Raw genomic sequence first — 71,900 nt, forward strand, 5'->3', positions numbered from 1 at the left:
AGGTTTGCTAAACTTCCCCACAGGAACTGGAGTATTCTGGAGGTCCATTTGTTTTCGTTCTAGGTTTCTTTCCTTCCGTTGCAGTTAAGAGATAGCATCCACTTCAGTGAAAGGAGCATCATATTTGCTTCTACAGTCAGAGGTACCAGACTTTGGGCTTCTTAGAGGCTCTGTGTCACTGTGAAGATCTGTGATACCTGCTACACACCCTCTCCTGACCTTGCTTCTACAGAAACATCTAGAGATGCAGCTTAGCAACACCCACAAAGACTCCTGTCCAAGCAGCCATTAACAGGAGTTGCAAGAGACTGTTCTTGGCCACAGTCTCCAGCTCCACCTCCCACGTCTCATAGGCACTGCCAGAGAGACACAACGGAGCCAAGAGGACAGACCTTGCCCTTCATCTGCATCCTGTAGCATATCCCAAGACTTTGTTTTGCTTTCCCCAGAAAAGGAACTGGTAGCAGGTTGTCTTGTCATCACCACAGGGGATTTTTGAAGTTTGGTTAGCAAGACCACGAGATCACTGCTGTACACATTGCCTTGCACAGGACATGCAACCCATGCGTTTTTGTTACCTGTGGAGTAGTGAGGGAGTCAGGACCAGTGGCCAGACATGCTGTGCTATCTAGCTGGAAAAGATTCACAATGGAATGAAGTTCTTCCTGCCAGGAAGATCATAACGAACAGGCTTGTTTCCAGTCCCTGTGCCTGATGTCTTGATTCTGAGAGCTGATTTCGCTCTGAAATGTGCTGCCTCAGACTTCAATAGCTTTCTAGCCATGCCACCATCAGGACAAACTTGGATATCCATTGGGCTACATGGCTGGTGGCTGAAGGAAATGGAGTTGCTGTGTTTTCTTTCACAGTAACTGTGACAACAGACTTTGTTGGACAGGCCATAATAACATAACTCCAGTGTGGTGGCTGTCATGGTGGGGAGAGAGCCAGTCACCACCAGGTTCTCCACAGCTGCCTGGTGCCACGGCAAAGATGCCATGCCCGCTTCTTGCTAGTGCAGATCCAGTCCCTTGAGACACATGTGTGGAACCTTGTGCTGAGGCAGGGAGGATGCTGTGCTGCTGGTCTGGCACATAATGAGCAAGCTGTGGACGTGCAAATTCCAGGATAAATGTCCAGCTGGCACTGATTGTTTGTAGTCCTAGAGAGGTGACAAAAGCATTTAGCAGTTAAAGCTGTGAGGAGCCAGAGCAGTGAAGGCACAGAAGTTTGTTTGTTTGGATAGTTTGTGACCTTCCTTCAACTTTCAAGCAATTAGCTTTGCCTCCATGAAAACCTTTCAGAAAGGCATGGATCTGACACAGAGTAAGTCCTGGGAGCTCTGGGTGAAGCATGTACAACACCACCCACTGGTCCACAAGGACCCCCATCCTTCTTGCATACCACCTTGGTGACTGTGGCAAGCTGTGCACGTTGCAGATGGTTCTGGTGGCCACCTCCTCCCATGCTGGGCACCAAGTCCGACTGTGTCTCAGGGACTCCTGGCTTTTCATTTTATGTCAAATGACTTCTTTATATCTCCCCATGGTCACACCACTTTTACGGCTGGTGTCTATATTAGCCTGCTAACACTTATCTCTCATAATAATTTTTAAAAATAAATGTATGTATGTCCTGTTTATTAGTCAATATTAATACAGATACTATAAAGCATCATCACTGACATTTTAATGTCATCCTTTAAATGCATTCTCCCTCCCGATGGTTTGAGAGTGCATGAAGGCGCAGAGGGCATCCGTAAATCTCTCCCAAAGCGTGAAGGGATGCAGCACTGGGAATGTGCCAGTCAGTTTTTGTCTTTCCTCCCCAGGCTCCCTCTGTGGTCAAATCATACTTTGGTCAGGCAGGGACCTCAAAATCCATGGATGTCACAGTTTGCCTTTTGTGAGCCAGGCCCATCACCAAGAAGGGAGATTCCTTCAAAGGATCCAATGCCCAACTAACAAGAGAAATGGAGCAATGCAGTTGTTGTTTTTCCCCTTAGGAGAACCGTTTGAGCTGTCCAACAGATCTCTTGAGGCCTGCACAGGCACCTCTCACACCGTCCTGGAAGAGCCATGCAACGCACAAGTCCATCTGGTCCTTCTGTGCCTGCTCTTAGATGAACCGTCCCCATTTGCTGCACTTGCTGATGAGTGGTGGGCATCCGCCTGGCAGTGGTCTAGCAAGGAGGCAGATGATCAACAGTGTATGCAGATATGTGAGGTTTAAGGATTTGCAGATTAAAGTGAAGCTTGTGTTAGGCAGGAAGAGCCAAGCAGCTCCAAGAGGAGAACCATTTTATAAGGTTTTGATGGAAGATTTGGGGTCAGAGGAGTGGAGTCAGGAGTGAGAGGGAAGGGACCCATGGCAGGTAGAGCCGATGCCAGAGTCCTTGGCATCTTCCTTTGGTTGGCTGGGAGGCATGGGGAGCCTGGCAGCAGGGTGCACACCAACAGGCTGCCGAGATCGCTCTCACACAGCTCATTTCTCAGCTCTGCTACACTGAGGGCTCCAGAGCAGCTGCAGCAGTTGGGGCTGATCCGGCATTCCGTGTTCCCCAGTGCCCCTGAGATATGCCCCATTCTCTGGGTTCATAGCATGATGCTCCGACCCTGCTTGCCCAGCAGCAGGGCGGCTGGAGTCCCCTTTCCCTCCTTGGCGCCTTCTGTGCCAGCAGGCAGGCTGCACGCCCACAGGATGCTGACCGCCTGCCTGCGTTTCTTAACACTGGTGTTGGGCAAGGCTGGGTGTCCTGAGCTGGGGAGCCCTGCTCCCTCCTGCAGCCCTTCCCTACGGGTTCAGCAGTGGTGCCAGGGCACCTCTGAGGTGCTTCAGTGGGAGAAGGAGCTTCCGTGCCAGCCCAGATGCTGCCCAGCGCTTTACACAAGGCTGGTCCATAGCATACACACACACATTCCCTGTGTACACTCCTACCCGATGCTCTGTGCAACACAACTCCAAACGGCGTGTGGGAGCTGAACCCACCTACCCCACAGAGGGATGCTCACAGCCGTGGGTGCAGACAATGCCAGCAGCATGTATCCCATGGGAAGCCCTGCTGTGGCTAAAGTGGATTGAGAGAACCTATGCAAGACGGTCACCATGCTTCCCGAGCAGGACACGTGAGAGGAGGAAACTCCCAGCTACAGCGCCTGAACTGAGCACGAGGCTGTTGGGGTCTGGAACTGGAGTGCTTGCTTAGTGTATGGATATAGTGATTAACCAATTAAAAATGCATGCTAGGGAATGATAACTGATAGGAAAATGCCCAGTGCCTTCTACACAGCTTTGATTAGGCTACTCACAGGGCTGAGGACAGCTGGGATTCTGCAGGGCAGCTGGAGAGCTGCACCAGCCCGCACCTATCCTGCTCCTTTTCCTGCCTTGCGGGTAGGCAGGAGTAAAAAAGGTCTTACTGGAAATCCGATGTCAGGTTAAATTACATGGATAAACAAGCCTGGTCAAGTTGAGGAAGACTGGAACAGGTGGTTTTGGCCAGTGGGTTTGCAGCTCCACCTTTGGGAGGTAGTACTTGAGAGTGTCCCAAAGTGGCAGACGTCAATGGGAAGATGGCTTTCTTGGGGTGCATTTCAAATAAATTGCACAACATTTCAATGGGAGGGGTGTAGAAAGACTATTGGTCAAGCATTTTGGATGCCCCCAGAAAAAAACAAACTATCTGCTGGTGCACAGACTGGGGTGGGAACGCAATGCAGAGCCGTTATCCCCACGAACATCCCCTGGCTGTTCTGGCTCTGGCGTAGTGGGGTCATCTGCACTCGCCAAGGGCAGATCTGCTGGCTCTTTATACCCAAGCTGACCTGAACAAGTGCGAACGTCTCTGCTTGTGCATTTTGTGTCATCAGCACAAGTGACTTCACTGGTTTCTAATGGGTATCAGATATACGTCTGGTTATTGGTTTTAATTACTAAATATGTAAAGGCTTCAGATGGAAAATTTTCTTCTTGAAAGACTGAAAATGAACCGTTTCACAGCTGAGCACATGCCAGCCACTTGACAGCAGTCCAGGCAGAAGATGTAGGTAAAACTTACGCATTTTTTACTCTCTGAAGACCTCCGTGGTAGCATGTGGTGGCTTATTACACGGAAGCACTTTTGAAAAGCCTGGGCCGGATGGGCACAGTGATGTCTGTAACCCGCTCCCTCTCCTTCGGAGTGGCGGCAGCGTGGATGCTGCCATGTTGCTGTGGGCTGAGCACAGCAAGCAGTGTGTGGCTGGCTGGGAACCACTGTCTTTGTCACGTGTTGTCACAGTAGGTTGCCCAGACCACGTGTCCCATGGTGTGTCACGGTGAGTGATGACATTGTATGCTTTTGACAGCGACACCGTGCATAGGGCTTGTGTGCTCCCTTCCCGTGTCCGTGGCTGTCCCAAGCTGCAGGTCTAGCAACAGCCCTGTGCCTGGCATCTGTGTGCCTGGCATCCATGTGCCTGCCAACAGCATGGGAGACTTGGTGCCTTGCTGTCCCTCCATAATGCTGAGACTCCACTGGGCTGGGACAGGGAACAGTTTTAAATGGGAAAGTTATACTCCTTATTCTGCTAATCTGATTTCACATAGCCTGGATCCTGAAAGGTCCTTTTTCACAGAACTTTTCATGGCAGGAAGGTTTGCAAAATTTATTTCTAAATCCGGTATTTTAGCAGAGGGGGAGAGGAGTTTTACCTTCTGGTATTGCACAGGTCCCAGGGAAAAAGCCTTTCATTGGGCTCTATTGCTGGTTTTGATGAAAATAGTTGTTAATTTTTGCAAAAGTTTCAGCTTCCTTCAAACCACTGACATCTGTGGCATTTTAGAACAGCATGTAGTGACTGAGGTTGGGACAGCAACAGTACATGCTGTGGCTGGGAGAGGAGACAGGAAGGTTCGAGGGGAAAAGGGTCTCCTGCGTATGTCAGATCCTCTGCTGTGCACTGGAAACAGCTTGGGGTACTTGGTGTTGGACTGCAGTTTCCAGACTTTAGCACTGAGGTTGTGCCAGTGGCACAGTGCTCAGCTCAGATAGGTAACCACATAGTTCTGAGATTTATATCTGATAAGGAATAAGCACAGGTGTTTTTTCCCTTGCTGTAATGTTAACCAGGAACAGATCTTAACCCCTTTTCTTTCGTCACCTATCCTGAAACTTAAACTGTAGCTGGAATAAAGCTGACAGATTTTCTTTGCAAAGTCCCTCGGGAAGGGGGGAGGTCTCCCACATCTTCTTCAGTGCCTGTATTAGTGTTTTTTTCCCAAGGAGGAAGCACTGGAAATCTGTCCCATTGATGCTGCCAGTGATGCAGATGGTTACCCACAGACCTCATGGCTGTCAGCTTGGCCTCACCCAGTTCCCCTCCATCCTCCCTCCTCTCACAGGGTGCTCAGGGCTCACCTCCTGCCCCGGGAGCAGGTCAGGTACAGGGGACCACTGGCTCTCCTGCCACAGGCTGTGCCACGCTGGTGCCAGGATGCTTGGCAGAGCAGCCCTGAGTATGTGCTTTGCTTTGCTTTCTGCCCGCCCAATAAACACCTTATCGCTGTTCACTCTTTCCACATTGGTCCCTGTTTTGCTGATTGTACACTCTAATTTGTTCATTTTGGCCCAAATGGCTCTGGCACAGCACTACTCCCTTTTGGTCTCTTTCTCTGGAAGGGAGATCCCACCACCACCCATGCACCCTCCATTGTGCCCACTGGTTTCTCCTGGTTATGCCTTGCTAGTTTAGCCCCCAGCTGGAGCAGGGCAACCTTTTCCCCTGCCATTGTCTGTGAAGTCCAGTGGTTCTTGCAGCATTGTGTTTAATCTTGGGCAGAAGCTAGCAATTTGCATGCCTTCACACTTCAACCCTCCTTTTAACGAAGTCAATGTTGTGTTTTAAATTTTTGCTGGGATGGGGATGGTGATGGTGTGTGTTGAAAAACAAGTTCAGTACATGCACTGCAAAACCCAGTTCCGTAAGTACATTGCAGGGTTCTCATGCATTTGTGCTTCTGTACCACAGTCCTCAGCAGGGAATTCACAAACTGTCCCCAAACTTGCAGAGCTGGGCACATGGCTGCTCAGGCTGCATGTGAAAAGGGGCATATGAGAGAAAGCTACAAGACCTCTAATCAGGTGTTTGTTATTTAACATAAATATTTATGTTTTGTAAATATATAGTGTATGATGTTATAGTATCAAATACATAAATATATATTTATATAAATATTTATATGTTCATATTTGTGTGTGTTTTCCAACACAGAGACAACACGCATTCTCCTCTCATTAATGTTATTTTGATAATTAATAGCTTATGCTGCTCTTGTTTCATACAACAAAATTTTCTAATGCTCTCCCTGCTGTCTAAAAATCCCTGGAGCTGGCAGTGGATGCTGCCCTTCCCAACTGCGTCCCCCATCCCTTGGTCTGCCTCAGGCAGAGATAAGTCACCCACAGGGCAGCTCTTAGGGGGACAGTCCCGCAAGTCCAGACCTGTGCTACAGCCAGGAAAAAGGCTCCTCGGTGCTTAGACCTGGCCGTGTGAGCTCTTCATCCATGATGACAAATCCTGGTGCAGCCACAGCTCTGTGATGGGACTGAAGGCGATGGGGAAGGGCAGCCTAGGCACACGAGAGAGACTTGCTGTTAATGAGAGCTGCTGAGGTTGTTCTCCCCGGATGCTGATGGGAGAGGAGGTTCCACAGTGGATGGGGATGTTGGGCAAATTGCTTTTGAGGGACAAAACCTGGGATCACCACAAAGCCTCCACCCCCCTGGAGCCTCCCTCTGTCCCTGTTCCCGAGCCACCTCCGTTCCTTGCCTCCCTCCCCATCTGTCTCCAGACCAGAGGTAGCGGCAGCGACTCTCTCTCCTTCCACCACCCCCTCCCTGGGGAGCAGGACATGGCTGCCGCGCCGTGTGGGGGTCCTGAGTGCCCGGGACATGTGCCAAGCCTCCCAGGGTCCAGCCGCCCTGCGGAGCCCCTGCCCAGTGGTCTGGTGTGGACCCTCTGTGCCAGGAAGCTGCCAGCCCCCGGGGAGCTACCTACCGCCTGCAGGTCTGGCGCTTTTATCATACACACTAAGAGGAGACATAATCAATTCCCCAGTTAGCACTTTGCACTGAATACCCACTTTTTCAGTCTGATAGCAGGACTAAATTAGTTATTTAGCAATGAGACCCTAATTTAAAGTGAGCAACTGCCCTGACAAGGATCATTGTTCAAGGCCGTCCCCCCTTTGCTTTCAGATGAGAGGCCCACCAATCCCTGGAAGGTGATAAATAGACAATTAGAAAATAGATATATTTTGTTAGTTCTACAAAGCTCCCTGGTGCTGTCAGGCTCACAATAAAGGGGGCTCCGGTAAATTGGTGGGCAATGAAAGCCAGCTGTACGGTCATCACTCCTACAGACACAAAGCCATATGTGGCCATTTACAGGACATCCCTGAGAATAGATGGAGCCAATAAGACCAGAGGGAACTAAAAATACTTGACAAAGTTGGCTGCTCTTCATTTAACAAGAATAAAATATCTAATGGACTGTAATGGAAGCCATCAATCACCCCTGCGTAAAGCACAGCTTTAATACTCTACTTTTAACTATTAATGCAAGTTTTTATTCATCTGTAATAAGTCAGAAATTAGTATCTCCTGTGTGCAGTACGGTGATGTTGTGCAAGGGCTAACAAATGGTGTGGGCCCAGCAGCACCACTGCAAAACAAATCCAGACCTAAAAACTCAAGGGGAGAACACAAACAACGAGGACCGAAGGTGAGAGGAGAGCAACCACCTCTTCAAAGATAATGAGAGATCTGTTAGCCCTGCCTAGGAAATATTCCATTTGGGCTTGCAAGCAATCTGCAGTTTCTTCTTTTTCTTATCAGGATCTTTCTAGGCAAGGAGATAGCAGTAGGTGTCATGGGAAGTCCTTCAATTATCTTCTTATTAGTGAAAAATATTTGAAGTGCTTCTCCTGGAGGCACAAATCAGAAAGTCAGAAGTTCCTGGCACTTACTCAGTTCTGCAAAGCAGGATTTTAGTGTAGAGCTTAGCACCGGACCTGTGCAACGTCATGCAGATGTTGGGCGTGAAATGGAGCCAGTCACACCACAGCATTTACCTTCAAGGCATTCAGGGCACATGCATGGCTGTATTTAGTAATCACAGCAGTTTTAAGAAGCTACTTCATAATATAGCCAATTGGCCAACCAAATGCCAAATTTCATCAAAATAAAACCAAAAAAATTTTGCCTTGTGTTACCACTGCTATAAAACAGGACTGATCACTCCATCTCTCATTTGCGTGCGAGAGGCAGGCAGACAAAGCTGCTATAATGTGTGGACACTAGTATTTATTAACCACGGAGCCATGACACCTTCATGAGATAAACACACGCATTAGCAAGTCAGAAATCACTGGCCATACTTGTAGAGTGTTCAGACTCCCAACCCCCTAAAGTTGGGGTCTTTGCCTGCATTTAAAGATGGCATATGCTGCAAGGTAACTGTCTGCTCTCTCTTGCCTATTTTTAGCAGCTCTCACAGGACAAGAATTGTAATTTATTTTGCAGAACACCAAATGTCACATCCTATGAGTACTTTGTTGTACAAAATGCAATATAGTAGCTGGAGAAAAGTGACCTTCCATAATGGAAGTGTCCTATAGAACTAATAGAAAATGATAACCAATAGGTTTTCCCAGATAATTATATCCCTCTTCTAAAACAGTTTTAAAAAGCCAAGGACATCTCTCTCCATAACATTGTGCAGCTCAGGCTTGTTTGGTGTGGGCTTTTTTTTCACTCTTTCAATTCCTTTAGAACCAAATTCATTTAATCTGTGGCCATGTATAAGAAATTTCCCTTGGTGTTGTCAGGGATTCAGACACAAAGCTTAACCCTTTGACTCTGATTGACCAGCCTGTCCTTCCTGCTGGCACGGTGACTTACCACAAGCTTACAAGATCTACACAGTCTCCCAAATCTAGCTTAACTGACCTTAAATCTCTTACATTTTATTTTCACGGGAATTGCTGACTGGGTAACAATTATGGACTTCTTTATATATCACCACAGCCACATGTGAATGCAGACTTTTTATCTCCTCTACCACTGTAGGATGCCATCCTGAACTGAAACCTCTTTTGTGAGGTCTTTCTGGTCTTTTCAAAGACTTTAGCAGCTGCACTTGGTAATGGTATTGACTGGAGAACACTCCCCTTGACACACCTTTATCCATGTCAGAGCAGACTTATAATTTACTCACAGGTAGTGTACCAAACAGTTTTAGGGAGAAAAATCTCTGCTTAATACACATCCGCTGTTCAGTCCCACTACATCTTTCTGAAATAGCAAACATGCTTTAGTGTTGCACCAGGGCTGAGGACAGAAAAACAAATGCACTCACAGCATTGTGACAGAAATGGGCACTCTGGCTTCAACAAGCTTAGCCAGGGAATAGAAACAAATTCCCTTCCAGACCCTACTGAAAATGTTTGAACAGCTTCCAAATAAGGGCCATAGTAATAAAAGATGACACATGTCAGCAGTCCCTTTTTTCCAGCACAAAATTGTATGTGCCTGAACACATGACATGGAGTGGCTCCTGGTGTCTGTCCCACATTTTCAGGTTTTTCATGATACTTGGTCATACTTTGTTTTGGGAGAAAAAACATTATTTTCATAGAGCTATGAGGTATTGTACACATATGCTTTTTGTCAGCTCTATCAGTTACCCACAAGCTTCCCTGTTTATGTCTGGATCAAGGTTTTTCCATTGCCTTAGAAATCCCAGTCCTGTTACAGCATGTTTTGTAGAAAAAGGTAAAAGCTTCCCTAAATTGCTCTTTCCATGAAAATCCAGGGCAGGATGTCAGAATTCTGGGGGTTGGAGGGGACCCCTGGAGATGTCCCGGACCAACCTCCTGGCTCAAGCAGGGTCATCTAGAGGTGGTGACCAGTTGGGTTTTGGACATCTCCAAGGATGGAGACTCCACAACCTCCCTGGGCTGCTGCTCTGTCATCCTCACAGTGAAAAAGTGTTTCCAGATGTTCAGAGTAAACCTCTTGAGTTTCCATGTGTGCACATTGCCTCTGGTCCTGTCACCGGGCACCACTGAAGAGATCCTGGCTCCCTCATCTTCATTCCTCCCATCACATATTTATATTCACGGAAAAGATCCCCCCTGAGCCTTCTCTTCACCAGGCTGAGCCGTCCCAGCTCTCAGCCTGCCCTCGTAGGAGAGATGTTCCAGTCCGTTCATGACCTCTGTGGTTCTCGGAGGCCCAGCACTGGTTGGTGGTTGGTTGACTTTGACTGGAGCCCAGATGCCCCCGGGCTGCTCCATCCCTCCCCTCCCCAGCTGGGCCGGGGACAGAAAACACAGCGAAAGGCCCGTGGGGCGAGAGCGGGGCAGCAGCGGTCACTCACCAGGGCCCGTCCCGGGCCGCGCAGGCTCCGCCGGGGGACGATCCGGCCCGTGGATCGCCGAGCGACCCCGAGGAGGGGCCGGGGCACTGCACCCCGCTCCCAGACCCCTTCCCCCGCCCCTCCCCGCTGCCCGGCCGCAGCTTCGCTCCCCGTTTTCTCTCCCTCCCGCCCCCGAGCGGCGCGGGGGGACGGGAACGGGGGCTGCGGGCAGCTCATCGCCCCCGGGCTCTGCCGCTCCCGCCGCCCCGGGGGGAGGCCTCCTCGCGCCCTGCGCCGCTGCGGCGTGGGGCCTCCCCGGGGGCGGGTGGGGATCTGCTCCCCCGTGGGGGTCCGCAGGGGCTTCCCCCGGGGCTGCCGGGGACCCTCTCCTCCGGCGCCCGGAGCCCCTCCTGCCCCGAGCCGGGGGCCGCAGGGCCGCTCCTCTGCCCCGGGCTCGCTCCTCTCCCCGGCCACGCTCGCACGGTTTGTTTTCCCTTCTTCGCCCCGTTCCCCGGAGCCGCTGCCCCCGTGGCCGCTGGGCTCAGCCTTGGCCGGCGGCGGGTCCGTCTCGGAGCCGGCTGGCGCTGGCTCTGGCGGCCATGGAGAAAGCTTCTGGCAGCTTCTCACAGAAGCCACCCCTGCAGCCCCCACTGCTACCAAACCCTTGCCTACAAACCCAGTACAACCGGACACAACAGTCCAGATGCGTCTCAACAGTACTGAGTAGAGAGGAAGGCTCACCTCCCTCCACCTTCTGGAGACACTCCACCCAGGTTGCTGCTGGCCTTCTTTGCTGTATCATGGTCAACTTGGTGTCCACCAGGACCCCAGGGCTACCTCTGCCATCTGCTTTCCATCTGGGTGGTCCTCAGCAAATCCTGGTGCCTGGGGTTGTTCCTCCCCTGGGGCAGCACTTGCCATTTCCCTTTGTTAAACTTCATGAGGTTCCTCTCTGCTAATTTGTCCAGCCTGTAGACATCTAGACAGATTTAAAAAAAAACACCTGCAGAGAGGATTTAACAACTGGAGCTTGTGTTTGCAGCAGCCAGCCACACAGAGATGGTCTCACATGAGATGCAACACTGTGGGGTGAGAAGCGTCAATTTTCACGCTCAGAAAAACATGTGTTGAGAATGTATATGCTCCTGTATGGAGAGTTGTCGGCCTTGTCGGCCACTGGGCCCCTTGTGGTATACGATCCATGTATATGTGCTGTCTCCTCCATCAGTGCTGAAAGGTAGCTTCCCAGTTCCACGGGAAGGAGTCCATGGGAAGGAGGTGCTGGTGCCATCGTCTGTGTAAGAAGCCAAGGCTGGGGGAGTTGAGAAGCATCCCTCTGACCACTGGGAAGCAGGGCAGAAACCAAACCTTCTCTTCTGGCATGTGGGTACTATCAGCATGGTACGAAAGAGGCAGCTTCAGTGTTTTTCTACCCTTTACACCAAGAGAGGTCCCAGATGTTTGTGTTTCCCAACAACTGACATGTATGGAGAAGTGGCCTCTCCCAAACGGACCTTGGCTGGGGTCTCCATCCACAGGCTTGGGCTCAAATCCTCTCCACTTTGCATGCTTCAGGGCTAAAACCTAGGACAGTTCCTGGTGCCAGAAAATGCTCAGATGGCTGGTCTTTCAGGAATGGTCCAAGGCCCATACCAGCCCCTAGTAAGCATCAAAGAAACAGAGAAATTTAAAAAAAAAAATCAAAACTTATGGTCCAGGAGAAGAGTTTGCAAAGGATGTAGGAGTGGCATTACCTTTTGGTTCTGGCAATTATACAGCTCCTAGAAGCGAGAGATCATTGCAAACCATTTCCATGGACAAGAACTGCAACTTCTGCCTTTCTGGCAGCTGCGAGCCTTTGCAGTCTGGTCCCAGCAACCTTCAGCCGATGCACGGGAGGGAAACAGAGTCAGAGAACTACTGAACTCCATGCAAATGGCAAGATGGGTGGCAAGAGTGGGAAGGTTTACAGAAGCACTCAGTGCTGCAAAAGGCTTCCCACAGCACCAGGAGAGAGAAATGCCTCTGAGGGAGAACACTGAGATAAACGGTGAAAGGAGGGAAAAAAGCAAGATGTAATACAGACAGGATAAAAGCTCTGAAAAGGAATCTTGAGCACATGTGGTCCTGCTCACAGGAGAGCTCAGTGTCAGGGCCCTGAGGGCACTCACAGAGCTGAGCAGCTCCCCTGAAGCTCACCCCAAGCCCTGCCTATGGCATCGGACTTGATCTCAGCACCCAGGACCATCAATCCCAGCAAAGCCATGGGATGCCACTGCCTGGTGCTGCACCCTCAGCCTCGGGAGACATCACAAACTATGGGTTGAAAGGAGATGTTAGAAAAGAGCCAGTGGTGACAGACGTGGTTTTGGGAGAACCACAGTCAGCAGAGTGGTGGAGGCCTCTTGGAGAAGCTGGAGGTGCGTGTGGTCATCCCTTGTCTCCCCACACACTGTGGTGGTCCCCAGGTGACCAGGAGCAGCTCCAGCCTCAAGTTTCCCCAGCTCATACTCAGCAGGGAGAAGGCCACAGTGGAGGACAGACATCTCTCACACCTCCAAGGTAGCGTGATCTGACCAGCCAGGAAGGGCCAGAGTACGTGGAGATGCTGGTTTTTTCTTGTTGAAACTGTGAAACCCTATGAAAAAAGTAAATCAGTTGTAACTTCAAGTGTAACAACATCCTGGTGGGCTCCTTTCAGCAGAGGGCTCAATGCTGAGATTAGAGAAGCTGCAGCCACAGCAACATTCAGGTAGCTGGTTGCAGAAAACACAACATACTGCTCGGCGGCCTTTGGGGGAAAGGTTTGGTGCACTGCTGTTAAAAGGAGTTCTAGTAATTATTTACAAGGCACATTCTTAAACATCCAGTCTATGATTGAATTAACATAAAATGTATTAATACATGAAAATCACCAAACAGAATGTATTTGCAAGGGATTTTTTTTATTTTGTTTACATTTGATAGGACATAATGAGGTCATCTTGGTGCTAATTGTGTCTCTGCTAGAGACATGATTCAAGAGCACAGCCTACCATTGTTGAATGAAATTGCACAGAAAAGTAATTGCTTTTCAGGATGAGCTTGTGCTCATTTATATGGTTATGATTTGTTGATTAACATTTTTTTCTTTCTTTCTGTTCTGTGCATAGTAAGCAGGATCGTCTCCGTTTGTAACTTTATCATTTTAATAACTCTTGGCATGCCAGCATCAACCCAGAAATCATCGTGACCTGCCCATGACCACCTGAGCCCTACTTAATGAACTTAATTAATTTACCTTACACAATCCTTGATATCGAGTTTAACCAATTCCACATGATACACCAAAACCTCACTGGCCACTCTTGTTACACTTTGTGAGGGGGTTGTAAAAACTCTTGAGTTTGTCTTTTTAAGAAGAAATCAGCTTTTTCTTGAAGACCATTGCTAAGTGAAACTATGTACATGAAAAGTAGTTAGAATAACTTCTCCCAGCAAAGGAAGAAAATAAGACCAGCTGTACAGGTCCATTCAGCCCCTCTGGCTGTGACCAGTATGGGATGTCCAAGGAAGAGTATAGCAAGATGGCAATCACTTTATTAAGATTTTATCTAAATATTCTCCCGCTAAGTAATGAGTTACAGTTCACGAGCCTCAGCTACCTCATTTTTAGTGAGATGTCTGTCTCAGGAACATGAGAAGGGGCAGGGATACCCCACTGATCCTGAAGTTTATAAACTGGTTGCAGAAAAATCATAGGAAAAAAGAAAAAAAAGGAAGAAAATTTGACTACACAGCTTAAAATGTGGTCAAAATTTCAAAGTCACAGCACAATGGAAAAAGGCACATACAGAGGGACAAGAGACTTGAAAGCAACACAGGTGACCGAGGCACCATCCACAGCAGCCCACGACACATTGACCCCCAAAGTGTCACAGCAGCATCTCCAAGAGGGAGACCTCCATGGAGGTTGCAGCTGTCTCTGGAGCTAGTGTATGTCTGCAAGGAGCTCTGTTGCAGGGGATGTTTGTTTTAAATGTTAGGATGATTTGACTTGTTTTTTTCTTAAATCATCCACTGTCGGTATATTGAAGTGACTTCTCTCCCCTGCTACTGCATCAGCTCCTTGCAGAGGGAGATCTGTCTGGAAGTCAAGATAGACATTTCACTTCAGGTTGAACAAAACATCTCCTCTGACCCTGAAAACAAAGTCAAGAAGAATCATCTCACCGAATCATTAACGTTGGAAAAGACTTTCAAGATCATCAAGTCCAACCACCAGCCCAACAACCCCACGCCCACCAAACCATGCTCTGAAATGCCATGTCTACATGTTTTTTTAATACTTCAGTGATGGTGAGTCCACCACCTCCCTGGTAACCTGTTCCAATGTTTGACCACTCTTGCCGTAAAGAAATATTTCCTAGTATCTAGTCTAAATCTCCCCTGGCGCAATTTGAGGCCATTTCCTCTTGTTCTATCACTGGTTACTTGGGAGAAGAGACCAACACCCACAGGTAGTTGTAGAGAGTGATGAGGTCTCCCCTCAGCCTCCTCTCCTCCAGACTGAACATCCCCAGTTCCCTCAGCCGCTCCTCATCAGACTTGTGCTCCAGACCCCTCACCAGCTCCGTTGCCCTTCTCTGGACACGCTCCAGCACCTCAACGTCCTTCTTGTACTGAGGGACCCAACACTGAACACAGGATTCGAGGTGCGGCCTCACCAGTGCCAAGTACAGGGGCACGATCCCTGCCCTGCTCCTGCTGGCCACACTAGTGCTGATACAGGCCAGGATGCTGTTGGCCTTTTTGGCCACCTGCGCACACTGCTGGCTCATGTTCAGATGGCTGTCAACCATCATCCCCAGGTCATGTTCTGGTTCCACCCAGAATGACCTGCAGTGGCCCCTGGCCAGCTTTTCATGGGGAAGGGAGACCTGCAGAACAAACACTCAGATCAGCAGCTCCAGCTCTGGGGAGGAGGAGCTTGGTCCGCAAAAGGGCACGGGGAAAACCTCTGCCACAGAGCGAGTGTTGGCATCAGAGCAGCCCAGTGACCTGCAGACCTGCTCACCACTGCTTGCCACGCTGCTTGGTCCCTCTCCATCCCACCTGAGCCCAGGCAACCAGCGTGCAGGCTGCGTCTGCTGCCACTGCCACCATCCCCAAGCTCAGCAGGGACAGGCGTAAGCTCAGTGTTAGCAACCACGTGCCTGAGCCCCGTCCTTGTTCTAGCTCTTGCCAGCTCTGCTGGTTGCAGCCCGTGCATCGACACGGCTGGGTGGCCATGGGCTCACAGCATTCGGGGCCAAAGATTCCAGATTTGGGGATACTGAAATTACCCACTCTGCACCTTGAGTACATTTGCAGTTCCTTTCCCCAGTCTCCCAATTCCCGTGCCCAGAGACCCCTTGCCATTTGAATCTGCAGGTGATGAGCCTGCACCGGACCACATGTGTGGTGTTGGCCCAAGGTGCTGCCACTGCCAGAGGGGCCACTGGCCCCTTCCCAGAGCTCTGCCTCAGGGTCAGCTCGCCCGCCAGCAGTGCCCCTTCTCCCCAGCCCTGGGGACCCTTACCAGCCTGGCTGTCTGTAGCAGAAGCACAAGCCTTTTCCTCCTGATCCAGCATCTGCAATGGGTGAGAGCAGAGGGTCGTGTGTGACACTGTCGAGCAGAAAAGCAGGAGCCTGCTCCCAGCTGCAGGTGTGGCTGACCAATATACAGTTCTGTCTTAAACATTTCACAGTTCTGAGGAACTCACACCTTTTTCTTGGTACAAAAGCTTGAACATGCCTCAATGCGGGGTGGACCCCAGAAAAGACCGAGATAAGGTGCCTTTGACACCAAGAGATGCCATTGCCTGATTGAACCAGCCTGTTGCATATGCATGCAGACAGAGATTGTGGGACTGGGACTGTATAAAAAGGACACCATCAGAAGCAAAAAAGGAGACCCCCACCACCAAGGAGCATCAAGAGAACCAACGGGACGCCGCTGGATCCACGGGTGGTGATACTTTCTTTGCTGCCCCTCTCTCTCTCCCCGCCCCCCCCCCCCCCCCCCCCCCCCATTTCTTTCTCTCTCCTCTCTTTGTCAAAGTCTAAAAGATGTGCTGTAGGGGACTTGTTTGTTTAGTTGAATTATTTAGTTAGAGTAGTTGCCATTGAGTCATTTATGTAACCTCATGCCTTGCATTTTGTATTATTAAATTGTTAAATTGGTTGGCTGGTGTTGTTTCACCTTAATTCAGTCCAGCGGGATCACGAACTTGGTCGTTGGTCTCATGGGGAAGGAGATCGTCCTAAACGACTCCTTTCGGGCCTCGACAGCAGGGCACTCCCTTCTCCTCCCACCTTTGCTAAAACACTTGTCAGCCCCCGAGCGAGGGGGAAGCCCCCAAAACACCCTCTCTAGCGTGAGTTCCCATGAGAGGATGGGAGGGGCATCCCTGCTGCTGCCCCTGGGTCCAGCTTCCTGCACCAGACTGTGTGCCCCACTACATGTGCTGCTGAGCTTCGGGGGGTCCACATCTGAGGCTGCTCACCTGACTCCCACGCCACAGCGGGTCGGGATGCGCCGACGCCTCGTCAGGCCCCCTCTCAGTGCAGCGTCCCTCTCCTTTCCATACATACCCAGCAATCATCTGTCATGGGACTTTTTGTCTAAAACTGAGTCCATCTGTGTAGTGGCATTCTGTTGTTTTTTGCTTTACAGTTTTATTATGTAGGTGTGTACTGAACAGGATTTCATGTAAGCAGCCCAGCTCCTAACATTAAACCTCTGTTTTATCCCACAAACAAAACTGAAAAATCTCTTACTACACAATTAATTGAAATTAATGAGTTTCTAACTTCTGGGCTTTTAATTAAAAGAAAACCTGTGTTACCCTGAACATTTGCATTAGGAGACTGTAAAGTGTCACTGCACAGTAATACTGAGAGACTTTGGAAGATTTGATGGCAGATCTTCATGTTTCAAAAGGAAGATGCTGCTACCAACAGCAGGGAGCCACTTTACTGTTCCCCATTTGGGAGCTTTGCTTTATCTTACCTAGATTTCCCCTTGCTAACACTCAAGGCCAACACATCCAGCAACCTAGTTGCATTTTCCCAGGTGGCCTGTGAAGCCGAAACTCTGAAAATGACTATTGCAACAAAGTGGAATATTTTCCTCTACTTCCAAAACCAGTTTTGGGGAGGAATTTCAAATTGCAAATGAAAATTTAGTTTTCACAATTGCTAGCACCATTTTGCAAGGCAAATCTCAATCATCTCTCACCTTGACAAAAGGTATGTTACTTTTCCTTCTGCTACAGAGGCATCTTTTCCTAATCGTGTCAGTTTCTGTGCTTGTTCCTGTACTCTTCCTCAAGCTCATGAAACTCCTCAGGACTTGCCTGGTGTCTCCCGAGCCTCACGACCTCCCTGCCCTGTGCTGACAGGCATCTCCTTTGAGCCCAAATGCAGGGTGTTCTCCCTCTGACCAGACCTTTGCATGGACACCCAGCTCCCATACTCAGGGGAAGTCCCGATATAGGACCAGAGAGGTCCCAGTCCTGGAGGTCCTAGACCTGCTGCTGTACCTCAGCTTGCCAGTTCCGCAGGCATTCATGTCCCGTGCGTGTGAGCAAGCTGCATCCTGCCCTGGGTTAGACAGTGCTGTTCACATGTGGTTTTATGAGCATGGTAGCACATACCACAAAATAAAGCTGTAATGCTGCCCAGCATCATCAGCATGACATGGGAATTGTCTCCTGTAGGGAGTCTTGGGGTATTTGGTTTTCTTTTTACAGCTTCATATGATGTATAGTTCTTCCTTCGTATTGTGATGTCTTCTTATGATCTGAAGGTTCAACCTCCTCTTGCTGTTGAAGTCAACAGTCTGTCTGAGACAGCAATTTCTCTCCCTATCAGCAGATAAAACTGAGGTTTTTGCCCTAGAAAGGATGGTCATCATCTCTGTATATTCTTCAGGAAAGGTGTCCATTGGACAAATGCTCAGAGGGATGGAACACCTCTCCTATGAGGACAGGCTGAGAGAGTTGGGGGTGTTCAGCCTGGAGAAGAAGACAAGGCTCCGGGGAGACCTTACTGTAACCGGTCAGGACTTAAAGGGGGCCTATAGGAAGGATGGGGATAGATGTTTTAGCAGGGCCTGTAGTGACAGGACAAGGGGTAACGGTTTTAAAGTAAAAGGGCAGATTTTGACTAGATCTAAGGAAGACATTTTTGACAATGAGGGCGGTGAAACCCTGGCCCAGGTTGCCCAGAGAGGTGGTGGATGCCCCATCCCTGGGAGCATTCCAGGCCAGGTTGGATGGGGCTCTGAGCAACTCGCTCTAGTTGAAGATGTCCCTGCTTACTGCAGGGGTGTTGGACTGGATGACCTTTGAAGGTCCCTTCCAACCCAAACTGTTCTATGATTCTATGAATCATAGAGATGAGCCTAGGGGTGGCATGCCGGAGCTGGAGGCGAAATCGATAACCCAGCTCAAGTGCATCTACACCAATGCACGCAGCATGGGCACCAAACAGGAGGAGCTGGAAGCCATTGTGCAGCAGGACAGCTATGACTTAGTCGCCATCACAGAAACATGGTGGGATGACTCTCATGACTGGAGTGCTGCAATGGATGGCTATAAGCTCTTCCGAAGGGATAGGCATAGAAGGAGAGGCGGTGGGGTGGCTCTGTATGTTAGGGAGTGTTTTAATTGTATAGAAATCAATGATTGTGAAGATCAAGCAGAGTGCTTATGGGTAAGGATGAGGGGGAAGGCCAATGAGGCTGATATCCTGCTGCGAGTCTGTTATAAACCACCCAACCACGATGAAGAGGCAGATGAAACATTCTATAAGCGACTGGCAGAAGTCTCACATTTGCTGGTCCTTGTTCTTGCAGGGGACTTCAACCTACCGGACATCTGCTGGAAGTATAACACGGCAGAGAGGAAACAGTCTAGGAGGTTCCTGGAGTGTGTGGAAGATAACTTCCTGACGCAGCTCGTGAGTGAGCCCACCAGGGGAGGTGCCTCGCTTGACCTGCTGTTTACAAACAGAGAAGGACTGGGGAGAGATGTGGTGGTCGGAGGCCGTCTTGGGCTTAGCGACCATGACATGATAGAATTCTCAATTCTTAGTGAAGTAAGGAGGGGGGTCAGCAAAACTGCTACCATGGACTTCCGGAGGGCAGACTTTGGCCTGTTCAGGTCACTGGTTGAGAGAGTCCCTTGGGAAACAGTCCTGAAGGACAAAGGGGTCCATGAAGGCTGGACAGTCTTCAAGAAGGAAATCTTAAAGGCGCAGGAGCAGGCGGTCCCCATGTGCCCTAAGAAGAGCTGGAGGGGAAGGCGACCGGCCTGACTGAACAGGGAGATTTTGCTGGGACTCGGGGAAAAGAGGAGAGTTGATCACCTCTGGAAGAAGGGGCAGGCAACTCACGAAGAGTACAAGGATCTCGTTAGGTCAAGCAGGGACAAAATTAGAAAGGCAAAATCCCAGCTAGAGCTCAGTCTGCCCACAGTTGTAAAGGATAACAAAAAATGCTTCTACAAATATACTAACAACAAAAAGAGAGGCAAGGAGAATCTCCATCCCTTACTGGATATGGCAGGGAACATTGTCTCCAACGATGAGGACAAGGCTGAGGTACTTAATGCCTTCTTTGCCTCAGCCTTTAATAGCCAGTCCAGGTATCCGCAGGGTATTCAGCCCCCTGAGCTGGAAGATGGGGATGGAGAGCACAATAACCCGCCCATAATCCAGGAGGAAGCAGTTCAGGACCTGTTAAATCACCTGGACACCCACAAGTCTATGGGGCCTGATGGGATCCACCCAAGAGTACTGAGGGAGCTGGTGGAGGAGCTTGCCAAGCCACTCTCCATCATTTATCAGCAGTCCTGGTTAACAGGGGAGGTCCCAGAAGTCTAGAGGCTTGCCAATGTGATGCCCATCTACAAGAAAGGCCGGAAGGAGGATCTTGGGAACTACAGGCCTGTCAGCTTGACCTCCAGACCAGGGAAGATCATGGTGCGGTTCATCTTGACAGTGCTCACGGGGCATGTGAAGGACAACCAAGGGATCAGGCCCAGCCAGCATGGGTTTGTGAAAGGCAGGTCCTGCTTGACCAACCTGATCTCCTTCTATGACCAGGTGACCCACATAGCGGATGAGGGAAAGGCTGTGGACGTTGTCTACCTGGACTTTAGTAAAGCCTTTGACAGCATCTCCCACAGCATTCTCCTGGAGAAATTGGTGGCTTGTGGCTTGGACGGGTTTACTTTTCGCTGGGTAAAGAACTGGCTGGACAGCCGAGCTCAGAGAGTTGTGGTGATGGCATTAAATCCGGCTGGCGGCTGGTCACAAGCGGTGTTCCCCAGGGCTCGGTTCTGGGGCCAGTCTTGTTCAATATCTTTATTGATGTTCTGGATGAGGGAATCGAGTGCTCCCTCAGTAAGTTTGCAGATGACACCAAGTTGGGTGGGAGTGTTGATCTGCTGGAGGGTAGGAGGGCTCTGCAGAGGGATCTGGACAGGCTGGATCGATGGGCCAAGGTCAACTGCATGAGTTTTAATAAGGCCAAATGCCAGGTCCTGCACTTGGGTCACAACAACCCCATGCAACGCTACAGGCTTGGGGAGGAGTGGCTGGAGAGCTGCCTGGCAGAAAGGGACCTGGGGGTGCTGGTTGACAGCCAGCTGAATATGAGCTGGCAGTGCGCCCAGGTGGCCAAGAAGGCCACCAGCATCCTGACCTGTATCAGAAATAGTGTGGCCAGCACGAGTAGGGCAGGGATCGTGCCCCTTTACTCACAGAATCACACAGAATCACAGAATCACTAGGTTGGAAAAGACCTTCAAGGTCATCAAGTCCAACCATTAATCCAGCGCCACCATGTCCCCTAAACCATGTCTTGAAGCGCCACATCCACACGTTTTTTAAACACTTCCAGAGATGGCGACTCCACCACCTCCCTGGGCAGCCTGTTCCAATGCCTGACCAGCTCTCAGTGAAGAAATTTTTCCTAATACCCAATCTAAACCTCCCCTGGCGCAACTTGAGGCCATTTCCTCTCATCCTATTGCTGGTTACTTGGGAGAAGAGACCAACCCCCTTTCAGGTAGTTGTAGAGAGCGATAAGGTCTCCTCTCAGCCTCCTCTTCTCCAGACTAAACAAACCCAGTTCCCTCAGCCGCTCCCCATCAGACTTGTGCTCCAGACCCCTCACCAGCTTCATTGCCCTTCTCTGGACATGCTCCAGCCGCTTCAGCATCTCGGCATCCTTCTTGTTGTGAGGGGCCCAACACTGAACACAGTATTCAAGGTGCGGCCTCACCAGTGCCGAGTCCAGGGGCACGATCCCTGGCCTGCTCCTGCTGGCCACACTATTGCTGATACAGGCCAGGATGCTGTTGGCCTTCTTGGCCACCTGGGCACACTGCTGGCTCATACTCAGGACTCAGGACTGGTGAGGCCGCACCTCGAATCCTGTGTTCAGTTTTGGGCCCCTCACTCCAAGAAGGATGTTGAGTTGCTGGAGTGTGTCCAGTGAAGGACAACGGAGCTGGTGAGGGGCCTGGAGCACAAGTCTTATGAAGAGCGGCTGAGGGAACTGAGGGTGTTCAGTCTGGAGGAGAGGAGGCTGAGGGGAGACCTTATCGCTCTCTACAGCTACCTGAAAGGGGGTTGTGGCGACGTGATCACATGATCTCTACAAGATCCCTCTGCAGAGCCCTCCTACCCTCCAGCAGATCAACACTCCCACCCAACTTGGTGTCATCTGCAAACTTACTGAGGGAGCACTCGATCCCCTCATCCAGGTCATCAATCAAGATATTGAACAAGACCGGCTCCAGAACTGAGCCCTGGGGAACACCGCTTGTGACCGGCCGCCAGCTGGATTTAACGCCGTTCACCACAACTCTCTGGGCTCGGCCATCCAGCCAGTTCTTTACCCAGCGAAGAGTAAACCCGTCCAAGCCACGAGCCGCCAGTTTCTCCAGGAGAATGCTGTGGGAGACGTTGTCAAAGGCTTTACTAAAGTCCAGGCAGACAACATCCACAGCCTTTCCCTCATCCACTAGGCAGGTCACCTGGTCATAGAAGGAGATCAGGCTGGTCAAGCAGGAGACTCAAGGCAGTAGGAAGGGCTAAAGGAGAGCTGCTCGTTAAAGCACAGTTATTGCTCTTCTGCTATGGAAACACAATTTAATCTGCCCATTACTCTCAGTAAGATGTTTTTCTTCCCATTCCTTCTGCAAAAAGAATTTTCTTGAATTAAAGTAATCCCACACACTTTATTTTCCAAAATAAACACACTTTATTTTCCCAACACTTGAATAGGCTTATTGTTTCCACCATTTATATTTAACATTAAAGTTTAATCATGAAGTTGTTAACCATCAAAAACTATTAAATGAGTACAGAGCATTAAAAAAATCAGTAAGTATTTCGGAGTGAGCACTTGAAAAAAAAATTTATGCATATAAACAATGGAGAATTACAATTAAGAGCTCTAGGGATCTGAGAATGATTTGTCCAGCCATTACACAGTCATTTCAATTTAAATTAAAATTGTAACTATTTTCTAGTCTACTAAAAATATGTGGTGTCACATTAAGAGTTTTAATGGAGCTTTCTCTGGGGAATGCAGAAAAGCTAGTTAGTAGCACATAAATAACTATATATTGGAAACTGAATAAATTCTCTGCTGAAAACCTAATATGATAAAAACAAAAATGACAGTGGATTATTCTATTTTCTCTAACAAAGCGCAGTCCTCATATTAAACCAAAGAAACTGTTCACAGGGCATGTGAGTACACATGATTTCTCCAGAGCTGACTGGCAAAAATAAATAAATGTCTGCCTGATAAATTTTTTAACTTAGCGAACCCCTGTATGAATTATGCTGTGTACGTTGTTCGCAAACTGACAGTGTGAACTAACAGTACAGTCTTCCCTCTTTCTTCTCCTAGAACATACAGAGTAAGTTGCTATGGTCTATCCAACGTCCCTGACATTGGAAAATTGGATTATTCAAAGTTTTAACCACGGAAAAACATCTTTTCAGAAATAAAGAGACTTTTTTAGTGAGTTGCTTTATTCAAGTCTACATAAACAGGCAGATCTGACCAAACAAAATATACTCATGCTCCAAGTCAAAACCAGCCTTAACATGCACCTGGATGGCTTTTGCAATTCAGAAGGTACTGGAGAACTTGGAGCCGCGTGCTGCTATGCTGGAAGTGAAAGACAGCTTTAACAACAACCGGACAATGTGTTCTGCCTACTTTGCTCACCAGTGCCTTACTTGGGATTTCATAGAAACACAAAGAATCTGGGGCTCGCCCTGTTCGACTCCCAGTGCTGCATGTGGGGCCTCAGTGGTGCTCAGGGACAGGAAAAGTCCCCCCCCTCGACCTGCTTTCTGAGCATAGCCCAGAGAGAGGTGTTGCTGCCGTTGCTCCCGAAGAGATCCCGCTCTTGCTCCTGTGGTCACTGCATGAAGGAATCCACCCGGTTATCCAGTCTGCAAGTGCCTCTATACTGGTCAGACCAAGCTAGAGAGTGGTTAGTGCAGTATATTTTCTTGTACCATCCTTAGCAGATCGGTGTGAATCACAAACAAGCACTGTGCAGTCCCGTGCAATGCCTGCACCCGCACAAGGGTGCGATGTGTCCTGTGGGATGGATGGCAAAACCCATCTGTGAATGTATGGAGGTATTTTGAGATCGTGGAAGACATCTCCCAGGTGTTGAGCAAGCTTTGGGGACAGGACAGTGTAATGCAACGCTCTTTTGAAGCCAGCATACTATTATAGCTCTCAAACACACAGAACTTAAAGCTTTAGGGACTGGCAGCTACTGCCAAATACATTATAATGAAGGAACTAAAATTTTGTTATCTGTCTCTCCCAACAAATGTTGGTGGCATTTAGACATTTGATAAGCTTTCCATATGGCATTCCTGCTTGTTTTTTCAACTCTTCACTATTTTAATAAATTACAGATGTCAGAACAGTAATTCCGCTAGTTAGTATATTGACTTTAATTAAGTAAAACAAAGGGCAAGCAATTAGACTAATAGTCTCAACCCTGACTGAATCTGGAAAACAAGTCTGTGTGTTTTTCCTTTGTGTTATGTCTATATCTAATCTCACTCCATAAACTCAATAACTAGCTTAGCTTCAATATGTAAGCATGTTTTGATTTTCCCTTCTCAAAATTTAATTCCATTTTTGTCTGCTGAAATTACACAGATCTGTTTTACTCTTAACGCAGGCCAGTTGCAATTTCTCTGTCTGTTTCCTATTACCCTCACACCCAAACCGTCCACCAGGCTGCTCCTCCACAGAACCATCCAACAGGGCAAGTTCTGAAGAAAAGAGGCAGGGGGAAGAAAAGCAATAGAGGGTTATATTCTGTATGAAAAATATCTTCCATGGTATAATTTTAAAACAGGGGCTTTAAAAAAGGATCTTTACATCAAGCTTTGAATGGACAAACGTGAACAGATGGGCTGCAGGGGTAAAGCAGGAAGAAGGATTCACTGCTGTCTGTTTCTCAAAATGAAATCAACATGCAACATAGTTTTGTTAAAATATCAAAACTAGGCAGTCCTCCTTTGGAAACTGGTTTTCTAAACAATACATAGCAGAACTGATCTGCACTTCTGAAGGGCACTTCATCCTGCAACAGATAGGAAATACAGTTACACTGGGAAGGATAGAAATTAGAATCATTCTGTAATGGTTTGGGTTGGAAGGGACATTTCCAGGCCATCTACTCCAACCCCCCTGCAATGAGCAGGGACACCTTCAACTGGATCATGTTGCTCAGAGCCTCGTCCAGCCGGACTTGGGATGTTTCCAGGGATTGGGCATCTCCCACCTCTCTGGGCAACATGGGCCAGGGTTTCACCACCCTCCTTGTGAAAAATGTCTTCCTTAGTTCTAGTTGAAATCTGCCCTTGTTTAGCTTAAAACTGTTATCCCTTGTCCTGTCACTACAGGCCCTGCTAGAAAGTCTGTCTCCAGCCTTCTTATCAGCCCCTCTCAGCCCTGGCAGCTGCAGGAAGGTCTCCCCAGAGCCTTCTCTGCTCCAGGCTGAGCCCCTCCAGCTCTCCCAGCCTGTCCTCCCAGCAGAGCTGTTCCAGCCCTCGGAGCGTTGCTGGGGCCTCCTCTGGCCCCACTCCAGCACGTCCATGTCTCTCCTGTGCCGAGGGCTCCAGAGCTGGACGCAGCCCTGCAGGGGGGTCTCCCCAGAGTGGGGCAGAGGGGCAGAACCCCCTCCCTCGCCCTGCTGGCCACGCGGCTTTGGGGGCAGCCCAGGATATGGTTGGCTTCCGGGCTGTGAGTGCATGTTGCCGGCTCCTGTCCAGCTTTTCACCCACCAGGTCCCCCAAATCCTTCTCCACAGGGCTGCTCTCCATCCCTTCATCCCCCAGCCTATACTGGTACTGGGGGTTGCCTCGACGCCGGTGCAGTGCGCTGCACTTTGCCTTGTTGAACCCCATGAGGTTCACATGGGCTCATTCTTCCAGTGTGTCCAGGTCCCTCTGGATGGCATCCCGTCCCTCAGGTATGCCAATCCCACCACTCAGCTTGGTGTCATCTGCAAACTTGCTGAGGGTGAACTCGATCCCACTGTCTCTGACATTGATGAAGATATTAAAGAGTACTTGTCCCAGTACAGACCCTTGAGGGACACCGCTCGTCACTGATCTCCATCTGGACATTGAGCCGTTGACCACTACCCTCTGGGTGTGACCATTCAACCAATTCCTCATCCACCCAACAGCCCACCCATCAAAGCCATATCCTTCCAATTTAGAGAGAAAGATGTTGTGGAGGACCGTGTCAAAGGCCTTACAGAAGTCCAGATAGACGACATTGGTAGCTCTGCCCTTGTACACTGATGTGGTCACTCCATCATAGAAGGCCACTATGTTGGTCAGGCATGACTTGCCCTTGGTGAAGACATGCTGGCTCTCTTGAATCACCTCCCTGCTCTCCAGATGTGCCTTAGCACAGCTTCTAGGAGGATCTGCTCCATCATCTTCCCAGGCATAGGGGTGAGGCTGATGGGTCGGTAGTTCCCAGGGACGCCAAGAATTACTCATAATCCATTACTCCGTGAATTACAAAGATAAGGGAGTCAAAGAGATGAAAGCTGATCTGCTGGAGGGGAGAGCTTCCAGCAGGTTTTTCTAGCATTGGTCTGGGACTACTCTTGTTAAATACCTGTATTTGTGGCCTGGACACATATTGTGTGAGGTATTAGAGAAACTTGCTGATAGGACTAAATTAGAGATGAACAAAGAGGAACCAAAGGGAGGAACTGAGAACATGTACAGTAGAAAGAATATGAATATCCATAGCGCAAAGTACTAGGAACAGTATTTCTGGTAGAAGGAGTGTTGCTATTGCATGAAGTCCATACAGGGACTTAGAAGAATAGGGACCACTTGATCACCTGCTTTCAAAGAAAGATGAACCAAGATCAGCTGGGGGAGTACTTGACACCAGGATGATGAAATGGAGAGCCAACAAGAGGCCCCAAGAGCTTGGCTAATTCAATCTCACAAAACACATGTTGGTAAGTCATGGTTAGTCATGTACTTGGACAAATGGTAGTGTTGTGGAGAGATAAAACTTAAGCTTAGTGGTAACACCAAAAACACATTCATGTTCAGTGAACATGATTTTTTAGTCTCTAAAAGAAGTTCCTGGCCAAGCGAATGAAGTTAGGACATCCTCCTAGGTGTAGCATACCAGTTGCTTTCAAGACTGCCTGATAGGCATGACTTTATACAACCTGGCTGCCTGCAAGAGGAGTAGTCTGAATGCAGGGAAGCAAGACAAACCTTCTGGCCTTGTGTTCCTCTGTGCAGAGGTTTCCACAAGCTTGGCACACATCCCATGCTCCTCGTTATCCACAGAGCTCCTTTACCTGTTAACCCTTGTTTTTGCCTCCCTCTGAGTTCCACCTGAGATCAGCTGAAATAGACTTCCAGCAATCTCAGTTAAAAAAAAAAACAAATTACTGATAGCATAGCAGCAGTTTTGTTTCAAAAAAAGCACAAATGAATCTTGCTTCTTGCCCATTCTCTGATTGCTATCTCCAGATGTCATTCATTCACAGCAAAGGAATATTAGCCAAAAAAGTCAGAATGGTAGCTTATGAAGAGGAACCTTATTTCACACATCAGAGCTTGTAAGACAACTTCAATCAATTGTCTCCCAGTTGTTTTTAGCTTAAAAAGAAGGAAGGAACAAGACATCTTAATTACTATTTGTCCTTTCATAAAATCAGTCTTGTCACCATAGGGAGGAGATAGTTACTCACACAGAATGTGCTTCTAAACAGGTATTTCAGGATACTTCTGTATTCATTCCTGAAATTAAAACTCAAGGAATGCACAAGCAATTGAATGTTTCAATTCTTCATCCTTTGGGCTTTGCAGTTGTGATTGGCGATCTAAAACACATATCATGCTATTCATTAGTTAGACTGTTATCAATATGCCTTGTTCAATCAGCCCTTCTACCCTTATTTCAATTCAGATCAAGTTCCAGGCAGAAGCCAAAGTCTTGGGGAAAAGTTTGTATTCCAACAACAAGCAAGTGAGCAAAAAACAGAGCTCCCACAATACTGCAGCACTCCAGATACGTATCAGCTACAGCCCTCAGCTGCACTGCTGGAAGGTTTAGCTGATTTCCAAGAGAGTTTTAGCAGACTCAAATTTCAATATACAAAAGCCAAACAGGAGTCTAATATTGCAGCTAGAGGAGTCAGGTATAGAAAGTATTTTAGTGCTGATACAAAGCTTTAAGCACTAATTTGTTAAAACAATAGGTTAGGTATGATCTTATCAACACAAACCCTTAATTTATGTGCTGGTCACACACACTTGTAAGTTCTCTTGCACTGTGTGGGCATCACCATTTACATTTCTGCAATTACCAGTTAAGGGTTGTCAAGAGCCTCCTCCAGCACACACACATTTGCAGGTCCCCCGAGCACCGGCACAGCTGCTTTGCCCCCCAGGCACTCCTGCCCGGACCCCGGCCTGCTGACCCGCCACGGATGCCCTGCTTGCCGGCTGGCCCAGCTCGGTGCGTGCTGTGAACATGCAGCACTCGCATATGCATCCCGTGTGCACTCAACACCTGTGGTCCCCCCAAAAACAGCACAGGCCCTCCGCCCACCTAACACCCCCACCCAGGACAGGGGTCCCCTACTCGCCCACTGGTCCAGGCTTGACGTTTGCCAGTGAATACACACACACACCACACACACCCGGCCTGGGGAGCACACAGACACTCGCCCCCGCAGCAGCCGGCACTGAGCTGTAACCCCTGCACATCGCCCCATCGGTTAGCACGGGCTCACTGACCCCCTCCACCACCCTGGACCCTCAGGCTTCCAGCCTCACCAGTTGTAGAGTCCTGGGTTGTGGTGTCTTCCCGACAGCCCACCCACCACCGTGACTGACTAGGATGGTTTGTGGTGTTTTGCATCCTTCTATTTTTTATTTCTGACTTCCCCCTTTCCCTTATAATCCCATTTGACAAGGTCCTTGATCAGATAACCTTTCCAGAACAAACATTACTATGTTCCACACTCCCTTATCAATTAGTGTGACCAGCCAGGTCTCACTCTCATTACTGCCTCTTACCACCTGCCAGTCAGGTTTGTGTCATTGTATGTTCATGTTCATGTTGTCCCTGTTCTCTTATTATGCCCTTCTGTGTCTAAAAGGGTCTTGACCAGAAACATTTCAATGAGCAGCAGCTCTCTCCTTCCACACACCTTTGCAAACATTTCTACCTTTCCTTGAAATTCACTGAAAATGTCGCTATTTCTTTACCTGTGTAAAAAGCAGCAAAGGGACAACTTGGCATTAGAAAAAAATGGACATTTCTACGTTGGTCAGCAACTGCTTTAACAAACAAAAGCCTCTTAGCTGCTGCATTAAGGGTCATGGCTAGAAAGTGGACAGTTTTAATTAGCAGCCATATCTCACATCTGTTGCTGGAAGCATCTAGCACTCAACCATCCACCTACCCAACTCTTCGATAGGTGAGCCTCAGGCTTTAGTTAAGGGACAATAACATAGGGTTTACATGGTTGCTGTTGTGTACATTAAGAAAAATCTACAGTGCATTTTCAACTTGTCTAGCCATTACTGGGCTTCTTTGCATAGAGAAAGGCTTCAACATGGGTCTTCCACTGCTGGTACTTTGATTCATCCCAGTGTGGTTGCTACTGAAGCAAGGCTAAATATACCTTTTTCTAAGGTGATACCCTAACACTCCAACCAACTCTTACATGTACTTACTCAGTTCTGCATATTTCAGATTTTATTTCCAGTGCTTAAGTTCTCCACCCAGTACTATTAAACGTGTCACTCTAAACCCCTTGTGGACAGTCAGGGTCACAAATGCCTTCTCCATTCACAACAGTTCAAAGCTGCTATTGCTCTTAACACGCCAAGCTGATGATCACTTAACATAAAAGCATCAGAAAGTACATACACTTGTTAAGCATCACAGAGGCTTAGTAATGAGATACAGTAATGTTTTATATGGTATCACAGTTTAAATCCTAGCACTCTTGACTTCACATTTATTGAGGAGTCCTATTTTGTACAACACTGAGCATATAGTGTAACTCTGGGAAGCACAGCTGTGACTTAGTTAATGATCTCAATAAATCCTACTTAAGCAGAGACAAGAACAGAATTATGCAAATGACTTTCTGTACCACATGCACTTGATAACTGAAAACATACCAAAATAAGCTTCAGCATACGAACACCAATACTTTTTTTAACCCCCATAAGTGGAAAATACGCAAGATGGGGAACAGCTTAAAGAACCATATTTCAGAAGACTTGCAATTGCAGAAAATTTATTACAAACTTGATATGAAAGGAAACATACAAAAGGCATATGTACAAAGAGGGATGGTTAAAAATCCAAGAAAGATGACAGATTTTTCAAATACAGCTGTGAATATGACAAATAATTGCTTTTCTGAACAGATCTTTCTATAACATTATGATTAAAGCCTCAGTCCAAAACTGCTGCTTCCTCAGCACATGCATCAGCCAGTCACATGTCACAGCTAGATAAGATGTCTTCCATCAGTCTCTTGTAGACCCAGGCATCACCTTTAAGCCGCTGTCGCCGGATACCCACTACTTCAGGTTTACTGAGTTGACACACTTCCAACTCAAATTTTATAGTTACTTTGCCAAAATCTGACCGTGTTTGACATTTCAGGGTATAACTGTGCAAAACAAAGGAAAAAGAGAATAATCATTGAACTGTTTAATGTTTGTTCTGGAATGCAATTTTGAGTTAATAAGAGCACTTCACTTCTGTGCTCTTATTTCACTTCACTCACAGAAAGTGAAAGCTTTGAATATGTCAGTCCCAGAATACTATTGTTACGCCCAAGTACCAACATGTAGCAGCAACATCCTACCCAGCCATAGGAGCCACAGCTAGCCACAGAACCCCGTTCTCAGACTGTGGAGCTGGAAGGATGGAGATGTTCCCACATTTTCCCTAGACAAGACCACTCTCCTCTCTGCAGAGACACTGCTGCCGAGAGGTTGGCTACAGCTCAGCTGGTGTGAAAAGTGGAAAAACTGAATGTGAAGTTGAAATCATTACAATGGGTGAAGATACTTCTCTGCAATTGACCTTTAAAGGTCTCTTCCAACCCAAACTATTCTATGATTCTATTCTATGAATTCAATACCCTTCCAAATTTTGAGCTGGGAAATGCATCAGAGGTTGAAGTACACTCTGATGTTCTACAATGCCTAGCATTTAAATATTCAAGAACTTTAGAAAATGCATATTCTTAAGTGAGCACAACATTTCTTTCATGCATTGGGAAATCAGGAAACAGACATTAAGCTTTGATCAGAACTAGGAATCAATCCTACTCTCAGTACCTTGGTCTAGTTTGTAAATCCTACAAATTAAAGTAATCCACAAGAAGTTGTATGGATTCTCTGCAGTTTTTAAAATATACTGATCTCTTGGCTAAATGCTAATGTCATACCTTTTAACCCTCATTTGTGAGTTATCCACAGTATCTCCCAAAATTGTCCGATTTGGTCATGTGACTGTACCCTAACAAACCTTTTGTATTTACAATTTCACAAGAGACACAAAATTCACATCAGCCTGTAAGAGCTGCCTCATTATTACAGGTTTGTATGTGTCAGTCAAAGATCATTTTGCATTGTGTGGACAAATTTTATTGCACACGTTAATTTAGTGTCCTGTACACTTTCCATAAAACTATTGTATTTTACAATGTGGGGCTGAGAAAGTAAGTTTAAGTACTTCGCTTTATCAAGGATTGGAATATTGACTATTTAGACAAATATAGGTTGAAGTCATCATATTTTACACTTACCCCTTCTGAACATATTCCACATTCTTCTTTGAAAGAACAGTCATTATTTCATTTAATAGTTGGTCTGGATTCAGTAGCTGAGTGGTGGTAACGTTATAGTGTGCCTAAAAATAGTCATCTCATTTAAAAAAAAAGTCAGGGGAAAAAAATGTATCTTTCTCCTAGAACTGAAGATGTTACAAAAACTTTTCAGAAAGCAAGCTTCAGAACAGCTAACTGTAGTGACAAATGCTTCAACTTACCAATATTATGATAATGAAGACATTGTAGTAGCAACAGGAACACTAAGCAACAACTGCTGGACAATTACTATCAAAGCATGTACGAACTGTAATCCATCATAAAATCCAAAGTAGCAGTGATGGGCCAGGGCAGCACAGAGGCTACTGTAAGTCTGGCATGTAGCCAGAGGTGATTCCTAGAGAGGATTACAGAAGACAGCCACATGATTGTGCTTAGAGCACCCTGCTGCACACTCCACAGTTGGGAGACCACCTATAATGCGTTGTCTAGCCAAGACTGAGCACTTCCATATCAAGGAACAGGCATGGCACCATGCGGCTTTTCTAGGGCTAAAGCATCACCATGTTTAAAGAAAAAAAGTAACTTACTACTCATAAGTTTACTGTTATAGGGATTTTTATATCACATCTAATATTTCATATAACAGATTCGTCCAGTAAGTGACCTCTTGAACAACTTTCAGACACCCTTATGTAATGGGAGAAAGTGTATGCCAACCATAATATGCCACAACTGCTTGATCTAGCTTCTGAAGTCACAGAAGCAGATGAGAGAAGACAAGATCATAAAATAGCTTGAGAAATGAACATAGGTTGTGGATGCAAAGTCAGAGTAAAAGATGGGTTCTTACAGTTCTTATTCAGCCTAAAACATATGCAGCTCCCTGCCATAACTGTGCAACATTGTGAAATAAAGTTCTATCTTCCCCTACGGTAGTCCAGTGTCCTTAGACATGCGTCAGTAATTTTGCATATACTATGGACAAGTGAAACTGATGCAGAAGGACAAAAGCTTTAGAAGATATAGCTTTTGTTTCCAGTTCCTCAGGTTCCTGAATTATTTGCACAGTCCAGACTCCTGTCCAATGAGTTGTTCAGGTTCATAGCTCAACATGTGTCCTGAACTTGCAAGACTGCCACCCTGCCTCTGACAAGTGCCTCTTCAAAAAGCTTCCACCTGGAATACAGTAGCTGAATTTCATTTACACAGGCTGCAAAACACAAAGTAGTCCTTCCATTGATAGAAAGCTTTTCCTGGACAGTAGGTGTCCTAACAGCTGCAGCGCCGGGACCCAGTCAGCTGAAGGGATGCATCACTTTTTTCTACAGAACCGTTTATGTCTCAGTAACAGCCTTGCCTCTTTCATGTTAATCATGCTTTTCAAACATGTCATCTACAGATTCAAGAATAAATTCTTCCTTGTATAACTTTTGAAGTATATTAGTTCCTTTTGAGTGATGTATACAATTCTGTTCACTACATTAGTATTATGCAAATGCCATTTGATGTGTATTCTACAAAACTAATATTAACCTCATGAGTCAACTTTGGTAGGTACAAATTACTAATCTAATTTAAAAATGCTCTGTGCAATGCACTCTCTGAGGAATTGCCTTTTCTATAGCTCCTTAAAGAAGAATAAGTAGCCAACTGCCTTGGACGCAGGGACATCAAAGCTTTAAAAATAAAGTTATGCTGACAGCATCAGGAATTCTTTCATAAATTGTAGTTATTTAGGCTTCAAGTTTAATCTCAGGTTCTCTTGACATCTAAAGACTATCTTGGAACAGACATATCACTCCTGGACTACAGAAGCCAGGAATGTTATCAAAATCCATTAATTTTTTCAGTGTAAGAGCTAGCACTATCTCTATATATAAATAACATGATTAAAATTTTTCAGCTAGGTTTCCTTTAAAACCATCCTGCTTCCCTCACATTTGGTTTAGATGGGATATAAAAAGCAATGGCCAAACTCCTCCACTGATCTGTTGGCGACTTGCCTGAGCCCAGACTAACACGACATCTCTTGGTGATAAGGGAACATTATCATGTTAACAGAGATGCAGCAAGAGAACTGCACGGTACTGTAGAATGCAGGCAAGTCAGATCACTGAAGTTTTCACAAGACCATTTTTAAATATATGGGATGTTTTCAGTAATTATATTTTTCATGTAAGATTTTTCCAGCAACGATACCTTAAGTGTCCTTGGATGATCTCTAGTGGATCGTCTCTTTTTGCTTGGTGTAAGCATTGTGATCACTTTATCTAGGCCTCTTTCAAGACTTCCAAATATTTTGGCTTTTCTCTTCTTTTGGCTGCCATTCACATGGGCTTGGTCAAGATCTGATTCCACTGAATAACACCTGTTACATGAACAAATTAATCAGTTATTTTTCCTCAGTGTTTAGAAATCAGTTATTTCAGATACATCACTAAAATATTACCAGACCTGACAGAATGAAGAAAACCAAAGCAAGTACAGCGTATTATGAGAGTTTCTGTTCGAAAGTCAGTTGAGATTTAAAGCCAGAGTTGTATATAAAAACTGCAGCCCTCTGAGGAACGGGAATAAGAAGGAACTTACATTATGGAAAATAGGAATATATTCTGAAGATAATTGAGTTACATAGTTCTAAAACTTTTCTCTGCCTTCAGCGTTTTCTAGTGAATGTAGAAAGAGGTTTTAGGAAGGTTTATTACCAACACAATGGAAATAATAGTTTGCTGTTGTAACAAGGCTTCCGAGGCAGTACATGGATTAAGGTACTCCTGTTCTAAATCAGAAGTGTACACAAATAACTAGACATTTACCTTCTTTCGGGAAGAACCTCAGCTGCTGTCAGTTCATCTGTGTTTGTTGGTTTTGTGAGTTTCTTAATTGGGGTGACTCTAGTGAACTGTCTCTCTGAAAGAAAGCATCCAAGCCAAAGCAGGTATGTTTTTGCATAAAGGACTTTTTCTTCAGCAAGGACTTCTCATGATTAAAAATGTATTTCTAAAGTCAGCCCCCTTTTCTATTTCAGGTCTGTATCTTCAGAACGATAAAGTAAGTTTTTAATGTAACAACACTACCCCTACTCTACAAAGAAAAAACACTTCTGATTTCCCCAGTGCTCTACAATTCAAGCCTTAGAACAATCAATGCAGTCCAACACTAGAAATTTGGAAAAAGGATTAGAATTGCTTTCTTGCTTGCCACTGGTCCCAGAATAAATACTGAGCAATTCACTGTGTTGAATAGTTGCATTCTTCATCAAGCCACTTCCCTTATATGAAGGGTGTGAGTTTATACAGCCATGTTTCTATAGCCATACACACTACATAACAGCCTAAAAGGTTCTACAACCCACACAACAGAGTTCTGCAGAGCATGGTTTTGACTCTGCAGAAGCAAACACCAAGTGAAACAGCTAGCAAATGAGTTGTTACAATTAAATCCAACTTCAATGTTTGAAACTTCAGCTCTCTACAGAATTGCACCTGTCCCAGATGATGATGACCTCAACATTTCCAATGAATACTTCTACTTTTCTGTCTCTAAAAAAGTATTAATACTTTTCCCAAATCAAAGATCTTCAAAGAAACAAAGAATTACCTTTTAATTGCTTAATCCTCAGAAATATCTCACTAAAATGAGCTGAAAGCATTTTCTGAAGTGGGAAATGGAGAAGAGTACCTACTTTTGCCTTTTAAACTTACCATGAAGCGAAACTTCACAAGTTACTGCATATAACCTTAAGGCAAAAATCAAACTCATATAGACAACTAGTCTTTGTAGTGCACTTCCTTGAATCCTTTACAAAGCATGTCATTGAACAAGCAGTATGTCCAAGATCCCTTGTAACTTGAATTTGCCTGACAAAACTGTTTCTTAACAATGTTCCTTAGCATCTGGAAGATGGCTCCAATAGTAATGAGTCCTCAGTGTTTGAAGGGCAGAGTCAGCATTTACAGTATCAACACCAAAGCTTCTATGTTAATTGTTGAAGGGAATGGAAATGTGCATCTATATCATCAGGATCCATCTTTTTTCATAAGAATGGACTAGACAGGGCGAGGACAGAAATTTCTGGTAACTCCAAGAAGCTGACATAGTTTAGACAGATTTCTGTGGTCTATCATATAACTCTAAGACCTATACATTGTTAACAGAAGTATTTTCACTGTTGCACTGGACTGTTACTGTGAAAATGCTAATAGGCTACCATGAGAAATCCAAAAGTTTGATTTCTTTTAGAAGAAGCAATAAAAGCAGACTTGACTAAAAGTATTCCTTTATCTTCACTTGAGGTAATACAGAAAACACAGAGTATTGAGGAAATTGTGTTCTCAACCTCCATGGAAAATTGGAACCAGGTGCAAGTTTCAGGAACACAGCACTTGGCTCCATGTCAAAGTGTGCCAAAAGGCATGCACGTGTGATATGGTAAGCAGTAACAACTTCTGTAATTAACATAACAAGTTACATGCCCTGATGTATGGTTAAACCTCTTAAACCTCTTGCAGCACCTTACCAGATGTACTAGAAGAACCAGGCCGGTAAATATGGCAAAAAAAGTTAAGTTTTCCAGAAACAGATGTGTTGGATACACAAGTATTGTTCATATTCAAATTTACAATCATTTCTAAGCAACAAATATGTTCTAAATTTTCATTAGTTACATTTAATGTACCTTTAAAGGCAGGTGCCTGATAGGGTATGGTGTGTACTTGCGTCTCGTTCTTACTCGTTGTAAAAGGAGTCTCGGGAGCAGGAAGCACAAAGAGTATTTCATTTCCTAAACCTGACTCTGTATCAACATTCTCTTTGTTTTCCTGCTTCTTTGATGCCACTTTTCTTGTCACTGCAGTTGACAGTGTGAATTCTGTATCATCCAATTGAGCATCATGCCTTGAATTCTACAAGAGATGCAACAAAAAAAGGCATCCCTTGCTGTATTCTGGTCACATTCAGGAATGCTACAGACAAGGAAATTCTAAAATTGAAGCAGGTTAAAAATACCATACAATGCTTGCCTATTGAGCAAAACAGTTAAAAACTCTTCAATACTTATGATTCCCTCTAGAACCTGCTAATGAATAAATGGCAAAAGACTTGAGATGTTTATCTGCTTTTGTAAATCCTTCAGCGTGCAAATTTTAAGACTATTCCTCACCAGCTCATCTAAACACAGCTAAGAATTTTGATTTGGTTTAATTGTATAATTTTAATTGCTTCATTGAATTTTCTTGTCCCATACAGACAGGTTGAACTTCTTCAAAGACTTGTCCAGTTCTAGCCTAGCTCTGAGACCTTGTTTTCTGGACCTTATTGTTTTCCCATCAGTTTTAAAATCCTCACTGACTTATTTACTTGTTCCCTAGATGCTGCTTTTCTGCAAATCAAATGCCAAAGCTCAAGTTCTCATCAAATGAATCATGACCTACAGCTAGAAGGAGCCACAATTTATGTTCAGTTATATATTTAAAATATTTCTTTACTCAGTCAGTAACTCCCCTTGGCCAGGGTCCACAAAACATTTAAATGTGTAATAAGTTTTATGTACAATAAGATTTTTTTTTAATTAAGAATAGTATATTTTTTTTTTAAAGAACTACTATTTATTCTTCAAACACCTGCTTTGTTCTGTAAGTATGTAGAATAAATTCTTCCAACAGAGATTCTTGCAACAGTGAAGCTGCATCAGAAGTGACCTCTCATTACAAGAAGGGCTTTGAGGTGCTGGAGCATGTCCAGAGAAGGGCAACGGAGCTGGGAAGGGGTCTGGAGAACAAGTCTTACGAGGAGCAGCTGAGGGAACTGGGGTTGTTCAGTCTGGAGAAGAAGAGGCTGAGGGGAGACCTTATCGCTCTCTACAACTACCTGAAAGGGGGTTGTGGTGAGGTGGGTATTGGTCTCTTCTCCCAAGTAACTAATTGACAGAACGAGAGGAAATGGCCTCAAGTTGCACTAGAGGAGGCTTAGATTAGATATTAGGAAAAATCCACGGATCAAAACGCACACAGCACTTCACTGCAGTCTGGCATACCTTCATGTGTCATAGTTTTTTCAGACTGAAAAGAAAGATTCAGCCGAGATTCCACTGCATGACTAAAGGAAGATTTCACCAGCAAAGTGTCATTAGAAAGAAATAAGATTTAGATTTTTAAGTTCCTAATTATGGTTAACAGCTAATGGAAGTTCCCATAGCAGTGACCTAAGTTTTATAATGTGACTTCAATATTGAAGTCAATTTTGATGGAAATTTGTCATTTCCATCAAAACCAGATGTGAAATTATTCTCAAAGCACCACTACCAAGTCATCTTTTATGACCCGTGTCAAGAAGAGAAGCAACTCACAAAACACACGTGCCTTTGATTTCAAGACTTGGACCACAAGCTCTTTTTGTTAGATACAAAAACAGAGCTTCCTGGTATGTTACCAGACCTACTAGGACGACTTACTAAAAAATCCTTACCAGGGGGCTGCTAGCTATAGCCAAGAAGCTAACAGGCTTCTTTTAGTTTTTCTTCTATTGTAGTTGAAATCCTGTTCCATTACAATATGAATGCCTGAATAGGATTTCTTCGCTGCCGTGTTCCAGATGGAATTCATGCCATGGTGATTTTTTTGGAATATCCTTCTACATCAAACTGCTTGAAATAAGGCAGTATTATTTACAAGCTTGTGCCACCAAGTTCAGAAACCTGCTAAGTTATAGGTTCTGTTTGCTTGGATGTCTTTATGTTAGACAATGTTCTCTAGCTCTAGCTAGAGAATTTTGCTAGTTGGGTATTTCAGCAAATTTATGCTGTAAGGGATGAATTACATGCAGGTAAGATAAATGTGTCCTGAATGCTGTAGAAGGACTAATAGATTCTTGTGTTGTGTAAACATGATTTCACAACCACCTGTGAAGGCATAATGCATATGCTAAATAGTAGCATTATCCAGATCACATTACCAAGGACGCTACTAGAGATGAAGTAACTTCACAGCATCAGCACTACTGACTCTAGAGAATCTTCACTTTCAAATCATCTGAGTATATAAGACTAACCCACCATGATCATGGGAATCACATTATGCATATTTAGCAACACTTATGATTCATGATCTGCTATGCAGCACTGGTAACCTTAGGATTCTCATCTAGGTTTCAAAGCAGTTATATGAGTGAACTGAAATGATTTACATGCAATTGAATCCGATACATAAGAAAGTGTTTATTCTGCGTGCTTGTCTCTATGCAGAACGTAGCACATTCAGATAGCTAGTTAAGTTTTAAACAGATGTCTACAGTTCAAGGGGGAATGTATAATAGGAAGTCTGCAATTTTATTGAATGCTTTCGAGTTTGTCAAACACAGGTGAGTATCACCAACATTACATATTACAAATGATACTGCAATTTAGCAACTTTAGGACTTGTCTAAAGTGCCCTATTTGCACTTTGCCACCAAACCACAGAACAGAAATTACCATGAGATACACAAAAGCAACTGAGAAACCAATTCATCAGAAAAGTATCAGCAACCTGTTTCCTTTACTCAAAATAAGCAGAATCTTCTCCGGGATTGTATTCTAAAAGGAAACAGATAAGGAAGGAATGCTCTCTCTGCTTTGGCCATCAGCTCATGTAGTGTCCATGTCATCTCAAAGCAGGCTGCTCAGATGACATGCCAGAATGTTTCAGAAGACTTTCCTTACCAAGCTGTGTTAAATCCAACTAGCAAGGTACCAAAATATTAGAGACAAACGTGAAAGAGTGCCATAAGTTAGGCATCACGGGGCGGGGGGGGGGGGGGGGATCGGGAATGATCACATAGGCCAGACAATGAGCAATTTTAGTCCATTTCCATGAGTAGCCAAAGGAAGATTCTGTGGTACACTCATAATGCGCCATGTCCTCCCAGACAGTTATTCTAGTAATGTCAATTCCTAGAAACAGCTCAGCTTGCTAAAGCATGTTAATGAGACTGAACTCTTTAACGACCAAGACTTTGGCTGACTGCACACATGCTCTCCTACTGACATTTAGGGCACTAGTCTGTTTTCCCAGGCAGAGCTTTGTTAATGCAGAGCAGCATTTTAATCAGCATACTATTCTGTTGCATTTGAAAACTTACCTCGAGGCCTGATGACTGTGTTGTACTGGCATGCGCTGTCTGACATGGAACCTTTAAGCAAACACGCTTGCCACGAGCCTTCTGGGATTGAAGCAAGAGATAAGTTGCTGACATTTGGTCATATTTCCACTAGGGGGGAAAAAAAAAGTACTTTAATCTCCTTGTTGGAAACATTCTAAGTACAAAGCAAGCTCAGCTTTCTGAACATTTCTGCATTTCTGCAAGTTTTTCTACCTGATGTGTATCCCTAATGTTGGATCACCTAAGTGTAGTTTTAGACTTAAGTTGATTCACGTTATGTGTTTGAGATCAAGAAACAGAGTATGGTGGTTGTACTTTGCAAGTTTGTAGTACATTCACTAGCATGAAAACTAATGCTGAGGCCAGAATCTACCTACTGAAGTGAATGGCAAAACTATTAATTCAGTTCAGCCAATCTTTCAACCAGAGTCTCAATATTTTTTGAAGTGCCCATCTCCCCGCCATTCTTTCCCCATGAGCAGCACCAACTTTTTACATTATTTTCAGCAACTCTGCTTGCGTGAGGAACATGGGTACAATGCTTGACATGTTTGCAGAATAGTACAATTAGTTTGAATTTGTTATAAGGGATTAGAACTCCTCCAGTAAAGGACTATGCAAATGCCACAAACCTATTTGGAAGGACTTTTCCCCATGTAGACCGATTATTCAGATTATTTTCTATCACTGAAGAACAAGTAGTATTAACTCCACAAATCCATCTTAAGTATCACACACATTTTGAAAATGTATTTCTACTACAGTTACATGGAAAACGTAACAGTTTTTCCAAAGTGAAGAAATGTGTCACTGCCACCATGTATAAAGAAGCAAAAAATTCAACTGCAAGGGATAATTTTCAGATGTATCATGTTTTAAGTCTTTCCTACAGCTTGCAACGTCATTGCTAACATTTGTACAGTTCATCTAGAAGTAGTCAGTTCAGCTTTTGTCACTTGTATTCAAAAGTGACTAAACATACTGACTTTTTTTAAACACTGTGAACAGTAACTCCAAAAATATATATTTTTTAGTCTGTCTGGGTAATGCGCTGATATGTTTCTCTTACTCTTTTTTTCCCTCTCTTATTTATTGAACCATTTTAAAGCAAAGAGTTAATGCAGCAAGTGGTGTCTGTTGTTCAGCTATAAATTTCTGTAACTATTTTGACTTAAAGAGACTCAGAAAGATTTTACCATGGTAGGAAAATAACAGTAGGGTTCAGAAAACATCACAAGCACAATTAAAAGAGGAAAAGCAAAAAAAAAAAACACCACCAAATTTGAACTTCAGAACTGTAGTTATAAGATACAGCTAGGTTCTGGAGTTCTGGAGTTCTGCAGGGGCTCCTTAAGTCTGAAAATTATTTAAAATTTCATACTTTAGAATAAGTGAGCATTAGTCTGTTAATACAATAAGTTTATTTACTGTATTACTGTAAATTACTGATATATACTTACCTCTAATATTAATTCCAATATAGTCTCCCTGCTCTGTTTATGAAACACAGAAAGCTCTGTTATGCAGTCTTCATCAAGATGTGCCAGCTGCAAGAACATGATAGATATTTCAAGTTGTCTCATAATCCATATCTGACTATGACAATGTCACGAAACCCAATGGGTGAGTCAATCAACCATGACTTTATACCTTGTATTTTAAAGAGTTAGCATCATAGCCATATACTGTGGGGAACAGACTGAAAAAGTCATACAACTCCAGCAACTTCACAGTGTGGCCCCTGCTCGGTGAGAGGCTGTGAATTCAAATAAGAAAGCCTGACAGCAGAGGATATTTTTACTAGAATGGAAGCTACACTTTCATCTCTCCATAAATATTCAAAGCTATCAGACATGCATATTTTTTCTAAAGCCAGTTAGAACTGATGCCGCAAGCACAGTTAAGCTGTTCTTTATCTAGAGAAACAGTGGCATCCAGTGGCCAATGGGAAGCATTGGCTGCAAAAACATTCACCGCTTCTCAGTATTTACTACTGAGAGCTAGTTTATTTTTTTTTTCTTCTCCATACTACCTTAGTCTCTCACACAGTAAAACAAGTGATAGAGAGATAGGATGAACAAACTTTCAATGAAGTAAAATTTTTATTCAAACTAGCAATTTTCAGTGAGGACTAAATACAAGATAAACTATAATCATGTCTAACAGTCTCCAGAATACTTGTGTTTTGCACCTTAAACAAAGTATTGACCAAGCAGCCTAGAGAATCAACTGGCCGTTCATATGCAGAAATACTTCACACTTTGATGACAAGTCAGATGTTTTGCAGATTAAGCATCAGCTGCAGAATACAATGAAAACACATTTGAAGTTCTTCCGCAAGAGAAATCAAGAGAAAGTAACAATATTGTGAGAGCAAGAAGGATCAGAAATGAGCAATGGCCATCTCAAAGTTGGCTTTGGAGAAATGCCTTCACACCCCCATACTGTGAGGATGGTAGCAAGCCAGTAAAGATTACATTAAATACTTCAGTGTTCATCTGACAAGTGTACTTACTGCATATTTACTTTGCCACAAAACAGCATCAGAATAACCTTGCATGAGCCATGGGTGACTTAATAGATGTTTAACTGTAATCCGCTTCTTTGGGTCCACCTAGTGGGAAGTAAAAATCAAGCTGATACTCAAAACATGGAGCACTGAAGAAATAATTTGCTGTCTTCTTGGACTTTTAGTGTGGTTAGAAGCACAAATGGAAACCAGTACTGTTTCATAGCTTCACCAAAAGGAAAATCAAACACGTGAGCTGTGAAGAGCAGTTGTAGAACCTACAGTTACAGTAGAAGTTCCAGGAGTATTTAGTATTGGCAAGATTGCTTAGATGTAGCCCAAATGCATAGTCAGTATGTTTAGCTTCATTTATAAAAGAGCTTTTATTTATATAGCACAATTGAGAACAACCAAATGCAGGCTGCTTTAAGATTTTGTTTTATTTAAACTTTAATTATTTCTACATCCAACCATTCTTCTCAGAAGTTTCAGCAGAAAGCAGTATTAATCTTTTCAAAAACTTCTAAGAATTAAACTTCTTGTTTAAATGCTGAATACTCATTAAGCATTTCATCGATGTAATGATTTGACCTATGCAGTAGTACTTTACAGACCTATTGAATAGAAGCAATACCTTTACCTGCAGCATTTGGTTAAGTAGTAGTGTACTGCTGGGAGACAGCCACTTTGGGATACTGTATTTTCCTCTCTGCAGAAAAGAAGAGGATTTAGAATGACGCTTCAACAACTAGCTCAAAAGGAACTGCTAAATTACTAGATAGTGACATCTGTATTCAATCAAAAAGGAAGAACAGCAGGCACATGCAAACTTAGCTTTAAGGATAACTTGAATACATTTATTGGTAGTACTAAAACCCAGCTGTATCAGTATGGAAAATGCTATTTATCAGCTGCAGTTTTTACCCAGTCAGCTTGTGTGACATTTCCATCTCAGTCGACTGTTGCAGCTAACTTTCTCCTTATCTGTTGCATTGCTTCATCATATCAATTCGATACTGAAGTTTTAGAAGTACAAACATGTTGGAACATGAACGAGCTATATTAGCACTTTGAAATGTGAATATTCATTGAAGTCACTACTTTTCAGACATTAAAAATAAACCATCTTCAACATTTAGCTGTTCTTTTTTTGAATAGGTTACATTTAATGCTAAAGTTTCAATCTCTACTCATACTACAGACAGGAAAAAGGCTACAGATCTAAGAGGTAAGTTCCTTTCAGTTAAATTATTTACTGGTTGGGTGGTTGGGTTTTTTTCATTCTTGATTAGAATAAAATGGAGAGTAGCTTTCAGATTTGAGGTAGAACAACAGTAGCTAAAATCCAAACCAAATTCACCATCAAGGATCATTTAATTCTCAATGAAAATAGAGAAAAAAAAAAATCAGTAAAGAGCCATTTTGAAATAACTATCAATTTGTCATAGCAGTTTTCTTTCTAAAAAGAAATGCCTTAATAACAAAACACTCGGTATTATATGCAACTTACATTTCTAAGCAGAGTATGTATTGATTTGACATCACAGGTTAAAGAATTTAAGTTACATCTTTACAGACATTATTAATGAGCTATTTACAAACAGATTGTAGGCTGTTTCACAATGCAGCTTTACTCTGAAACTAAGCCAAGTCAAGTAACACATGTAATCTGCATTTTGGTTTTAACATATTGCTACAGAACATGAGACAAAGAAAAATAAAATTAATAGCTCCTTGACTGAGGACAATGTGGGAAGCTAAATAGCTTGCAATACCTACCAGATGCATAAGATCACACCAGATATAAGTTTTATTACAGAAGTTACATCACTGCTTGGTTTTTCATTCAAAAAGTAAAGGCATTTATTCAAGTATTTCCAAATGAAGAGATGTGGAACATTCCAGGAAAAGAAACACCACACGTAAGTCATATGATACTAATTAGAGTCAAGTAGCAGATTACTACTTCGACTTAGAACAATAGTTCTGAGTTGAGATTACAATAAATTTCAGGATCTATAATGTGTGAAATTAAATTCCACAGCAGTGTGTAAGTGTCCTTATTTCAAGCAATTTTCAGTTCACAACCACATAAAATTAAAACATATTCAGAGCGGAAATAGCAAACCTGCATCTTAACACCTGTGACATTATCGATTTTCAACTGCACTCAGACTAAGTTTTAAAACTTGGTCATCTCAGTTCACTTAAACAAGTTTCACTGGCCAACACTGTCAGTCCAAATGACTCAACTGTGTCAGGTGCAGGTCAGACAACTATAACTCTATAGAAATCATCTTTGATGATCTTAAGAGCTCCGTTCCACATCTAAGCTCTCTGTTCACGTTTTAACTATTGAAAAGTTTAATATAATGAATACCTTAAGCAGTTTGATCATTTACTACGTTCTGCATCTTGGCATAATGACCAGCATACAGCATTTTCGGTTGTCCTACATAAGTATGCTTATAAATGGACAAGTTCTTAACTTACACTAACCTTAGGTTCACACCACAAGCAGAGAGGGAAAGGTAGTATCAAGTCTGACTGATGACCTAGTTGATTCCCCTTCATAGCAATTTTACTGAGAAGTTGCAAGTGCTTGCTAACATTATCTGGACAGTGCTCTTAAACACATGGTTTAGTTTTAGGTAGTCCTGCGAGCAGCAGGGAGTTGGACTCAATGACCCTTATGAGTCCCAACTCAAGATATTCTATAATTATGCAAGTAAGAAAGTCATATCATTAATGGTGAACTTATCTGAATATCAGCACCTTTACACAATCTCATTGCATCAGTTAGCCATTGCTTTTTTTTTTTTTTTTTTTTTTTTTTTTTTAAAGTTCTTTACAACAACTCAAACTGAGCTTCCTACAAATCTTCTGTCAAGGTACTCAAGTCCAGTCCAATTCCAGACTAAAAAGCCATGCCATTTGAGGAACTAATACTGCACTTTATAGAGCTGCGATTGTTATGCACCCCAGAAACATTCCTGTGTAGATCAGCTGTCAGTTCCCTCCTACCAGAGTAGTCCTTGAGCACTCTTGAAGAGTTTTTGGGTTGGTTTTTTTTTTTTTTTTTTAGACATATCAGACTCTGGGTGGAGTAAGAGGAGGACAAAGCTCTTACCCAACATAGCTCCTCCTCATCCCACTTGCTTATTGGAAGTTTTAACAACATAAGTTTTATGGCAGCTTAGAAGTGGTTGGTAGAGGTGTATGTATGATGTGGAACAACAGCTGTTTAGCTGCATCAGGAGGAGTTTACAGGGAAACAGAACCAATTCCTGAATTCTATTACTTACTATTTATTCAACTTTTTCTGTTGATCATGGTGTCTTACATTTCCTCCTCATTTTGGAGGAGGAAAACATAACAACAGATGCAGAATCCTGCTTTTCCTAGACATAAGAATAACTGACATTTAAAAACATTATTTTTGGTAAATCAAATGACTGTAATTCTATTCCACACAATACAGGGAGAAGCCAAATAAAGGCTCAGATACAAAAATCCAGTCCACCAGCAAGAAAGTGCTTCTCCTGAAACTCAATTTCCTATTATATTATAGCATCAAGCAAGAGTACTGCAAAGGCCAATTGAAGATGGAAACAAATCCAAAAATATTGATAGGAGAAGTAACAAAGTATAAGAAAATTCAGCAGATACACTTTTTCGCCCTAGGCGCATCTCAACTGGTTCTGCCATCAGAAAAGCAAAGGCCTCTTATAATGCTTAGCAATGTCTGTTCCAAGTGTATTCTAGCACCACCAATACCTACCATTATCTTCCTGTAGACACCCATGACATTGTCATCATCAAAGGGGAGAAATCCACAGAGTAGAGCATACAGCAGTACTCCCATGCTCCAAATATCTGCCTAAAAAATAAAAGTTGAGTGGAAGTTCACAAACCTGATCTACCAAAAATAGCTTAGAGAGAGGTACTATTCCCCCTTTGGCAAAGGCCACATACAACTCATGAAAAGTAGGCTCCTTAATTCTGGACAGAACTTTATATTGCAAGTGAAAGCACACAACCCAAATTCAGTTTCCAATTTACTCAAGCTAGAGCACTAGTAAAACCAATATCTCCTCCTTAGGTGACAGAATTGCTGCATTACCTTCAATCTACAAGGATTTCACTGGCAAAAATTAAATCAAATTCATAAAGTCTTTGGGATGGAAGTGACCTTTAAAGGTCATCTAGTCCAACTCAGCTGCAATGGGCAGGGACATCTTCAACTAGATCAGGTTGCTCAGGGCCCTGTCCAACCTGATCTGGAATGTTCCCAGGCATGGGGCATCTCCCACCTCTCTGGGCAACCCGGGCCAATGTTTCACCACTCTCTACGTGAAAAATTTCTTCCTTATAGATAGTCAAAATCTGCCTTCTTTTAGTTTGAAACCATTATCCTGTGTCCTGTCCCTACAGGCACTGCTAAAAAGTCTGTCCCCATCTTTCTTCTTAAGCCCCCTTTAGGTACTGGAAGGCTGCAGTAAGGTCTCCCTGGAACCTTCTCTTCTCCAGGCTGAACAAACCCAACTCTCTCAGCCTGTCCTCATAGGAAAGGTGCTCCATCCCTCTGAGCATTTTGGTGGCCTCCTCTGCACCCTCTCCAACAGGTCCATGTCTTCCCTGTGCTGAGGGCTCCAAAGCTGGACGCAGCCCTGCAGGGGGGTCTCACCAGAGTAGAGCAGAGGGGCAGAATCACCTCCCTCGCCATGCTGGCCACGCTGCTTTGGGGGCAGCCCAGGACATGGTTGGCCTTCTGGGCTGCGAGTGCACATTGCTGGCTCATGTCCAGCTTTTCACCCACCAGGACCCCCAAGTCCTTCTCTGTAGGGTGGCTCTCCATCCCCTCACCCCCCAGCCTTCATCCCCCACCCTGTACTGATACCAGGAGTTACCCCAACCCAGGTGTAGAACCCCATGAAGTTCACATGGGCTCATTCTTCCAGCTTGTCCACGTCCCTCTTGATGGCATCCTGTTCCTCAGGCATGCCACCCCACCACTCAGCTTGGTGGTGTCTGCAAAATTGCTGAGGGTGCACTTGATCCCACTGTCTCTGTCATCAATGAAGATATTAGAGTACTGGTCCCAGCACAGACCCCTGAGGGACACCGCTCACCACCGATCTCCATCCGGACACTGAGCCATTGACCACTACCCTCTGGGCATGACCATCCAACCCATTCCTCATTCACCCAACAGCCCACTCAAAGCCATCTCTCTCCAAGTTAGAGAAGGATGTTGTGGAGGACCATGTCAAAGGCCTTACAGATCTCTACCTTTGTGCACTGATGTGTTCACTCCATCATAGAAGGCCACTAGGTTGGTCAGGCAGGACTTGCCCTTGGTGAAGCTATGCTGGCTGTTTCAAATCACCTCCCTGCCCTCCATGTGCCTTAGCGTAGCTTCTAGGAGGATCTGTTCCAAGATCTTCCCGGGCATAAAGATGAGGCTGACGGGTCAGTAGTTGCCAGGGTCCTCCTTGCTAACTTTTTTAAAAATGGGTATAATGTTTCCCTGTTTCCAATCTGCAGGTACTTCCCCTGAATGCCAGGACTTTTCCAATATCATGGAGCATGGCTTGGTAACTACAGCAGCCAGTTCCCTCAGGACTCTTGGATGCATCGCAAGGGATTTTGTACAGTAACATATTACTGATTACAATAGCTGCCAGCACAGTTACAATCAACTTTTAAAGCCCTAGTGCTTCTTCTCTATACAGGCACAACAAGGTCCACGTCTCACACCATCCGATACTGCAATTCCTACTTAGACCATAAAGAAAAAGGAGGCTTGAAAAGCACTGGACTTCATGGAAAACAAAAGGGGAAAGCAAGCAGGGGTTATAGGTCAACAACAATGGTGTTAAAGCATGTAAAAGGAAAAATGACTGACTCCATCCATGTTGTGAAAAGGACTGTTGTGGTTTAACCCAGCAGGCAGCTAAACGAACCACACAGCCTTTCACTCACCCTCCTCCCTGCAGTGGGATGGGGGAAGAAAAATCTTAAGGAAAAAAAGGTAGAACTCGTGGGTTGAGATAAAGACAGTTTAAGGGGGCTGGGGGGAAGAAAGATAAGAGTATATACAAAACAAGTGATTCATAGCATAATTGCTCACCATCCACTGACTGATGCCCAGCCAGTTCCTCAGCAGCGAACTCCCCCAGTTTATATACTGGGCATGACGTCATATGGTATGGACTATTGATTTGGCCACTTTGGGTCAGCTGTCCTGGCTGTGTCCCCTCCCAGCTTCCTGTGCACCCCAGCCTTCTCACTGGCAGGCCAGCATGAGAAGCTGAACAGTCCTTGACTATTTAGCAACAGCTAAAAACATGACTATCTTGTCAACATTATTTTAATCCCAAATCCAAAAAACAGCTCTATACCAGCTATCAGGAAGAAAACTAACTCTATCCCAGCCAAAACCAGGGCATTCCAACAGCACAGCAATTTAGGAAGTTTCAGGGGATTGCAATTACAGCATTTTGTATGGATTGACAAAGGCAAGTAGTAGGTCTTAACGTTCTAGACATGGAATCAAAGCAGAGTGAACTCCAAATTTCTTCTTCTCTCAAATTTTACTACACTGTGCAGTACAAAGAGCAAGTTTTCATACATGAATTTCAAGCTAAAGACAGGCTTGGTAAAACATACAAGATACTGAGACTGCACAAAAATTTGCAACAAGAGTTGGATAATTAACCAAAAAATTGCTGCTTGAAAGAATATGCAGTAGAAGCAAGGCGTTTAAGTTAGTTTCAGAGGGACTAAAATAGGGAGCAACAAACAGAGACAGCAAAGGATTAGTCAGAGATGAACTAGCCAGCTACATGATCTGTGGACAAGAGGACTGTGCTATTTCAGGCAGTGACTGTTGAGGCTAGTCACAACAGCTTCTGAGAACTACCTAGGCAATGTTTTCCAGCAGTATTCGAGAGAGAAATCAAGTGTGCATATCTGAACCTCAGCACCTTTAAATACACAGCAAGGGGGAAAAATCTAACCCAAAACTGTGCTACGTACCTCTGAGCCAATATATGCTTTGCCCTGAATGAGCTCTGGTGCTGCATAAGCCGGGCTCCCACAGCATGTGTTCAGATGGTAATCAAGGCCACCCTAGAGTAACACAGAAAACCAATCAGAGAGAAGCACTGGCTTTAACAGAGATTAAGCCTTCTAGCAACAATGTATTAGGAGACTCAGAGGCTTTGTTTTCCTCTGCTGTGCATCTACAGTCACCTTATATTTTCCTTTGGTGTAATATATGGTTTCACTAGGCAAAAATTGTCTAAGACCATGAGTATCCTATAAATGTTCAAATCCCAAGATGCTAATTCATCTATTATTCTACCAGTCTTTTCCGCAGCTCCTCCTCTGATAAGAATACTTCCCTTTGTGACTACAAAGAGAAGAGAGATGGAACTTTGGGAAGAAGTGATCCAAGCACTACTGGACCTGAGGCTAGTTGTTTATTTATACCAGTATTCAATGCAATAACTTAATGAAGAACCACTAAAAATATTTCCTTATTAAAACCATGTTATTACTTTGCCCGAGATTTGTTCTAGGCAGATCAGAATAAGATGACATTATACAAGCAAGATGATGGTCTAACAGTCTTGATTGCCTGCAAGATGCTCTAACTTGAGTCAAGTAAAACCATCTAAGGGCAAGTAACTGTCTTTGTATCATTAAGACCCTCTTCCCATTAAATTGTTTCTTAACAGCACCCACCTCACATGTTAAGCCGACAAATAGAAAAGGCTCCTAGAAACCAATTTTAAACTCCTGAAACAACTCAGTACAAGCATATAGAACCAGATGACTTGCAAATGTAGCCGGAATAAACTATTTGATTCAATCCACAATTTCCACACACATACAAATCTTGTGGAAAAAAAAAAAGACATACACCACTGAAACTTATTAGGGAAAAATACACGCCAACATAAGCTTTAGATTACAGGTCTTTATATGTGAGAGCAGGTGCTATAAATACAAGATGATCTCTGCCTCACATTGTGATAAAAGATGAAATGTAAGAGGAGCAAAGGATCTAACAGTCTGGTCATAACATGCAATTAACCGCTGTCTCACACAGTTAAGGCCCCACCAAGTAATTTGTGATTGGAGAAGAAATATGCAAACAGCTTGAATTTAGAATCTTTGGGCAAGTCTCCGCATTGCACTCAGAAGTCAAACATGCATTTTTTATGTGCTTGCCATAGCTGATTTAGCTCTACTCTACTCACTGCTTGTGAAAGCAACTGATACTCTTACCTTTGGCTTTGCACAAAGTCCGAAGTCTATCAGCTTCAAATTATGTTCCTCGTCAATCAGCAGATTTTCCTGGCAAAAGAAAGTGGTAATGAATGCTCTATAGGCTAAGTATCCAAGGAACCACCTTTTCTTTCATCTTATTTCTTCTAGTAATTAGCAGCTAGAAATTAACTAAAGCTCTCCTCCGGAGATTTTGATCAGTTGCTAATGAATATATTCCAGATGGGGAATACTGGCTCCTATCTGCTGAGAAGTGCCTGAGAAGGGGGGCAGTGATAGGCAGCAAGCTGAACGTAAGGCAGCAGTCTGCTCTGTCAGAAAAGGCAGCCAGCAATATCATGGTTTGTATTAAAAGGAGCACAGCTAGTAAACTGGGGAAAGTTACTCTAGTCCTCTGTTCAGCATAGCTAGAATGGTGTGTCTAGTTTCTGCCCCCCCACCCAGCACAGGAAAGACATCAAACTGAAGTAAGCTCAGTGGATGGACACAGTCTGCTCAGGGGGCTCGAGTGCTTGCTCAGTGAGGAGAGGCTGAGTGAAAGACGTTTGTTCAGCATCTCCAAATATGCAAATTTCTAACCCCTTCAAGGAGAAATGGACTCAAGTCTTCCATTCCCTAAACCTATGCTTAAACTCTGCAATGACAGCAAAGCCACTGGATGAGTTCAGTAGCATGGATCTTCTCCTACATCCTCTGTCTAGCCACCACCTGTTTAAACTATCAGTGTCACTTTTTCCTTTAGGCATGAAAACAGAACAGTTTGCACAACAGAGCAACACCATAAAGGCTCTCCCCAGGTACATGCTGGAACAAGGGGGATAACAAAAACACCAAAACAACATTCAAAGTCTCTGCTCCACTCTCAGCGGGAGTGCATTGTTCTGCTGCTCTTTCAGAGGAAGCTCCTTCCTCAGATACAGCCACATCCAGCTCAGCTGAGGAACACAGAAGCAAGTAGAAATAATGCTCTTTCAGATGTTAAAGAGCTCTAAGCACAAGAGAATGGAGAAGGCATAATTTACTCCAGCTCCCAATGGAGAAATAACAGTGGGTGTTCCCTATTATTTATGCAAATCTGACTACTATCAGGCTTACTGGCTTGAGATCCCTGTGGGCATATCCCTGACTGTGGACATAAGCAATTGCTGAAACGATTTGCCGAAAAAATACTCGAGCTTCCTCTTCTGAAAGGCGGTCCTTAGAAACTATGTAATCAAACAGCTCTCCTCCAGGACAGTACTGTATGAAGACAGGAAAATGAGAACACATTTAGAATACAGTAATGAAATCTAAACAATGAGAGCACTGGACAGCACTCCCATTCCCTCTGCTTTATCACAGCAGTGCCCAAGTACCCCAAAGCATGCCCTAGGTCAGCATTGCAGCAGACCAAACAGGCTGAGAAGTTTGGCTCTTGCCTGTCATGCTGCAACAGAGGCACCACACTAATGTCACAGGTGACACAAATTGCCCAGGAGGTGACAACCACATGGGACTTCTGGGGTCCCGCATATCCTGCTAATGCTATTTTAATATAACTGAAGCACAAGCTAGGAATGAGTTATTTCACTTATTCTAAACAGTGAAGAGCAGCTTTTACAAGAAGATAGAACATATTACCAGCTTTATTTTAAAAATAAAGCATCTTGAACACACTCATCAAGGTCACGTTGGACAGGGCTCTGAGCAACTTGATCTAGTTGAAGATGTCCCTGCTCACTGCATGGGGTTGGACTAGATGGCCCTTAAAGACCCTTTCCAACCCAAACTATTCTATGATTCTATAAGTTTCTAAGAATTGTTTCATTTGAACTCTGTTAGCGTCTACCATTACAGCTAAAACCTTCATCATGGCAGACACACCATTTCTTACCTCCAAGACCATGAATATTTTCTTGGATGTCTCTATCACATGATACAACTGGCAAATATGCTGGTGACTTAAGTTCTTCATGGCATCAATTTCTATTTTAACACGAGGCAAGTCATCCTAAGAGACCACAACAGCAAGCTTTGAAATTCCCAGCTACTTTGACAGCCTTTACATCAGAGTAAGCATCAAACTATTGTGCAACATAAAGTTTCACATCATGTATAGGTCAACATACAATTCAACTGCTCAAATTCAATTCAGCCACAGCTCTACTATTACTCTCCTACAATTCTGGCACATTGATCCGCAAAACCCAGAGGCAGACGTAAAATAGCTAATTCTGTGTGCATTACTGTAATAATATTTAATTTCCTCAATTTTACAGACAGAGAATGTTGCCCTCTCCACAAGAAAGCACAAGATTTGTGGTCTTCTGTTAAATTTCTTTCAAGCCTCCAGCATCGGTCAATAGCCAACAGCACAAGCAGGCAGCATTTCAACACGTTGCACCTCTGTGACCTTGAGAACTCCATCAGAACGGCAGAAGATGCTACCAACTTTTAAGTATCTTTTGGCTTACCCCAAGAGCAAGTTTGTCCATGATTTTTATTGCAACTTTTTCACCAGTGAGAAGATGTCTTGCAAGTTTTACCTTTGCAAACCCACCTAGAATTTGAAGAAGAGACGTTTAAAGCTCAGTGTGATGAAATGCTTTCTTGCCTGTAATCTCACAGTTACACTGGAGTACGTAGCATGCATCATGCGCAGTGTCTTCATTAGAGGAAGAAGTGATCACTGCTATGAACTTCCAATTACATTTTCAGAGTACTGCCCCACAAAATACACACTTGAAACATGATGTATAGATCCTGCAGTAACAGTAAATCTATACTCACTAAACACTGAAGTGGTTAGATATATTGCACACATCTGTGTGCATTCACAGATTAAGCCTACCTGTTCCAATGGTTTCATGCAATTCATAGTACTTGAGAATTTCCTCATAGCCATTTACAGCCATTCTGAGAGGAACAGGGATCTTGCAACTCTTCTCAGCACCTGCAAGGAGAAAGCATAGCCAGTGTTCATGCTTTTCCACTCTGAGCAGCCTCGTAGAAATGGAAAGCACATTTTCTGAAGCTCCAGTTGTGGGGCTGGAGAAGGTGACAACACTTGCTTTTGCTACCAAGTGCGACGCACCTAGCAGTAAATTCACTAGACGAGTAACCCATAAGCTAAGGGCACAAAACGCTAGCATCTTCCAGGGGCCCCTCACTAACGCTTAGCAGCGGGAGCGGGCGCCTGCTTCGCAGAAGCAGCAATAACGCCCCCGCCGCGGTTTCCTCCACAGGGCAACGGCCGAAATCCGGGGGGAGGACGCAGTGACTTCCTCCTTTCGCGGGCTGCGCCCAAGCGGCAGCCCAGCGAAGAGGCGGCTCCGGGCGCTACTCCCACGCCGACCGCAGCCCAGCTCTGCTGCGGACCCGCCCGGCGCCCGCGGCCATACCCGTGCCCACCCGGAGAGAGACGCCAAGCGGCCCCAGCCTCCCCAGGGCCCTGCCGCCAGGGGACGGGTCCCTGACACTAACTGGATACGGGGGTGCGGAGGAGGCAGGCAGCGGGGGGCAGCACTCACCGAGACGCCGCAGCCACCACCCGGCGCGACCGTTACCATTCAAATCTCCCTGCTGCGGCGCCCGCTTCCGGCCAGGACGCCCGAGGGGCCAATCACCGCGCAGCGCTTGACTAGAACAGGCGGGGACGTGCCGTGAATGACGGGAGGGAGGTTGAGATGGAATTGGGCACGTGGGCGCTGCCATGGTGGTAGGGTTTCCGCTTCCATCCCGTTGCTGACGGGGACAGCCTCTGCCAGTTCCCGCCCCAGTGAAGAAGGGAAAAAGTGCTCGCTCCCACAGGGAAGCCCGCCGGCTCCTGCAGCCGAAGAGGACTGGCGTGGGAGCCGTGCTACGAGGCTTGCCGCCACACACAAGATGGCCGCCTGCCCTGCCGCCGCGCGGAGACTACGCCTCCCAGCATGCTCGGCGGGCCGGACCTTCCGTGCCCCATGGCCCTTACCACCGCCAGGCACGGCGGCCCCGTGCTGCAGTTCCAGCGCTCACCTGGAGCCGCACGGCCTCTACGCTGGCCCCAGTCCCGGTCCCGGTCCCGGCCCCGGCCCCGGTCCGGCTCTACCTAGGAGTAGCAAGAGGCAGGTGAAGAAAGCGAACAGACTGGCTTTTGCTGCGGTGAGCCATTCGCCTGCCAGGCCTATTACCTTTCTCCATAACAGACGTCTTGGCCTAAAGCCACGCCCCCCCCCCGCAAAAAAAAAAAATTGGTGGAACAACTTATTTCTATAAACTGTCCTATGGAATCCTCCCAGACATCTTTCCTGAATGAAGACCTACATTGCCGAGAGTGAAGGTGGAATTCTTTCCTGAACAGAAAAAAGAAGGAAGGACTTTTCAGGGACAGAGAATGGGGCCATTCCTTTTCTGCAAGACAAATCCTTTCTCTTCCGGACGGGCTGTCCGGGGCTGCAGCGGGGCCGGAGCCACCCACCGTGAAGTGTATGTGCATACGCAGCAATGCGAAGATGCGCTAAATTGCAGGCCTTGAATGAGAATAAAAAGGACTGCCAAGACGAGCCCTTGTGCCGGCTGCCGCCGAGCGCGATCACCCACCACCGAAAACATTGAGAGACTTGGACCCCGGGACGCCGCAGATCCATGGTGGTGACAATCCTTGCAACTCTATCCCGAACCACGTTGCTTTTAAAGTTGTGTTTCTGTCTTCATTTATTTAGTTTGCTGTCCCTATTTTTCATGTTTTTTCCTTTATTTCCTTAATCCTGTTGCTTTTTAAGTCTTCTGCCTGTGTGTATACATCCAGTTTGCTGCCCTATTTTTTAATTCTTTACTTTCTGTCTGGTACCCTGTCGCTTTTAAAATTTTCTTTCTATATCTCAGTTTATTTAGTTTTCTCTCCTTTTTACTGTCTTTTCTTAACCCCTATGCTTTTAAAATTTTGTTTCAATGTGTACTTTTATTGAGTTTGCTATCCCTATTTTTTAATTCTTTCCTGTCTGTCGTGTACCCTGTTGCTTTTACAGTTTTTTCCTATGCCTATTTTTATCCAGTTCACTGTCTTTACTTTTAATTTTTTTTCTTTTTATTCTCTACTCCATCACTTTTTAATTTTTCTTTCTATGTCTTTATTTATTTAGGTTCATGTCCCTATTTTTTAATTTTTTCCTTTCTTTCCTTAATCTCATTGCTTTTAAAATTTTCTTCCCATTTTTACTTTTATCCAGTTAGCTGTCTTTATTTTTAATTTTTTTCCTGTTTGTTCTGAACCCCATTGCTTTTAAAACTGTCTTTCTACATCCACCTTTATCAAGCTGTCTATCCCTAATTTTTAATATTTTCCTGTCTGTCCTGTACCGTGTTGCTTTTAAATTTTTTAGAAATGTCTACTTTTATCCAGTTCACTGTCTTTATTTTTCAATTCTTTCTTCTCTGTCCTGTACCCTGTTTCTTTTTGTATTTTCTTTCTATGTCTTTTTTATTTGTGTTGTGGTTTAACCCTAGCCAGCAGCTAAGTACCACACAGCCCCTCGCTCACTCCCCCATGGTGGGACAGTGGAGACAATTGGAAGAGTGAAACTGAGGAAACTCGTGGTTTGAGATAAAAGACAGTTTACCAGGTAAAGCAAAAGCCACGCGCACGAGCAGAGCAGAACGAGGAATCCGTTCACCACTCCCCATGGGCAGGCAGGTGTTCAGCCATCTCCAGGGAAGCAGGGCTGCATCACACGTAATGGTTTCTTGGAAGACGGACGCCGTAACTCTGAACGTCCCCACACCCCTTCCTTCTCCTTCGTCCCAGCTTTATATACCACGCATGACGTCATATTGAGAGAAGGGGTTAAGGGAGTCTTAGCGGTTAATTAGTAGATGAAGCTTGAAATCTTGTTAGCTATTGTGTGAAGTAGTTAAAGCAGGAGAACTGTAGTTCCTCCCAAAGACAGGTCCTGATAAACTGAAAGGAGCAAGAAGATTTGTGGCTCCTCACAAGGATGGTCCCTGATAAGAATTAAGAACTTACCTCAAGAAACTAGCTAAAACTGACTCTGCAGTTTGGATAGAAGCCAAAAAACAACGGAGCCTGCGCAAAGTCAAAAGGTTACTAGCGGTGATGAAGAGGAACCACCGGCCTTCATCCCCACGACCCCCGACGACCACCACCAGGAGGCAACACGCAAGCGCAGATGGGAGGAGAACTCATTTTAATACGAAGCGGGGATAGATCATGCATATGTATAGGTATATTGCTAAACTTTATGTATATGCAACACTTTGCTGTATATATTTGAAGTAAGTGCCTCGTTGGGCGCGCACGGTTTTTGGTGGGACTACCCCCCGTGCTGCCCAGCGCTGAATAAACATACCTACTTTACAATCTTATAGATTGTGGAGTCTGTTTTCCGCACGTCAATATGGCATAGAATATCTCTTTGGCCAGCCTGGGTCAGCTGTCCTGGCTGTGCCCCCTCCCAGCTCCCCGTGCACCCCCAGCCTGCTTGCTGCCAGGCCAGCACGAGAAGCTGGAGAGTCCTTGACTGCTTAGCAACAACCCAAAACATCAGCACGTTATCCACATTTTTCATCTCAAATCAAAAACACAGCCTCACATTAGTCTCGATGAAGAAAATTAACTCTATCCCAGCTGAAACCAGGACATTGAGTAATGTTGGTAACACACTGATGTTTTTAGTTGTTGGGTACTGCTTATACTAAGTCAAGGACTTTTCATCTTCGCATGTGCTGCCAGCGGGGAGGTGCACAAGAAACTGGGAGGGGGCATTGCCAGGACAGCTGATCCAGACTGACCAAAAGGATATTCCCTACCGTATAACGACATGCTCAGTATATAAAACTGGAGTTGGCCAGGGGATGGGAATCACTGCTCAGGGATGGGCTACCGATCACACCGGGTGGGTGGTGAGCAGTTCTTGCATTGTGCATCACTTATTTTTGTATATTCCTTTATCAGTGATATGATGATGATGATGATGATGATTTCCTCTGCCTTTGCTGTCCTATTAAACTGTTTTTAACCCAACCCATGAGTATTTTTTTCCAACTCTCTCCCCCATCCCACCTGGGATGGGCGGGAGGCAAGTGAGCGGCTGCGTGGTGCTTAGTTGCCAGCTGAGGCTAAACCACAATAGCCCCACAGCTCTTTTTAGGGTCTATAGCAAGCTTTGTAGCCCTCTTCTTTTTTTAGCCAGAAGCCCTCAGGCTTTCCTTGTGCCCCAGAGCACTCTTACCTTCCTGTCTGCCATCTACAATGCCTTTGTTTGGTCCCTGCTCTCCTGAGGGTGTCTGTACTCTGTTCATATCCCCTCCTGAACGCCTCACTGTGTCACCAATCTTTTGTTTGTCTCCCTCTTCCCCAACATCCCCCACTCCCAGAGTCCTCTCATCTCTGTCATGATGCCTCCTGAGGCTGTTCTGGTGTGCCATGGCACCCTTCAAGCTCTGCAGCCCTCTTTGTCTCTCTCTTACTCAGCCAGATCGGCTCCTCAGGCTTTCTCTGTGCCCCAGAGCTCGCTTACCTTTATTCGCTGCCATCTAGGATATCTAGTCTACCCAGTCACTCATTCCATGAGGACGTCTGTACATTGCTGGGACACCCTTTTGAGTTTTGCATTGTGCCCCAGAGTCGTCTTCTGTCTCTCACTCTCAGCTCTCATCGTCATGCCTTCTGAGGCCATCCTTGTGCCCGCTTTGTTCAGCCCCTGGCCACCCAAGACCATCTATATTCTGCTGAACTGATCAACTGAAATTGAAGGAGGAACCGCCGCCCTGGGCAGCAGAAGGTGGAGAAGGGACAGGCTCCGTCATGGCCCATTTCCTACCCGGATAGAGCTGCCGGGCTTGGCCGGGGCCCGGGTGGGGCCCTGCTGCCCTCCAGAGAACCCCAGGGCCTCTGACAGGCCTCCCAGGGGCACATGTGGGGCCAAGCAGCCCCTCCAGAGAGCCCCAGGGGCTCTCCTGGGCCTCGCAGGGCATCGTGGAAGGCGCTGTAGGGCCGCTGCGAAGGCCTGGGGAGCAGCACGGCTACATGGGGCTCCACGCGGGGCGCAGCAGAGCCCCTCCAGCTGTCTGCGGAACAGCAAGGCTCCACGGGGCTATGCACAGGCCCTCCCGGGGCCCTTGGCGGGGCCTGGGGGGCAGCAGGGCTCCCCAGGGGCACAAGCGGGACCCAACGCGGCCCCTACAGCTGCCTGGGGGGCGGCAGGGTCCGCAGGGGTGCGTGTGGGGCCTGTCAGAATAGGAACCCTCCGGGTGTCTGAGGGGCAGCAGGGCAGCGCGGGGCGGGGAAGAAGAGCTCAAAACAGCACGTCAAGTTCCGCAGCCTTTATTGATGGCTGGGAGGCACAGGCAGGCCGGCTGTGCTAAGGCCTCTGCTTGCGGCCTGCAGAATGCCCATTTCCATCCTGGGTCGCCATCTGAAGCGTTCCTCTCGCTGCCCTTTGGCTGCTTCTTCAGGCTTGATGGCCAGCACGCCCACTAGAGCCACGGGCCACGGCCCACCTGTCCCCTTCGCCACAAAATGGGAGCGGTGCAGAGGGCGGGCACCATCCAGGCTGGGATCTCCCTGGAGAGGGCAGGGCAGGCAAAAGCTTTCCTTCACCGTTCCTCTGGGTTTCACAGCCTGGCAGAGCAGCTGGTGCCTTGGGGCCACAACGCAGGGCGTGGTGCGTCCTGCACGGCCCCAGGCTGCTGGCAAGGGGGCAGGTCCAGCTGCTCCGGGGGTGCCAGTGTGCAGAGCACCCCGGCATCAGCTCTGGCCACAGCTCCAGCAGCACAGCCAGCCGCCTCCTGGGGCAGGGGTCCTCCTCCTCCATGCGCTCCGGAGCCAGGAGCACAGCGCTTGCAGGTGGGATCCAGAGGGAGGCTTTTTCGCTGCAGTGTCCAGGACCAGCAGGGTTTGAGTTGCAAGGCAAGAAATGGAGGTGCTGCTGTCTCTTGCCTTGTCTTGAAGGGCTGGCATGGAAAGGAGCAGAGCCGAGGTCAGAGCCTGCATCGTGCAGGGCATCTGCAGAGCCCCTCTGGCCAGAGCCCCCCCAACCTCCCAGCTCTTCCCATGGCCAGGAGGGAGGCAGGGGTGCCGGGATGAGCGGGAAGGTGCTGCCACCAATGCCCCACACCCCTCTGAAATCTCTCTCTGCTCTGCCCACGCCGCCCCTCATGTGTGCAGGGAGCAGTGCCCTGCCCAGCTGGGGCAGGCGTTGGAGCTCCCTTCCCAGGGTCTTTCCCCCTCTCCGCCAGCCCCTGCGGACACCCCACTGCCCTCACTCACCCCTGTAGATGACCTGGAGCTTCTCCGGGTAACCATCGCTCAGCTGCAGCCCGGCGAGCCCTAGACACACACAGCCCGTCACAGATCCCACTGGCCTGCCTGCCCCAGCAGCCCAGTTCCCTGCCACCAGCCCCGCAGGCCTGGCCACGTGGCCTCCTCCCCCTGGGCAAGGCTGAGCCCAGGGTGGTCCCCTGAGCGTGAAGGCCACGGCGGCTGCGAGGGACCCAAGAAGGCTCCCACCAGCCCCTGCGACGGGGCAGGGGTGTGAGAGCGCAGCAGGGAGCCCGTGAACTCAGGCATCGGGCAGTCCGGGCTCTGCAGCCGCTCGCTGGATTCAGCAGCCACCGTGGCTGGGGATCAGCTGCCGCGGGGCAGAGAGGCACCCCCGGCAGGGTTGTGGCTTACCAATGAACCTGATGGCCGCCTCACACAAGGGCTCCTGTGGGCTTTGCAGGTACTGCAGGCTCTGCTGCAGGTGCTCCTCCACTCTGCCACCGTCCTCCAGGAGCTGGAGAGAGCACAAGGGGCCAGCGTTGGCGGCAGACCCTCCCCCTGCACCCAGGACTGGCCTCCCCTGCCTTCCCCAGCCCTGCCACCCAGGACGCCCAGCCAGTGGCCGGCTGGTGCCGGGATTCGGGGGCAGCAGAGGGCACGGTGCTCCCTGGGGTGCTGCAGTGCCACCCTGCCGCCACGGCCCAGCTGGGCGGGGGCTCCGTCAGCACTCCTGGCCTCTGGGGCCAAAGGGAGCCTGTATGCGGTGCAGGCAGGCAGTGCTGGGCTGCCACAGTGGGTAGGGGCACAGCGGCTAGCCCCACGCATTGGGGCAGAGGGGCTTCTCCAGGCTGGGCGTGGGGCTTCGGGGCCACCCTTACCAGGCACTCGCCGACCCTCCATGGCTGCTCTGTCTCCAGCAGCCTCCTGAGCTCCCTCCGCTTCAGCAACTTGGCAGCTCCAAGGAGGGCTTCCCGAGAGGCCTGCAGAGCAGCAGAGACCAGGAGATGGCACCGCCAGCCAGGGGACAGGACCTGGGCGTCCCTGGGCGGAGCAGAGGGGCAGCAAGGGTTGGGGCTCCAACGCCCGGCCTCAGACACCTGCAGGCGCCGCTGGGAAGCCCACGGGGGCTCCAGTGCCAAGGTCTTTGTGGCCGCGCACTGCTGCTGAGTTCTGCTGGATCGGGCAGGGCAGGTGTAGGAAACGTCCCTGCCCACCTTCTCAGCTGCTGCCAGCTCTGCGGCCACAGGCAGGGAGGGGCTCTGAGCCCAACTCAGGGACTCCAGAGGTTGGGCCCCAATTGAGGCACATTCAAAGGGCTTAGAAATCCCCACCTGAGCCACACTGTGATCCGTGTCATGCAGGTGGAAGAACAGGGGCATCAGGCTCCTCTGCATGACCTTCCTCATCTGCTTTTTGTGGGTGCTGACTGCAACCTGCATCGCATCTCTGCAGAGGAGGATGGAGCGCTCTCGCACGCAGCTGGACTCCTAGGAAGAGAGAAGGAAGAGGGGAGGACCTCAGCCCTGGCTCCTCCGAGCCCACGGGGAGGAGACGAATGCTTGTGGCTCTCCCTCTGCAGTGAGGGGAAGAGCTCACGGGCCAGGGGGCACGTGCAGAGAGGGACACACCGCCCCGGGCCACAAACACGTGCCCCCCCCAGGCATGCTAAACGAGCCTCTGCTCTCCAAGCACCTTACATTCTCAAAGAGTGGTGGGAGCATCTCCACCAGCTGCAGAGTGACGGGAACAGCCGCCTGCCTGTCCAGCAGGCAGAGCATGTTGCTGAGGACAGTCAGGGCCACCGTCCTGACGTCGCAGTCATCATCCTGCAGTCGCTGCATGACGTCTGGCAGCAGGTCTTGCAGGTTCACTGCCTATGGGAAACACAGGACCGTGCTGTGACGCAAAACCACTCTGCATGTAGTGGGCGCAGCGCTGGTCAGACAGAGATCTCCTCCCGTGCAGCACAGCCCGGGGCCTGGCCTGAGGTGCTCAGGGGCCGCTGAAGAGGGCAGCAGGGGCAGTGGGCACCGTTTCCGCTAGTCCGTTCCCGATTCCTGGCAAGCCGCTGTGTGCACCACCACCCCAGGCAGATGCCCTCACTGTGCCCTGCTCACCTGCTGGGGTCTTCCAGACAGTGTGACGAGGCTTCTGACTGCCAGCCTGCGCAGCACCACGCTCTGGCTCTGCAGGTGGGACCGGATGATGTGCCAAACTTCGCTGTTGACGTGCTTACAGTCAGTGTAGTCCAAGAGCTGAAAGTCACCCGGCAGCAGAGTGAGAGGCTGGCACAGCCAGCAGAGCTCCCGGACGGATCTGGGCACGGCACCAGGGCCAGCCACAGCCCAGGTGGGAGGCAGCCGGGCCCGCAGAGGGCCCTCGCCGCCTCCCCTCTGCCCTCTGCCTCAGGAACGCAGCCCCGCTTCCCCCCGCCTGCCCTCTGAGAGGCGGTGCTTGCCACCAGGCCCACCTCGACAAAGACAGTCATGGCGCCGATGTCTTGGTAATCCTGTCTCTGCAGGAGGCCTATGACCGCCAGTTCAGACACGGAGACGCAGTAGGCCGGTGCTTCACGCTGCAGCACCCTGGCCAGGGGAAGAAGGCATTGGCGGGCCCGAGCTGGGCAGGCCAAGCTGTCCGGGCCTGCACTGTCAGCCCCAGCCACTACCCCGCGGGCCAGGCCATGTGCAGCACGGCTGGGCTTGCGCCTTGCGTTGCCTGCTTGTGCCCCACCACCCACGAGGAAGGGGATCGTGCGGGGCGCCCTTCCTCTGCAGGGGAGAATCGCCGGGGCAGACAAGGACAACTGATGAGGCTCTCACCTAGTCAGCATGGCGATAGCAGTGTGGTACGTCTCAGATCTCATGAGCAGGTCCCAGGCACCCTGCCTCCCGATGTCTTCAACCAGGGCGTCACCGCCCAGGTAACGGAACAGAGTTTGCATGATGCTCACGGCGCTCCTGCACACGGGGCAAAGTGCGGTCACACGCGGCGCCCTGCCCCCAGCTCTGGGCCCGGGGCAGAGACCAGGCAGCAGGGACAGAGCACCTGAGCAGGTAGACTGTAGGATGCTTGGTGCCCCTGCTGTGACTGCCAGAGCTGCAGCAGCCCTGCTGTGAGCCCTTCACGCTGAAGGAGATCTGTACGACCATTTCCACGAAGAGCTGGTCTAAAAGCAACCACATGCAGCGTTCGCTGGAGGGCAATGGGAAGGTCTTCTTCATGGCACTGGCTACCTGTGGAAAACACCCGGGGACTGCTGTCACTGCAGAGATGTGCCTGCGGCACTGCCCGGGGCTGGGTGGGGCTCAGGCGCTGCACTGAGCCAAGCGAGATGCCAGGGCAGAGCCCGGCCCGGTTGCCTGGCCTGGAGCCCACCCGTGGCGGTACTCAGGGCTCAACTCCCATTTGTAGCACGGGCAGGCAAGGCTCCGAGGCCTGGAGGGAAGAGCCCAGCCAGCCGCATGGGCCCTGCCCTGGGCTTCCCAGCTGCCGAGCGGGGAGGACCGCTGAGGGCAGCGGGGCAGTGGCAGGGGCAGGGGCAGGCTGCCTGCTGGTGCACTGCGGGGCCAAGCAGCATGCGCTGCCCTGCCTGGCTGTGGCCCCAACGCCCCTGGCCAGGGACCCCGCGGGAGGTCCAGGTTTGGGGGCAGGCAGAGAGGGGAGGAGGGGCTGGAGAGGGGCACGCAGCCCCGAGCGGAGTGCAGCAGGCCTCCACCAGACACTCACCGCCAGCAAATGGGAGCAGTTGCATTTTCCCGTGGAGTTGTGCCGCCTGATGCCGTTCTGCTGGACCTGCAGCAGCGTCTTCAGCACGTCGTGTGTGAGGCAGGGCTCAGAGACCAGCATGTTCCACATGGCCGTGGCAGTGCTGCAGAGGCAGAGCGCACTGTCAGTGGGGCCACCTCGGCCACCACCCCTTCTGCCTGGGCAGGCCCTGGAGGTGCTGAGCTGCCCCAGGCTGACGGGCCATGTACCTGGTATAGAGCAGGCAAGCCTTCAGCAGGACAGTGGTCACCTTCTGAGTGTACAATTGGGCCACCTGGAGAAGGGTCGTCCTCAGGATGTCCCAGAACGGCTCCTGGGTGACCATCACCAGCTGCCTATAGATGGTCTTCACAACCTTGTGCACCTGGCGGAGGCAGGGGCATGGAGTGGGTAGGAGCGCAGCCACGGCCCCAGCTGCCCCCAAGAACCTCTTCCCTCCCATCACTTTTTGGTGGCTTCAAAGGCTGCCCGTCGGGTGCTCCCAAGTGCAGCTCGGGGAGCGGCCCCCGGCGGGCACATGCACAGGGCCGTCCGGCTGCAGATGTCCTACCTCGTTGAGCTCTGACTGCGGGTCTCTCAAGACTGCCTCCAGCATGTTGGCCACTATCTGGATGTTGGAGACCCTTGGGTGCATCATGTTTCTCAAGACCGTGAGGATGAAGCTGTCCCTCTCGGTCGGGAGGAGGAAGCTCCCAAATATCTGAGGCAGGGAAGAGGTGTCGCACTGAGTGCGCTGGTGGCGGGGCAGAGCTGAGCAGCAGGGGCGGCTCTGCAGTGAGAAACTGGGGGCAGCGCTGGCTCCGTGCCCCAGGACAAGTGCCGGCCGCAGGGGCTGGTCTGGGCTGGTTCAGCCCTGGGGGTGTGGAGACGGAGCTGCCCTGTGGGCTGAAGGAGAGTGCTGGGGTCTGATACACTGGTTCGTCCAAGCTTCCTGCCAGCTCCATGGCCAAGACCCCCAGCACGGGAGGAGCTCATTACCATTGCCTCGTCCCTGGGCTCCTTAGGCCAGGAGGTGCTGGGTATCTGCCTGTCCAGCTCTAGCTCTGGATCCTCACGTGCTGCCTGGAAGCCTGGGTGGGAAGGGAAACGCACAGTTAGCAGGAGCAACAGAGCGCTTGGAGACAGCAGGCAAGAGCTCTGTGCCTGGCTCTCTGCTCTGTGGGGAGCTGGAGATGTGCCGGGGTGGCAGTGGGCGCATCTCCAGGGGGAGGCGGGGAAATCGCCTCTTCGGCTGCAGAGAGCTCGGCCTGGCTTTCCACTTGGGAGGACGGGAGAAGCCCTGGCCTGCTGCTGCCACAGGTTCTGCAGCCCAAGGGCTCTCGGGACGGGCCCCAGGCCGCCGCTCCAAGGTGGGCTGTGTGGGCCTTGGGGTCGGCACAGCACGGCTGCTCACCTGCCCCAGCCTCGAAGGAGTTTGTGGCTCCTTCCTTGAGCAGAGCAGGGGGCCGAGGCAGCACGGCGCCTTGCCTGTGCCCTTGTGGCTGGAAGGCCCCAGCCCACCCTAGTGTCTCTTACTCTGTCGCAGCAGAACGAAGCCATGGAAGGCATGCAGCGCCTCCAGAGCCCCGCAGTTTATCTCCTCATCCTCCTCGGCGCAGGACAGGGTGAGATATGCCAGCACCTTCCCCAGGAATGGCAGAGGATTCTCTTGGAAGAGGAAGCGGTTGCCATTTTCAACAGATGACACCTGTGGGAGGGAGGAAGGAGCAGCAGCAGGGCAGATGGGATGAAAGCCCTAAGGCCCAAGAGCGGGCCCTGGACTGAGCGCCGCGTGAGCCAGAGCTCTGGAGGGCTACGCCCTGCACCACAGCCCGTGGAGGCCCAGCCTGTCCTGTGGCAGCTGCGTCAGGGCGAGGAGCATGCTGCCTCCCTGTGAAGAGAGCCCTGCACGGGTTTTGCCTTCCTCGCCCATGAGCCCACGGGACTGCGCTGCCTGAAGGAGGATTGAGACCCTGGGTCCACTAGTCCTCCAGACCCACGTTCAGCTGACGGAGCCCTCCTTCCCCACCTGTGGGACTCCCCATCTCCACAAACGGGTGCAGCCGTGCACCCTCTCCTCCTGCCACATCCTTCTGGCAGGCTCTCCCAAGGCCTGGCGCTGCCCTGCCCAGCTCTCCACAGCACGGGAAGGGAGGGCCTGCGGAGCCCCAGGCCCGGTGGGCTGGGCAAGGGGCCCAGAGTGGGCAGTGGCAGTGGGGAGGGGTAGGGCCCAAGAGCCCCGCAGGCCCTTGCCCACCACTGAAGCAGCTGGGCAGCAACCCTGGGCAGGGAGGCAGGGAGGGCTGCCAGAGCCGGGCCTGCCAAATGCTCCCGTGCCCTGGCACGGAGCTGGCTCCTGGGAGCAAAGGCATGGGGCAGGGCAGCTCCTAGGGAGAGGGGCAAAGGCGCTGTCGCAGGGCTGAGCCTTGCTAGGTCCCCTGCCCGGCACCCAGACTTCCCTCACAGGGAGCCCAGAGCTACCAGCTCTTCTGGGGCACCAGCAAGGGGTGAGGGGTGCCAAAAGGCTGCCTGCACCGCAGGCCCCTTACCTCCAGCATCAAAGAGGGATTCAAGAAGCGGCTCAGGCTGGCAATGATCCTCACCGCCCGGCGGCGCCTCGCCACTTCCTGGGATGCCGTGAAGGGCAGGACGACCTGAGAAGGGAAAAGCCGCTGGTCTGCCTTGGGAAACGACAGTAGCTCCCAGGGCAGTAGCTCTGCCAAACACCTGGCAGGGTTTACACAAGGTGCTGCCAAGGCTTCCCCCGGACGGGAGGAAGGTCTGGAATGGGGCCCAGCTGCCTCGTGACCTCGGGGACCGTTGCCAACAGTCGGTGACTGGCTGCAGCCAGGGAGGTAGCTGGGTCCCACCCTCCCAGCCACCTCTGCCCCCTCCCACGCGCTCCTCCAAGAATGGCCGCATGTCCCCTCTCCAGGAGGGCAGGAACCTCTGGGGGGGCCTGCACCAGGGAGGCCGGACTACGGCCCATGGGCAGGCCAGAAGAAGAGAGCTTCGGGGCTGGATTGCCCTTGCACCGTGGCCGTGTGCCCACAGATCCATGCCTTGCTGCGTTCCGGGGAGGAGAGCTTGAATGGGACGGGTGGCGAGGGCAGTGGCTCAGCGGTGCCAGCTGCCAAAGCAGGGGGCCTGGGAGGGATGCTCAGACTCCTTCCAGTGCTTTGGCTCTGGGCCGAGGCGTGCACGCTCCGGAAGGTCATGTCCCTTTAGTGTAAGGCAAAGGAAGAGACCCCGTGAGCTCTGTTCTCGGCAAATGCCTGACCTCCAAGATGTTGTCGACTGTCATGATGCTGGACCTGGGCAAAGCACCATGCATCATCACCTCCAGCATGCTGTCCAGAGTTTTCAGGATCTGTAAAGGGATACAGCAGGTGGCACACTTGCCCTGGCCCTTCTTCCTTGCAGGAAGCTGGCTTGAATGCCTTCCACCTGCGGCAGGCTTCGGCTGCCCTCGGCAGCCCGGGAGAGGCCTCAGGGTCTGCCCGGCCTTCCTTCTTCTCCTATCATCTTCCAGCAGCCAAAGCCAACTAGGAGAACATGCCCAGGGACTGACTGGCAGGCTCTCCGTAGCTCACCTCAGCATCGAGAGAAGCGTGTATGCTGCCTGGCTGTGCTGGAGCAATGCAGAGGATGCTGTGGATGCAGGGGCAGACGTGCTCGTCCAGCAGGCTTTCCACCTCTTTGCTGCAAGGAGAGAAGGTGCCGGTTGGATGTGTGGAGGCATCTCCTGCCTCCCCCGTGCCACTGAGCCAGGGACAGAGGGCACTCCTGGCCGGTGGAGCCAGAACCCCTTTCTGTCTCCTGCCTCTCCATTCAGGGGAAAAGCCAAGAGCCACCAGGGAGCCCCGGAGCACTCTGCACCCTCCCATCTGGCCCTCCGATGGGCCAAGCGCAAGGGAGAGCAGAGCCCTGAAGACACTGATGCCAGGGTCTGGCCAGGAGATGCCGTTGGGAGGTCCTGGCCTGGCCAGGCTCTGGGGCAGCTACCTCATTGCAGCCATGGCCAGCATGGCTTGCTGCCACATCACTGCCTCCATGCTGCAAGGGATCTCCTTGTGTTGTAGCACCTGGAAAGGGAGAGCACGGCCGGGCTGGGGCACAGCAGCTGCCAGTGCCTGGCCCCAGTCTGCAGGGCGGGCAGTGCCCTGCGGCTGCCAGGCCAGCACTGGCACCCAGAGCGGCCCCTCACTCTGCAGTGGCCCCATGGCAGGCAGGGCTGTTCTCACGGAGGTCTGTCTCGCCCTCCCACTGTGCCCAGCCGCACGAATGCTGCCTGAACTGCTGGGCCGCTGCTCGGCCAGCTTTGTCCCCCTCCCTCAGCCCCAGTGGCGGTCCCCTCACCTTCATCTTCTCCAGGAGATCACATGCGGATAGCACGCGAGGCAGGTACCTGCCCTGTAGCCAGGCTCTGCAGAGCGTGCGGATGGAGGCCAGAAAGCTCAGCTTCGCGGCCGCCTCCTGCCAGTCAGGGAGAAGAGAGACAGAGAGAGAGGCTGAGGGGGCAGAGGCACGGCCAGCAGGAGCCGGGGCTCCAGGGGCTGCCTCGATGGTGCAGGGGGCCGGCAGGGGCACAGCTCTGCACGGCCAGCAGCGCTCTGAGAGCCCGTGCGCAGGCGGCAGACATGGCAGCACCCAGCTGGGAGCAGCAGGCAGGGCCTTGCTGACAAAGGCTGCAGTTACCCTTTTGGTGCTGTCGAGAAAGGCCAATAAGTAGTGGTAGGCTTCCTTCTCTTTCTCCTCTGTCTGGCAGGTGGAGGCGGTATCGTCTTCACCTGATGAAGAGCAAGAGTGGGGAGAGCTGTAGGCAGGGGCAGGAGGTAGAGGGACGAGAGAGGCCCTCTCTGCAGCCCTGCACCCGCTGCCCTGCACACGGCAAGCCCTGGGCCAGGGTGCTGAGGCTCTGTCTCCTCCAGGAAGCCGCTGGCAGCAGGGTGGGAAGGTGCCAGCCCTGCAGCACCGCTGCCTCCTGCCAGCCCAGCTGCCTCTCCCTGCCCTGCTCTCTGCCCCGAGGCCGGAGGTGATCCCCTGGGGTCCTGTCGATACCCACTCATGGTGGAGGTATCATCCTTGTCCTCTGTGAGGACGACGGAGCTGTCAGAGTCAAAGTCAGAGTCAAAGTCCTCGATGCACAGCTTGTATTGCCTGGGGCTTTCTGACCGCTGATGGTCCTCAGCAGCCACCTCAGCCCTTTCATCCTCTGCCTGCGTGGATGCACAGCTGCTCTGGGGGGAATCACTCGCCATCCTGCAGGACAGAGGAAAGGGAGGAGGAAAGGGGGGAGGGCAGCCCATGGCAAGCGGCCCCACCCCGCTGCTGCCTGGACGGAACAGGGAGGTAGAGGTGGGGCAGAGGAGCTGGGCAGGGACAGGGGGGATCTCCTGCAGGATGCCACTGACCGGCGGGCAGTCCCCAGCTGCCCACCCTGGCCCTGGCACCAGCGCCGGCTCTCCTGTGGGAGAGGGAAGGGCCCGCCTGTGGGGCCCAGGTCCCCTGGGGTCCCTATGGTGCTGGCCCAGCCCCAACCCCGCATTCTTACCTGGTGGGGACGGTGGGGCCTCGGGGAAATGCCCTGGTCCTGGGGGAGTGGTGTGCCAGCGGTCACTGGGAAACACGTCCCCTGTGCACAGGGGCTCCGGCGCGAGCCGCACCGCTTTGCGTCCTTCCCGGACACTGTGGGGCTGCCGCGCCCCGGTGCTGGGCATCACTAACTGCCACCAGGGTAGGTCAGAAAGGGCCCTATTGTTACCCGCCACCCCAGCCAGGGCGTCCTGGCCCCCATTGTGAGGCAGGCTCTCCCAGGGGAGTTGCCCTGCCACTGGCTCTGGCCACAGCCTCCAGTCCCTCTGTGCGCTTCCCCTGCCTCAGGTGGGACTTCCCAGCTCTGGCACTCGCCCTTTGGCTGGAGGCCTGAGACCTGGCTGTGCGGTCCATGGGACTCCTCTTGCACCCTGCCCACCACCCACAGAAGTATGTCCCCGTCCTTGCCATAGGCAGGGACATCTTTGACTAGAGCTGGTTGCTCAGAGCCCCATCCAACCTGACCTGGGATGTTTCCAGGGATGGGGCATCCACAACTTCTCTGGGAAACCTGTTCTTGTGTCTCACCACTCTCATGCCTAGGAATGTCTTCCTTAGATCTAATCTAAATCTACCCTCCTTTAGTTCAAAACCATTGCTCTTTGTCCTGTCGCTTCCTTCTTAATGGCTGAAAGTGATCCCTAATCTGCATCCACTGGGTGTCCCTCTTCATATATTTTTGATTCAAAAAGAGTGGGTTTGGGCTAGGCAACTCAAGAGGAAGTGCAAACAAAACTATAGTTCTTCCTTCCCGCTTAAAAAAAGAATCAAGGTGGTAAGGTATTCTGGGAAGCCGTGTTTTCCTCCTTCTGTTCTTTATTACAGTTTGGCTGTCCTTCTTCTAACAATAGGTACATAACAAAGCTTGTTTGCGAGACAGTCATCACAGAAGAAACAGATCGGGTGCTCGTGAACATCAGTGAAGCCTGTCTGGGGGGCACAAGAAGGTTGGAGCGGACACCCCTCCACCTCCTTGCCTGCCTCCAGGCCCCTCGTTATGGCTGCAGGTCACTCTGTCCCCTGGCGAAGGGCCAGTGGCACTGCTGGCTGGGGTCGGGTCCCCGTGCTCGCTCTCTGCCGCTCCTCGCTCTTCTCTTCTGCAGCTCCTTCCTCCGCGCCCGTTTCCGCTGCTCCAGCACGGGCCCAGTGTGGGCCGTGTCCCTCAGAGTGTTCCATGGAGCCTCTGAAGGTGGATCTCATAGCTGCAAGTGTGCCCAGTTAGAAGAACACTTCAAACAAGTAGCTGTAGTGCAAGAGGAGCTCAAACAGGCAGCGCAGTATCCGGGAATGTGAGCGGGAGATTGATAGGTGGTATCGCGCCCTGTGCCAGTCTGAGCGACAGCCCTGCCTTAAGGCTGTGCAAGGGCAAGGTTAGCCTGAATTCCACCTCGAGCTGACTGATGCCAGTCACTCACGCCATGAAGGAGACTGGACCCTCGTCTCTGCGGCAGGCAGAAGGAAGACCCTTCCCCCTCCCCCTAAAGTGCCTCTGCATAACTGGTACGATGCTCTTGGGGTGGAGAATGGAGAGCACGTGGGAAAGAGACTGGATTGAGGAGAAGCTGACTGTGCAAAGTGGATCCACACACCCTCCCACATTAGAACTAGTGCCACCAGGAAAGCACATGAAGCATTAGTAAATGGAGACTCCTTACCTTCGGAGGTACCGAAGCACCCATTTGCTACCCAGACAGTTTCTCTAGAGGGGTTAGCTGCCTACCAGGAGCTCACATTTGTGATGTTACCAAGAGGCTGCTGAGCCTGGTGAACCCTATGGATTATCATCCGCTCCTACTGTTCCACATCGGGTCCAAGGATACTGTGATGAGGCAACTTAGAACAAAAAAAGACTGTCTGTCCCTTGGGGTGATGTTAAAATGATCTGGAGCACAAGGTGGTTTTTCATGGATCCTCCTGGCCAAAGGTAGGGGCTTAGGAAGGAGAAGATGTACTGAAAAGGTGAATGCCTGGCTGTGTGGCTGATGCCATACTGCAGGTTTGGGCTTCTGTGATAATGGATCTCCCTTTGAGAAGCTGAATCTGTTGGGAGCTGATGGGATTCACCTGACCAAGTGGGGCAAGAGGGTCTTCACCACTAAGCTGGACAGACTGATAAGGAGAGCTTTAAACTAGATTTAGCAGGGCAAGGGGATGGAGTTTTGAGCAGCAAAGAAGAGCCAGGGGCTGCTGATGTATTAGGAGCCAGCGGGGAAGGACCTGCGAAATGCCTCCAAGGAATCTGAGTGCATTCCTCCTAAAAAAGTGGCATGGCCCACAGTCCAGTAGAAGTGCCTCTGTACTGATGCACGCAGCACGGGCAACGAACAGGAGGCGCTGGAAGCCACGGTGCAGTGAGCAAGCTACGATCTAACCACTGTCACTGAAATGTGGTCGGAGGAATCACACGACTGGAGCACTGCAATCGATGGCTATAAACTGTATGAGGGTGGTAAGGCACTGGAACAGGTTGCCAAGAGGAGCTGCGGATGCCCCCTCACTGGAAGACTTCAAAGTCAGGTTGGATGGGTCTT

At 48.4% G+C, this 71,900-nt stretch overlaps 1 protein-coding gene across 1 annotated transcript; it reads right to left on the reverse strand.

Annotated features, from left to right (window-relative positions):
- Window positions 1-30,498: 30,498 nt before the first annotated feature.
- MELK (maternal embryonic leucine zipper kinase) lies at window positions 30,499-53,683 on the reverse strand (the record flags this gene model as incomplete). Its single annotated transcript, XM_082013357.1, has 16 exons — window positions 30,499-30,676; window positions 31,823-31,926; window positions 34,046-34,214; window positions 34,663-34,756; window positions 36,525-36,750; window positions 39,962-40,090; window positions 41,443-41,529; window positions 42,498-42,596; window positions 43,132-43,200; window positions 46,273-46,371; window positions 49,533-49,625; window positions 50,790-50,858; window positions 51,885-52,028; window positions 52,663-52,779; window positions 53,243-53,328; window positions 53,620-53,683. The coding sequence occupies 16 exons, from the start codon at window positions 53,681-53,683 to the stop codon at window positions 30,499-30,501; spliced, it is 1,827 nt and encodes a 608-aa protein (XP_081869483.1).
- Between the last annotated feature and the right edge of the window lie 18,217 nt (window positions 53,684-71,900).

Source organism: Phaethon aethereus (assembly GCF_964289735.1).
Source record: "Phaethon aethereus genome assembly, chromosome: Z".
NCBI lineage: Eukaryota > Metazoa > Chordata > Aves > Phaethontiformes > Phaethontidae > Phaethon > Phaethon aethereus.